Source organism: Pleurodeles waltl, chromosome 11 (genome assembly GCF_031143425.1).
Source record: "Pleurodeles waltl isolate 20211129_DDA chromosome 11, aPleWal1.hap1.20221129, whole genome shotgun sequence".
NCBI classification, from domain to species: domain Eukaryota; kingdom Metazoa; phylum Chordata; class Amphibia; order Caudata; family Salamandridae; genus Pleurodeles; species Pleurodeles waltl.
The window spans coordinates 692,734,677-692,806,765 of record NC_090450.1 but is presented as its reverse complement, the minus strand read 5'-3'; the positions used below and the strand labels follow the sequence as shown (position 1 = coordinate 692,806,765).

The following is a 72,089-nucleotide window of genomic DNA, read 5'->3' as shown; positions in this document are numbered from 1 at the left end:
CTGAGTTCAGCTTCAGTCTGCTGTCCTTCATCCAGTCCGCTACGGCCTTCATTCCTCGGTGGAGGTTAGCTTTGGCGGTGTGGGGATCTTTGGTGAGGGATATGATCAGCTGGGTGTCGTCGGCGTAGGAGATGATGATAAGGTTGTGTTGTCGTGCGACGTGGGCGAGGGGGGCCATGTAGATATTGAACAGTGTCGTGCTGAGGGAGGATCCCTGTGGGACGCCGCAGATGATCTCGGTGGTTTTAGAGCAGAAGGGTGGGAGGCGGATGCTCTGGGTTCTGCCGGAGAGGAAGGATGTGGTCCAGGCCAGGGCCTTCTCTTGGATACCGGCGTCATGGAGGCGTGCTGATAGGGTGCGGTGGCAGACCGTGTTAAAGGATGCTGATAGGTCCAGGAGGATGAGAGCGGCTGTTTCTCCTTTGTCCATCAGGGTCCGGATGTCATCAGTGGCGGCGATGAGGGCGGTCTCGGTGCTGTGGTTACTGCGAAAACTGGATTAGGAAGTGTCCAGGATGTTGTTGACTTCGAGGTAGCGGGTCAGCTGTGCGTTGACAATCTTCTCGGTCACTTTTGCCGGGAAAGGGAGCAGGGAGTTGGGCCGGAAGTTCTTGAGGTCCTTGGGGTCCGCCTTAGGCTTCTTCAGAAGGGCGTTGATCTCGGCGTGCTTCCAGCTTTCTGGGAAGGTTGCTGTCTCGAAGGAACAGTTGATTGTTTTCCGGAGGTGGGACGCGATGGCTGCACTGGCTTTGTTGAAGATGTGGTGAGGGCAGGGGTCCTATGGGGATCCGGAGTGGATGGAGTTCATGGTTTTGATGGTGTCTTCTTCGCTGACGCTGGACCAGACGGTCAGGCGACTGGTGCGAGTGGTAGTCGCAGGGGTGGTGGACTCGGTGGTGGGTGCGGGGGGGTTGGGGTTGAAGCTGTCATGGATGTCGGTGATCTTGCGGTGGAAGAAGGTGGCCAGGGAGTCGCACAGGTCTTGAGATGGCGGGATGTCGTTGGTGATGGAGCTGGGGTTGGAGAGTTCTTTCACGATGCTGAAGAGCTCTTTGATGTTGTGTGCGTTGTTGTCTAGGCGGTCCTTGAAGGTGGTCTTCTTGGCGGTCCTGATGAGTTGGGGATGTCTGCGGATGGCGCTCTTGAGGGCTGTGTGGTTGTCTGGTGTTCGGTCGTGGAGCCATTTCTTCTCCAGCTTCCGACAGGTGTGCTTGGAGATCCGGAGGTCCTCGGTGAACCAGGTGGCTTTCTTGTTGGTGTGGTTGGTTGTAAAGGTCTTGAGAGGGGCGAGGGTGTTGGCGCAGTCGTTGATCTACTGTGTGAGGTTGGTCGCGGCGGTGTCTGGGTCGGTGGGGTCGGTGGGTGGTCTCAGGGCGAGGGCGGTAGTCAGTTGGTCCTCGGTGACCTTGCCCCAGCAGCGGCGTGGTAGCTGTTGGGTGCGGTGGTGTGGGGTGGGTTTTCTGAAGGTGAAGTGGACGCATCTGTGGTCGGTCCAGTGTGGTTCGGTGGTGTGGTTGAAGGAGACCTGGGGGCTTGCGGAGAAGATGGGGTCGAGCGTGTGTCCAGCGGCATGAGTGGGTGTCGTTACGAGCTGTTTGAGTCCGAGGTTGGCAAGGTTGTCGATCAGGGCGGTGGAGTTGGCGTCGTTGTTGTTCTCGAGGTGGAAGTTCAGGTCCCCGAGGAGGATGTAGTCCGTGGAAGCGAGGGCGTGGGTGCTGATGAGGTCGGCGATGGTGTCACTGAACCGTGGGTGGGGTCCGGGAGGTCTGTAGATGAGAGTTCCTCTGAGGGTGGTGTTGGGGTCGGTGTGGATCTGGAAGTGCATGTGCTCGGCGGTGGTGAGGGTGTCATCGGTGTTCGTTGAGATTTTGATGGAGTCTTTGTGGATGATGGCGATTCCTCCTCCCACTCCGTTAGTGCGGTCTCTGCAGGAGATCTTGTAGCCCTGTGGGATGGCTATGGCGATGTCTGGTGCTGAGGTGGCGTTCAGCCAGGTCTCCATCAGGAAGGCAACGTCGGGGGTGGTGGAGTCTAGGAGGTCCCAAAGTTCGATGGCGTGCTTGCGAGCGGAACAGGTGTTGAGGAGGATGCAGCGGAGGTGGTTGGGTTCTCTGGCTGGTGGTGTGGAGGGTTGGATGCTGGTGAATCTGCAGTTCCGGCAGGTGAAAGGCCCCTGGGTGCGTTTCGGGGTGGCCCGGTAGCAGGGGTTGTCTCGTCTGGTGTTGAGTGCATGGAGGGTGCTTGCGTCGTAGTGCAGTCTGGCGTTGCGGGGGGGTGCGGGTTCCAGGGGTTCTGGTGCTGGGTGCGGTCCAGGCGCGGACGGGCGCAGATGGGCTTGCCTTAGGTGTGCCCGCTTCGCGGCCTCCATATGAGGGCAGAGGGAAGGAGAAGCAGCTGGGAGGTGGGAGCGGGGTGGCCAATGGGAGTGAAGGGGGCAGGGCAGCAGGGGCTCAGCAGCAAGGGAAAAACCCGGGGAAAAAACGGCAGGAAAAGACGGTGGGAGAGGGACAACAGAGCACAGGGGTACAGAAAGCAAAACACAGGGGCACAGAATGAAAAAACAAAGTGGCACAGAACCCAAGCACACGGGTACAGAAAAAAGGGAGCGAGTAGTCAGGCGGCAAAAGCAGCAACGGAGGTTCAACCCACAGGGGGCTGCGTGGCAGATCGGGGGAGCGACCTGCCTGGTGACAGCAGGAGTAAAATACAGCAAGTTTCCTCAAGACACACTACAAGTAGTGATAAAGGATGTTGCAAGAACCAAGCAAGACTGCAGGCAACAAATTATGGATTCCTGGACCTGAAGGCCTGTGGAGAGAGGAGACTAAGGTGGTCATTCTGACCTCGGCGGTAAAAGGCGCCTACCGCCGGTCAGAAATCCTCCATAATCCCGCCGCGGTCGCGGAAACCCGCCACGGTCATTCTGACCCGCAGAAGGCAAACCTCCGAAAATCCGACAGCCACAACAGACCGCCAGACCAGCGGTCGGCGGAAAAGTGGAGGTGACAAAACCTCCACCGTCACGCCAACAGAAATACGCCCATGCCATTACGACCCACGAATCCACGCGGCGGTCATTCAAACGCGGTATTCCATTGGCGGGACACACCGCCGCGGTCAGAATACACACAAACGAACAAAACTCAGCCACATTGGACGATTTGAATCCCACACACCTGATACACATACACACACCACTCCCACACACACAATACAATATAAAACACAGACCCACATCACCCACAAACCCCTACGCCAAAAAATTCTGAAAGAAGGCCAGAGCGAGACACCACCATCCACAAACTAGCAGCCACAGCCACTCCACACCATCACCCACACACTATCCACACACAAAACAACACACACCACCACACTCAACACACTTAACTACACATACTCCACCCCACACATCATACACACCACCCCATGGCACCCCAAAGACACCCCCGCTTCTCAGACGAAGAACTCAGGGTCATGGTGGAGGAAATCGTTCGGGTAGAGCCCCAGCTGTTCGGCACACAGGTCCAATACACCAGCATTGCCCGGAGGACGGAGCTATGGCAGAGGATTGTCGACAGGGTCAACGCTGTGGGACAGCACCCCAGAAATCGGGAAGACATCAGGAAGCGATGGAACGACCTACGGGGGAAGGTGCGTTCCATGGTATCCAGGCACAACATCGCCGTGCAGAAGACTGGCGGAGGACCCCCACCTCAACCCCCACAATTTACAACATGGGAGAAGGAAGTCTTGAACATCCTGCATCCTGACGGCCTCGCAGGAGTCGGCGGAGGAATGGATACTGGTAAGTTGAAGCTTCACTACTGCTTCCCCCCCACCTGCATGCCAAATCATACCCCAACCCTCACCCCCATCCTCGAACCCCACCCTCACCCCCACCCCCACCCCCATCCTCACCCCCACCCTCACCCCCACCACCATCCTCACCCCCACCACCATCCTCACCCCCACCCCCAGCACACCGATTCCCTGCCAATGTCTCACCATCACAACCCACACATCCCAAAACCTAGGCCTGCATGCGTCCACTAAGCATGGACACCCATCACCAAAGCATGCCCAATGCATATACACATCCCCCCCACAAGCCACCCTCACCAAAGCCCCCACACACGAATGCCAGCACTTGGGGACACGGGAACCCACAGATACACCCATATGCCACACATTGAAACTATAACCATACCTCTATACCCCTGCAGGACCCGACCGTCAACACACCGCCGCGGAGGGCCCAGAATTCTCCACACCCCCCACCCAAGAGGCCGTCAGCGATGACAGCAGCTCTGTCGACCTGGACACCGATGACCAGCCCGGACCATCGGGGACCTCTGGACAGTCGGTTCCCCTCACACAGGCCCAGGCCACTACAGACCCAAACCCCTCTGGGAACACCAGCACAGCTCCCACCCAGCGGGCCCATGCCTCTGTCTCCAGGGCGCGTCAATCTGCGGTGTGTCTACCACTACAGGGCACCCAGGATAACCCACCACCCCAACAACAACAGGGACCTGGGGGCAGTGGTAGTGGGCACACCGGCCAGGGGGCAGAGGCCCAGGGAAACAGGGCAACTCGGAGGGCAGCTGTGCGACAGGGGGGGGACGGGCCCAGGGAACCCACTCTCCACGAGGCCCTCACCACCATCATGGGAGCATACAACCGCTCCCAGGAGACGATGGCGACGGTACTGGCCCGGTTCCAGGAGATCCAGGTACTGCAGGAGGAACACTATCGGGGGTACAGGGAGGACATCAGAGCCCTCACCTCCACCCTGGTTACCATGGTAGGGCTGCTGCAGGACCTCGTCAACACCAGGACGGACACTCAACAACACCCAAGGGCCCCTGCCACTAGCCTGGACCAAGAACAGCCAACCACCTCCGCCGGCGCTAGTGGACAGGAGGCCCCCGCACAGCAGCAGCCCACCAGACCCCCACCTCCTGCAGGAGAAGAACCACCCCGCAAGAGGGCCCTGAGATCTCGCAAGAAGACAGAGTAGGATGTCAAGACCCCCGCCAGCAATGGATACCACCTGATGTCATCCCACTGTCCCACATTGTCACCCTGTCCATCCTTGAACTGCCCATGCTCCATCTCTCCACAGGCCTCTGGACAATGCACCTGTGTGACTGTTACTCTGGACTCTGCCATGGACATTCCTTCACCATAGCCCCCACCCACTTGAAACCACCCATCCCATTTTGAGCACTTAAATAAACACCTATTTTGCACAAAACTATCTGGAGTCTGGCTGTGATTTCAATATATTGTAATTGACATGACAGTGCAAATATGTCCTTGTACATAGTGAAGTCAACAAACAGCTGCCACAAAGCTGTAGTCCATGGGGAAACGAAGCACAGGACTCGTAGTGGGGACCCCAGATCTGAAATAGGGAGGGAAAAGCCACAACTCAGTCATCATACACTGGGGCAAATAGACAGGCAGCAGAGATGCAGGAGAGTAGTTCAGATTTACTAAATTATCTTTGAATTGTTACCTGTGTCCTATTGGAAGTACTGTTCAATGATTCTGTCCCTGTTGTCTGTTTCAGCCCCGTCGTCTTCCTCCTCGTCACTCTCCTCAGGTTCCACCGCTGCCACAACACCACCGTCTCGACCATCCTCCTGCAGGAAAGGCACCTGGCGGCGCAAAGCCAGGTTGTGAAGCATGCAGCAGGCCACGATGATGTGACACACCTTCTTAGGTGAGTACATTAGGGATCCACCTGTCATATGCAGGCACCGAAACCTGGCCTTTAGGAGGCCAAAGGTGCGTTCGATCACCCTCCTAGTACGCCCATGGGCCTCATTGTACCGTTCCTCTGCCCTGGTCCGGGGATTCCTTACTGGGGTCAGTAGCCACGACAGGTTGGGGTACCCAGAGTCCCCCAATAGCCATACACGGTGTCTCTCTAGCTGTTCCATCACGTAAGGGATGCTGCTATTCCTCAGGATGTAGGCGTCATGCACTGACCCTGGGAATTTGGCATTTACATGCGAGATGTACTGGTCAGCCAAACACACCACCTGGATGTTCATTGAATGGTAACTTTTTCTGTTCCTGTACACCTGCTCCCGGTCTCTTGGGGGAACCAAAGCCACATGGGTCCCATCAATGGCACCAATGACGTTGGGAATATGTCCAAGGGCATAGAAATCACCCTTCACTGTAGCCAATTCGCCCACCTCAGGGAAAATGATGTAGCTCCTCACGTATTTCATCAGGGCAGACAACACTCTGGATAACACCTTCGAAAACATGGGCTGAGACATCCCAGAAGCAATTCCCACTGTTGTCTGAAATGAACCACTTGCCAAGAAATGGAGTACTGACATGACCTGCACCAGAGGGGGAATCCCTGTGGGTTGGCGGATGGGGGACATCAGGTCGGGCTCCAGCTGGGCACACAGTTCATGTATAGTGGCACGGTTAAGACGGTAGGTCAGGATAATGTGGCGTTCTTCCATTGTCGACAGGTCCACCAGCGGTCGGTACACGGGAGGATTCATCCGTCTCCTCGCCAAACCCAGCGGACGGTGCCTAGGAAGGACAACATGGAGCACACAGTCAAGCAACCCACAGGTACGTACTCACAGCTAGCACAGTAAACGATTCTCTATGCAGTGAATGGCGTGTCTGAGTGGCTATGCAAGGCCTAGGCCTGTGTGACGCAGTTGAAATTGAGCCATGTGGGCCCTGGAAATGGCGGCTGCCTGACCTGTGAAGTGTGACAATGGGATGTGAGGTCAATGCGCTGGCGTGGCACACCGCGGCGGGCGGCGGGCGAAGACCGCGGCGCGAAGCCGCATTGGTTAACATTGAAGCCTATGGGTTTCAGGAGCCAATGGCGAAGGGCGCCGGCGGTGGTGGGACGCACCGCCGCGGTACGCACCGCCGCGGACGTGACCGCCATTTTCTATCTACTTATCCACTTGCGACTTGAACTTTCACAGGAGAGGACCTATACTGCAAGTGTTGCTGTGACCTCGGTCTGGAAGGGACAATGGCTGCTGCGCCTGGGGAAAGGGCCCCTGCCTTCACTGGAGAGGAGTTGGAGAAACTTGTGGATGGGGTCCTCCCCCAGTATGCGCTACTCTACGGTCCTCCAGACCAACAAGTGAGTTTAATTCAATCTGGGTTTGGGGCCACTGGCTGGCTTGGGGGCCTGGCGGGGGGCCTGGCGGGGGGCATGGCGGGGGGCATGGCGGGGAGCATGGCGGGGATGGGGGGCATGTTGGGGCTGGCGGGGGGCCTGGCGGGGATGGGGGGGCATGTTGGGGCTGGCGGGGGGCCTGGCGGGGATGGGGGGCATGTTGGGGCTGGCGGGGGGCCTGGCGGGGGGCCTGGCGGGGATGGGGGGCATGTTGGGGCTGGCGGGGGCCTGGCGGGGATGGGGGGGCATGTTGGGGCTGGCGGGGGGCCTGGCGGGGATGGGGGGGCATGTTGGGGCTGGCGGGGGGCCTGGCGGGGATGGGGGGCATGTTGGGGCTGGCGGGGAGCATGGCGGGGATGGGGGGGCATGTTGGGGCTGGCGGGGGCCTGGCGGGGATGGGGGGGCATGTTGGGGCTGGCGGGGGGCCTGGCGGGGATGGGGGGCATGTTGGGGTTGGCGGGGGGCCTGGCGGGGTGCCTGGCGGGGATGGGGGGCATGTTGGGGCTGGCGGGGGGCCTGGCGGGGATGGGGGGGCATGTTGGGGCTGGCGGGGGGCCTGGCGGGGATGGGGGGGCATGTTGGGGCTGGCGGGGGGCCTGGCGGGGATGGGGGGAATGTTGGGGCTGGCGGGGGGCCTGGCGGGGATGGGGGGGCATGTTGGGGCTGGCGGGGGGCCTGGCGGGGATGGGGGGGCATGTTGGGGCTGGCGGGGGGCCTGGCGGGGATGTGGGGGCATGTTGGGGCTGGCGGGGGGCCTGGCGGGGATGGGGGGCATGTTGGGCCTGGCGGGGGGCATGGCGGGGGGCATGGCGGGGATGGGGGGGCATGTTGGGGCTGGCGGGGGGCCTGGCGGGGATGGGGGGCATGTTGGGGCTGGCGGGGGGCCTGGCGGGGATGGGGGGCATGTTGGGCCTGGCGGGGGGCATGGCGAGGGCATGGCGGGGGGCATGGCGGGGATGGGGGGGCATGTTGGGGCTGGCGGGGGGCCTGGCGGGGATGGGGGGCGTTGGGCCACTGGCAAGGAAAATGCAGACAAACTTGAACGTGGTATTTCTCCCTCCCTGTACGTGTCACATAGGTCCGCGCCCATGAGAAGATCGGGATTTGGCGTGCCATCGCCAAGGAAGTCCGGACCCTGGGGGTCCACCATCGACGGGGCACCCACTGCCGCAAGAGGTGGGAGGACATCCGCCGCGGGACCAAGAAGACCGCCGAGTCTCTGCTGGGGATGGCCTCCCAACGTAGGCGGGGTGCCTGCCGTCAACTGACCCCCCTGATGTTCCGGATCCTGGCGGTGGCCTACCCTGATTTGGATGGGCGCGTGAGGGCAGCACAGCAGACACAAGGGGGTGAGTACAAGCATTATCTACTCTGCTGTCGCGCAGTGGAGGTGTCTGGGTGGGGGAGGAGGGCTGTGGGTCCCCCTAGGCCAGGGCGATATCTGTAGGCTTGGCACCCCCGTAAGCCCCTGTGTCCCCAGCCACCACCCTTAGTAGTTTGTCAGTACAGCCATCCCTGGGCCGTGTCATCCATGGGTGCAGTTGTCAACTCTAGGCGTGTAGGGCATGTTCCACGGAATGCGTAGCGGACCCCAAGTGCGCAACTTAGTGCAGGGGGCATCTGTGTCTGTCATGTCCGCTAACTGTACCGGAGATCCATGTACTCAATATCCCTTTATTTCTCTCTCCCCCCCCTTTTTGTTTGTCTTTCTGTGCTTGTGTGCATCAGCATCATCAGGCGGAGGAGAAGTGGCATCGGGGCAGGAGGGAGCTGCATCTCACATGGCCCAGGAGGGCCATGCCACAGAGTCAGACTGGACCAGTGAGACAGAGGGCGAGGGGAGCTCCACAACGTGGACGACTGGACCCTGCAGCGACACGGACACGTCCTCGGAAGGGAGCTCCCTTGCGGGGGTGGCACCATCCGTGCCCCCCGCCATTACAGGTACAGCCGCCACCCAGCGCACCATCTCCGCCCTCCCAGCAGCCCCTCAGCGTTCGCCCCGTGCCCGCTCTGCCAGGAAGCCGGGCATCTCCTTCGCCCCAGGCACCTCAGGCCCTGCCCCTGTTACCCCCGCTGCCCTCAGTGAGGAGGTCATTGACCTCCTCCGAACGCTCATTGTTGGGCAGACTACCCTTTTGAATGCCATCCAGGGGGTGCAGAGGGAGGTTCATCGCAGCAATGCGTACCTGGAGGGCATTCATTCGGGTCAGGCTGTCCATCAGCGATCGTTCCAGGCTCTGGCCTCAGCACTGACGGCAGCCATTGTCCCTGTCTCCTGCCTCCCTATACTAACTCCCTCCTCCCAGTCTCCTGTTCCTCTGCCTGTCCCACCCACACCATCAGACCAGCCTGCACACACCTCAACACCCAAGAGAAGCTCATCCAAACATAAGCACCACAGATCACGGAGACATTCACACACGCAATATTCCGATGCAGACATGCCAACAGTCACTACCACCTCTGTGACCCCCACCTCCTCGTCTCCCTCCTCCCTCCCTGTGACGTCTACATTCACACCTCCATTCACCTCACCATCAGCCAGTGTTTCCATCACCAGCACACCCTCCACTCCAGTCCGCACACGTGCAGTCACCACCCCCACTGCCATTTACACGTCCCCTGTGTCCTCTCCCACTGTGTCTGTCACCCCCTCTTCCACACCACACAAACGCAGCCACCCACCCACCCAACAGCCATCCACCTCACGACAGCCTATCCCTCCTGCACCTGCACCCAAAGACAGCAAACGTGACTCACCTACAACCACATCCTCTCCCTCCACTCCCATTCCCACTGTACCTACCACTCTCCATTGTCCCAAGAAACTCTTCCTCGCCACTGCTAACTTCTTTCCTGACCCTGAGCCCCCCCCTCCTTCTCGTCGGGGTAAGAAGAGCACCTCAGCCACCACCAGCCCTGCAGCCCCCTTGACAAGGGTGCAGGGGTATTGGAGCCCACCAGCCCGCATGTCTGGATCTTCGCCCAGCAGCAAGGGGACAGCCAGCCCACCCCCTGGGAAGAGGAGCAGAAGGCGGAAGGGGCGCCACAGGAGCCCGGCTTCTACATCCCCCCCGGACACCACCCAGAGACAGTCACCAGCCACAGCTCCAAAGGGAGGAAAGGGCCACAGACTCCCGACTAAGGAGGGCAAGGGCAGCAAGTCGGAGAGGTCAGGCAGCAGGCCCAGGAGGAGCCCACCACCCCCATAGCCGCTGCCCAGGGAGGACCCAGCCCAGCTGGCCAGGAGGGCCCCACCACCCACAGCCCAGGTGGGCATTGAAGGAGCACCATCCCCGCTGCCCAGGAGGGCACCACCAGGCAATGAGCAGTTGGCCATAGACCGGCCGCCGTCTCAAGAACCGCTGAACTGGGCCCCGCCGTCTCAAGAACCGCTGAACTGGGCCCCGCCGTCTCAAGCACCGCTCCGCTGGGCCCCGCCGTCTCAAGCACCGCTGAACTGGGCCCCGCCGTCTCAAGCACCGCTGAACTGGGCCCCGCCGTCTCAAGAACCGCTGAACTGGGCCCCGCCGTCTCAAGCACCGCTCCGCTGGGCCCCGCCGTCTCAAGCACCGCTGAACTGGGCCCCGCCGTCTCAAGAACCGCTGAACTGGGCCCCGCCGTCTCAAGAACCGCTGAACTGGGCCCCGCCGTCTCAAGCACCGCTGAACTGGGCCCCGCCGTCTCAAGAACCGCTGAACTGGGCCCCGCCGTCTCAAGCACCGCTCCGCTGGGCCCCGCCGTCTCAAGAACCGCTGAACTGGGCCCCGCCATCTCAAGCACCGCTGAACTGGGCCCCGCCGTCTCAAGCACCGCTCCGCTGGGCCCCGCCGTCTCAAGCACCGCTGAACTGGGCCCCGCCGTCTCAAGAACCGCTGAACTGGGCCCCGCCGTCTCAAGCACCGCTGAACTGGGCCCCGCCGTCTCAAGAACCGCTGAACTGGGCCCCACCGTCTCAAGAACCGCTGAACTGGGCCCCGCCGTCTCAAGCACCGCTGAACTGGGCCCCGCCGTCTCAAGAACCGCTGAACTGGGCCCCGCCGTCTCAAGCACCGCTCCGCTGGGCCCCGCCGTCTCAAGAACCGCTGAACTGGGCCCCGCCGTCTCAAGCACCGCTCCGCTGGGCCCCGCCGTCTCAAGCACCGCTGAACTGGGCCCTTCAAGGCAAGAGGCGCTGAACTGGGCCCTTCAAGGCAAGAAGCGCTGAACTGGGCCCTTCCAGGCAAGAACCGCTGGCCCTTTGGCAGACGTGGCAGGGCAGGATCTATCTCGGGCAGGGCTGCAGGATGTCCTCTGGCCAACATGCCTCCTCCAGTGGCAGTGGGGTCTGTTATGGACTGTTTGGACTGTGGCTTTGCACTCCCCAGGATGGCCCAGTGGGCAGGCCACCCACTGTATGGACTGTATGGACTGTGGCTTTGCACTCCCCAGGATGGCCCAGTGGGCAGGCCACCCACTGTATGGACTGTATGGACTGTGGCTTTGCACTCCCCAGGATGGCCCAGTGGGCAGGCCACCCACTGTATGGACTGTATGGACTGTGGCTTTGCACTCCCCAGGATGGGCCAGTGGTCATGGAGTCCCCTCGTGGATCTGGCGTCGTGTACTCAAGTGGCTGAGGTGCCCCCCCTTCCCTTCCCCCTGAGGTGCCTGTCCTATTTTCTTTCTGATGCCCCTGCAGTGTTCTCTCCGTGGAGTTCTTGTCGTGGGACTGGGCCTTGCCCCTTTGCACAGGACCCCTGTGGTCCACGGACAGTGGTTGGACTACATTTAGTAGCTGTATATATTTTGTACATAGTTTATTTATTTATTGGGATTACTGGTGTCCATATTTCAATATATCTGCCCGTTTATGATCTCTTCTTTTGGTCTTTGCATTATTTCGGGGGGGGGGGGTTTGTGGGTTGTGACAGTGATCTGTGGGAATGCATTGATGTGTGTGTTGTAGTGGGTATGGGTGGGTGGGTGTGTGCCGGTAATCTTTTCCCTCCCCTGTGTCGTAGGTGCAGTACTCACCGATGTCTTCCGCGCCGCCGGGCGTGCTCCTGGTATATGAGCAGGTATAGGAGTGCGGGGATGACCTGCAACTCGGGTTCCATACTGCCGGAATCTCGCGTGGAGTGCGTAGAGGTGAGCGTTTTCCCGTTCGTAGTCTGTTTCCGCCGTGTTTTTATCGGCGGTGCTCCCGCCCCGGAAAAGGTGGCGGATTGGTGGGTCGTGATAGGGTGGGTGGTACATTGTCTGCCGCCTGGCTGTTGGCGGTGACCGCCGCGCTGTTTGTTTGTTCCGCCGTGGCGGGCGGAGTGTTAATGCGGCGGGCTGTGTTGGCGGTTCCCGCCAGGGTCAGAATTGCATATTTTGGACCGCCGGCCTGTTGGCGGCTTGGCCGCCGCATTATCACCGACCGCCAGGGTCAGAATGAGGGCCTAAGTCCAGAAGTCGAAGAAGAGTCCAGGAAGGACAGGAGCCCCTGCCAACCTAGAAGAAGGTGTAAAAGTGGATTCTCCAGTCAGAAGAAAAGTACAGAAGTGCACCAGAGAAGATGGCTGTGGGTTCCTGCTTGGTGCAGGCTGTTTGCGTTGCTGGATTCCGCCAACAAGCATTGGTTCAAGCAAGTACGCGGTCTGCGTCAAAAAGGAGCTGCCTGGTCCCTGGAGGGACCTGGGGGTCTCAACTCAGACTGAGGAGACAGAGGGGGCTCTCAGCACTTCAGAGAGCCCTTGGAAGACCAGGCAGCACCCACAGGAGTCCCAGAACACGGGGACAAAAAAGATGCAAAGTGCGGTCATTGCAGCACTACACTGGAAGGTCCCATGCCGCCGGAGAACAACTCAGGGAGCTGTGCCTCACAGGGTAGAGTGCTGGGGAACCGGGCTTTGCTGTGTACAAAGAACTTTTGGAAGAAGTGCACAGAAGTCCAAGGAGCTGCAGAAGATGCAGAGCACAGGGGTACTGTTGCAGCCTGGGGAGGCAAGCTCTTACCTCCTCCAAATTTGGACAGCTGGACCTTTGGACAGTCTGGGTCACTTCGGTCCAACATCTGTCTTCCAGGGAGCAGGCTCGTCATCAGGAGAGGAGTCAGAGAGTACCGGTTGTCGTCGCAGAAGGGTGCCTGCAGAAACAGGGAAGTCACTCCATCACTCCACAGGAGATTCCTTCCGTTCTTCTGGTGCAGGGTGAAGACAGGCAGTCCTCAGAGCGTGCACACCTTGGAAACTGTTGCAAATGCTGTCTGGAGCTGAAGTTGCAAGTCACAGGAGTCGTCCTGGATACTTTGTTGCAGTTACAGCTGTTCCTGGAGCAGTCTGCGGTTAATCCGACGGTCAGAAGCTGAAGCAGAGGATGCAGAGGAGTCCTGGAGGAATCTTGCAAATGGAATCTGAGGAAACCCCCAGAGGAGTGACCCTAAATAGCTCTGAGAAGGGGATTGGCTACGTACCCAGGTGTGCGCCTATCAGGAGGGGTCTTTGACGTCATCTGCTGGCACTGGCCACTCAGAGGTCTCCAGAAGGTCCCCACACTTTGGAATCCAAGATGGCTAATGCCAGGGACACTCCGGAGGAGCTCTGGGCACCACCCCTGGGGTGGTGATGGACAGGGGAGTGGTCACTCCCCTTTCCTTTGTCCAGCTTTGTGCCAGAACAGGGACTGAGGGTCCCCGGACCGGTGTAGACTGGATTATGCAAGGAGGGCACTGTTTGTGCCCTCCAAAGCATTTCCAGAGGCTCTTGGAGGCTACCCCTCCCATGCCTTTAACACCTATTTCCAATGGGAGAGGGTGTAACACCCCTCTCCTAAAGGAAATGCATTGTTCTGCCTTCCTGGGAGTGAGCTGCTCAATCCCCAGGAGGGCAGAAACCTGTCTGTGAGGTGGCAGCAGCTGGGGCTGCAGTTTAAACCTCAGAGAGCTGGTTTGGCAGTACTGGAGGTCCATGGTGGAGCCCTCAGGGTGCATGGGATTGCCCCCCCCCCCCAATACCAGATTTGGATTGGGGGTCAATTCCATGATCTTAGACACCTCACATGGCCATATTCGGAGTTACCATTGTGAAGCTACATATACTGTATGTATTAACATATATGTAGTGCATGCTTATAATGGTGTCCCCACACTCACGAAGTCCGGGGAATTGACCCTGGACAACGTGGGGGCACCTTTGCTAGCGACGTTCTATGCATGCCCACAAGGCCAAGCGGCAACATCAGCTGAGGCAAATCGACACTAAACAAAGTCACTCATCATCTAAATCTTGTCCAAGAGTTCTTCAGTTTCATTGTCAAGTGACAGTCAGGAAGATGGATGTGTTATGTTGATGTTTAATTCAGAAAAACATGCGCATATCGGACTGGCTGCATGCAAAGAAGAATTCCAGTCAAAGAAAAGTTAACGACTAAAATCACAAAAGTCATTCAAACATTGTCCAAAGATTACACTAAAAGTAAACGGTTGCTCCATAACTTTTATTATTGACAGTGATGCGCCAATAAATATTATGCCTGAAGAGAAATACAATTTCCCTTTCACACAACATTGAACACTAAAGTGTATACGTAGGCTGCATCAACACCATTAAAGTGTCAAGGTTCATTCGTAGCAATCATGAAGCAAAAAATAGAAAAGTCAAGCATCCATTCAAGTACTTCAAGGTTCTATGTCAAGTGCCTGTTTACTCAGCTTCGACACTGCTGCTGATATGGATCTGATATCTGTGAACTACAACATGAATGCTCATCACAAAATAATCAGTCAAATCCCATTGTTGTTTCATGGTTTGGGAAAACTTAAGACCATGAAAGTGAGACTGCATATTACTGAGGATGTTTGTCCTGTTTCTCAAAGACATAGACAAACTGCATTTCATCTACAAGAAGCTGTTGAGAAAGAGCTTGTAAAATTACTAAAGGATGATATCATAGAGTGATATACTGGCCCAAATCTGTGGGTTTCAACCACAGTGGTGGTGCCCAAAATAGATAGTGAGGGACCTGTATGCATGTGTGTTGATATGTGTCATGCCAACAAAGCAACTGAAAGAGAACAACATCTTGGTCCGCACATTTCCGACATGATCACACAGTTAAATGGTGCCAAAGTCTTCTCTGGCCTTGATCAGAACAAAGGTTATCATCAACTGGAACAAAAAGAAAATTGCATGTAGATTACAACCTGTCCTACCCTTATTTGTTTGTTTAGATATAAATGTATAGTTTTTGGTGTATCATCATCAGCAGAACTTTTTCAAGATGTCATTTGACATATCATACAACCTATCATGAATGCTTTCAATTACAGTGATGACATATTGGTTTTCGGAGCTACCAAAAAGGAACATGATACAGCTAATACACATGTGTGTTGTTTACTTGTTCACGCAGGTTTAACTCTGAATACTGAGAAATGTGAGTTTCACAAAACAAAACTCAAATTCTGTGACCATATCTTTTCGGATGGGAGTATGACGCCACATCCCACTAAACTACAAGCTTTATTAGCTACCAATTCCTCACAAGATGCTACCACGTTACATTTGTTCTTTGGCATGGCCAGTAATGGTTCCAGATATGTATGTGACTCTGACACAGTAAGTGCCCCTTTAAGAGACCTAACAAATAGAAATGTTTCATTTTACTGGTCACACGAATGTCAACAAAGTTTTAAGGAAATCAAGCATGCAATTGAGAATGCCACTGAAATGGCCTACCTTGATCCAAAGCTTCATGCAGAGATTGTTGTTGACGCAAGCCCGGTCGGGTTGGGCACGATCCTTGCCCAACACAATGGACACCCAAATTGTTGAAAGCATATGGTGGCATTTGCAAGCAGAAAGAACGAAAGTTTAGCAGTGCTGTGGGCTTGTGAACATTTCCAGGTATTCTTATATGGAAAACCTTTCACTCTTGTAACCGATCATCAAGCATTGCTTACCATCTTCGGCAATCCAAAAGCCAAGATGCCTCCTAGCATTATATGTTGTGGTTTGAGACTATATGAATATGACTACACTATCGTGCATGGACCAGGGAAAGATCTAAACCCTGCTATATTTCAGGAGTACAGTGTCATGGTATCCCTTCCAAAGTTGCTGAAGCCTACATTAATTGTAGAGTCTAATCCTCCTGCACCTATTTCTTTAGAACAAGTTATTACTGCAATGAGTAAAGATAATGACAAAAGACACTTTTGCACATCAATCCTGGAAACAGCACACTCCACCTCTCATACGTGACAGTACATTTCAGAGTTCACAAATGTGAAAGACAAACTGTTCAATACTCAAGAAGGTATTGTCTTATGAGATTTGAGAATTGACATACCAGAAAGCCTGCCCGTGAAGGACATTGTGGAATTCTTGTCACTAAACAAGCTCTACGAGAACGAATACGGTTTCCTCATCTTGACGAGAGTTGAAAGAGAGTTGAAGGCCTGTCATTTGTGCAATTACTTAGCTCCCAAAATCATTCAACATACCTTGAACATGTCGGATTTACCAAAACATGTACAGGAGGGAATTGCGTTTGATTTTGTTGGCCCTCTTGACAATGGACATCACCTGATGGTGTATTATTGATGATTACTCTCATTTTCCACTAATAGAAGTTCTCTCATCCATTACTCTGAAAGAGTAATCAAGAGGTTAGATTGCATTTTTGCAATATGGGGTGTTCCTTCAATTCTGAAGGCTGATAATGGCCTGCCTTTCAACAGTGGAGAATTCAGAGATCATGTCAATGTGAAGTATCAGAAAAGCATACCTCTCTGGCCACAAGTAAATGGTATTGTTGAGTGCTTTATGAGTACACTCAAAAAGACTGTCCAATGTGCTAAACTGGAGAAACTTGTTATGTAGTCAACGCTCCATGTTACTCTCCGAGCTTATCGGTGGGCTTCTTATTAAATAACAGGTGAAAGTCTTGCCACCCTGATGTTTGGGAGAACCATGACAACCAAGTTACCACAATGGACCAACAAAAGATCTACAAGAGATGGTGAACTTCGTTGAACAGAGTTGTATTGTAAACAAAAGATGAAAGTATATGCTGACAAGCATCAATGTGCCAAGAACATTGTTTTCAATGAAGGAGATCGAGTATTGGTGCAACAACATAGAAATCTCCTATCTGATGCTCCCTTTGATGTTGAACCTTTCAAAGTTGTAACTAGCAAAGGACACATGATGACTGCTCCCCATCCTGGGAAGTACATTACAAGAGATTCTTTGCACTTCAGGCATCTGCCTTATTGTTTGACAATTCCTGATGTCAGAGATGAGACTGGTTGACTGAGATTGTAGTGAACGCCTTGACTACATCTGTCCCTACATCATAGGTGCCAGTCATGGATGCTTCTCTTCTCTCTTCACAGACTAAGAGGCCAGGATCTGGGCCTTTGGTCAAAGCTCCAGAACAACTTATAGAGGAGTTGTAATATATATGTGATATATGTAAAAAACAAACTTTATTTTTTATTTAACATGGGTGTAAAAGTAGTATCCTGTCAGTTAGAGATGATGGGACCCTTTTGGTTCCTGATGGACTTTGTAGAACTGTGATGTAAGTGTTTTGGTATGGTGAATAGGGTTTCATGTTTAGAATGTTGAGTTTGTGGTTAGACGCAGAGCAATAAAGACATGTAAGACCATGCTCCATGTGCAGAGTAGACATATATGAGTATCCCGACTAGGAAAGACACTACATATTTTTTATTTTTTTTATTGTAATAAATCTTTAACCTAATTTGCTGATCCAGAACTCAGTTATTGAGTAGGCCCTTTTACTTCATTGAATATATCGCTGATATTTTTAATGTGCTGGGAGTTGCCTTACTTAGGAAACAGATAGCTTTGTGAAGTTCGGGTTTAACACCGTCTCTGAATCATTGAAATTAGTGGCATTCTGTTGAGGTAAATTTTATTGTGTCAAAATTGTGGTGACCTCCACACCCACATGAAGCTTTTAATAGTACTGACAACTTGTATTTAGCCTGTTTCTAGGCGGAATGCAACGCTTTTTTCTATGGGTCTCATATACATGTAAACATTTTCAAAGTAGAAACAGGCAGATTTTAAAAAACATAATTGAGGAAATAGATTTTCTCCATTGACTTGTACAGAAGTGGAACATGTCAGGTGGGGGAAGCAAAAGAAAGCCATTTTTCATTTATTAAAACCTGAATCAGGCCTGTTGGCATACATTAGTCTTGTGGCAGTAGATGATTGCTAGGGGTTGTGAGTGGTGTATACTGTTGTCTTTCACTCGTGCATTAGGTCGTACAGTACTATTTCATCTAATTGGTTAACACAGTTAATTGTTTTGCAAACTGGTCACTCCAAGTGTCGCAATGGTGACCATTCATGCCTTACTCTAGAAGGTGGATAAAAGGAATTGGAACTCTGACACAGCAATCACACTCAATGGACTCATCATCTGTATACACCTCTAACAGAAAACTAACCTAAATTCTTCCACATGGTTTTGTCAGCATTGTAGTTTATTAACTTGTTTTTTACGTTTTTCTGTTGCCTGGACAGTTTTCTAAGACTGTTACGTTCAGTGTTTTGTATGGACATATCAACAGTGCCATACTTTGCAAAACACCAGATTCAGGTGGGAGACTCATGATTTTCAAAGACACCAAAGTCTTTATTTTAGCTGTCTCTCACCTGAAATTGCATCTGCTTCAATAGAAGGCAATGAGGAAAATCCATTTGCTTAATTTATTTTTCAAAATCTGCTACTTTCCTGTTCTAAACTGTTGGCATGTATGCAGTTCTGGTTTATTTCTGGGAAGTGCTGATGCTCTTCCATTAAATGTACCACAGCAGACCTGAAAAGTGCAGGTGCTTTCCCTTCAAAATTAAGAAAGTGCAAACAGGGCTTTATGGGGGCCAGGTCCTCCCCAAAATTTTAGAACGGATATTGAACCGCTACCCATCGGGCCTTATATTCATGTCTTTAAATTTTGCTGGGAAAAACACCGACAATTTCTGAACAGTTAATGTAATAAATGTTCAGGGAATCCATGTGAGTGATTTCACATGTTGTACTGAATCTTGCACTTCATTAGAGTGTTAGTTCCTGCCAGGATGTTGTGTTTTTGTTATCACTTCTGTGTAGTGCATTCTTTGAAATGAGTTGCGTCCAGGTGTTTATAACGGCTACGATTAAAAAGTTTAGAACAGCTGAGGCTGAAGGCAGTGCAGATTTCTCGTAGTGGCTTTCAGAGGATCAAAAAGGTGTTCAGAATATGTGGTCATCTAATGTTTGGCCTCTCTGCAGAGCACAAACAGACAACTATTGAGATAGCCAAAATTCCAGGCTGGTTTAGGTGTATGTCACTTGTTGTGTTATTATCTGGGTGCAATAATAGAAAGCTCAGAGAGGCACCAAAATATCAATATACCAAATAATTCAGTTCACCTGTTCAGGCTACCAGTAAATACACAGGTTGCAAATCTTTTACAGATCTCCTCCCAACTTTTTCATCCCACTTAAGATGCTCTTCATCCCAGAGTGCAGATTATCAGTACAATACAGTACTTGCCAATTGAAAACACTGTTTGTGTCTACTAAATCAGTGTTCCCCAACCCCTGGGCCGTGGACCGGTGCAGGTCCGTGGATCAATCGGCACCGGGCCGCCCCACTGTGGCGGGCGGTAAATATTAAAAAATTATCAAACATTTACCGGTCCGCAGCTATAAAAAGGTTGGACAACACTGTACTAAATGATAAATGGCATGGAACTAAATATTATCCCTTAGGTAGGGCCAACGAATTGCATTCTATGAAGACATTCCTTGGTTCTGGTGGAAATGTCCTCCGGATTTTGTTCCAGAACGGTGCTGCTAAGTACTATGAAAGGTACACAAATGCAATTTAAATAATAAAAACACGTTCTTCAGGTTTGTACAATCAGATGTTATCTAAAGTACAGAAATTGGTAGATCTGATGCATCATATGAACGAACATTAGGACAAAACTAATGAAGTCCTTCTGAAGTATATATTGTTAGGTGTGTGTTACGGCCCCTTTCCTTAAACTCGGTGCAAATCTGTCACGCGACCCACAGTTTCTGAGCTTTGCCTATCCCAAGATGGTCGCGGTTATCTGTGCTACTGCGTAGTCCGCTTTTTTTGTCGATGGTTGCAGGAGCATGCGCAGGAGCCTGGGCGGCACGCGGAAGTAGCTGCATATTAATGTTCGCTGTTTGCTGCTGGTCTCCATGATAACGATGCGTCTCTTGGTGCTGATTGTGTTTTTGAGCGGGGTCCTGGCCATTGGGAACTCAGGCGGTACGTGGAAGTGGGCATGGGGTGTTGGCTAGGAGGAGAAACAAATGTTGGGTTATGGTGCGTCTTTGATGGGGGGGGGGGGGGAGGAGAGGTGGTCTCAATATATATGTATGGTACTGATAGTTTTCCGTGTCATTTTATTAGACTGTGTTGGTCAGTGTTTGAGGGCTTGATTTATCTGACATATTATGCAGGGTGCTTTGTAATATCGCAGTATGTCAGAAGGTAGAAATGTAATTGGACCGGTTCCCTCCTGGTCTGATAATAATTTAAAACGGACATTGAAAATGGCCCCCAACTCGTTTTGTGCCCTTCACGCTAATGTGAAAACATTGTCCGATTTCCAAAACAATGAACTTTAAATCGTTGTTAATCCATGTTAGCGATTTAATTTCTGTTTATATTTCAAGTGTTTGCTATTTTCAGGATGTTGTGTTTCTGTAAAAAAAAAAAGTGCAGCATCTTACTTTTTTGTAGTCCATACTTAATACTGAGTCGCCTCCATATGTTTATAACGGTCACGATTAAGAGCTCTGGAGTTGAGACTGAAGGCTGTGCGTGTTTCTCTCAGTGCACGTCGGTTGGTCAAACTTGTGTTCAGGGTACATGGTCATTCAGTTTTTGGCCTCTCCGCCGAGCACATTGAGCCATGTTCACTTATTGCAATTGTGATTCTGTGCAAATGTGTTTGAAGTAAGTACACAGTTCTAAAAATGTTGACAAAGCGATTGTAAAAGAAAATGCAGTGCATACAGGTGAGCTGGAATCACATAAAATTCGTTTAAATGTTTAAACCCTGCTACTTCTTACATAGGCTGCACGCCTTTTGGAGATAAATCATTTATCCTGTTGACACTTAGGTACGAAGCCAACATGTACTTTCACTCCTTGCTTGAAACCAACCACCACGCTATGATCTGACTCCTAACATTCCCCTTGATCGTGTTCAGCGCAGTACACGTAGACTGCATGAATGATAATCTCAGTCGTATCACAGATTTGTTCACCGCAACCCTAAACCCTTTCTTTTACAACGCTTGTCATACACTGAATATTGTGTTATTCCCATGCGTCATGTACATAATATCCACTTAAACTTCTGATTTGGGTCAACCGTCTAGTCACCTCTTATACATACTAAACTGTCACCCTCCAAATGTAGTGTAATTTGTTATTTTTTTTTTAATCTGAGGTGTTTGCTAACAATACACACACCATTTTTAACCCCACTGAGATTTTAAGACGTATGATGGAAAAAGACTCAGAAGTTAGTTTAAACGAACTCGACCTGGAGCTCTCTTATCTGCTATTAATTTAGTGTCCCTGTTCTTCTTGTGTTCAGCTGAAGGCCAACTTGTATAAACCAGTTTTTAGGTATTTCCTGAAGTGCAAGGAGTTAGGATCTGCTTTCAAACCTGTTCGGTTCATTGTACAGCCTGGAGCTACCGACCTGCCTCCATGTTTCAGACTCTCGAAGGCTTGTTAGTTGATCACGTGTCTGTCTGCAACAAGCAGGTTCCTCCTTCGCCTGCAACCGGATGATATTTTTGTATATTTATTGGTTCCTTTGCCTCACTGTAAATCTTCGAGTTATATAAACTAGCAATCACTTGAACTCTCATTATGTCTAAACAACGGTCAACCCAAAAGAATTGGAGTATTTTACAGAGTAATGATAAATACAGGTTAATTACATTTATTGACGGAGCGCCTAACTTAGCCAGGAATAGGGTAATGAGCCTCCTATATAAGTCCTTTGAAACAAAACACCATAGTGATATAAGCGCATCTTTCATATAAACCTGAATAAAAACATAATCCAGAATTAGTCTTGACTCTTACTGCGAAGCCTAGGAGCATGGTATGACAGCTTTACAAGGCCCTACATTTGGGAGGATGCAAATATATGCTCGATGGCAAGCCCGATATACTCTGACTCTTCTTCACAGTAGAAACCCGAGCATCTCAGAACAGTGTAGATGTCCTGACTCCGCAAAACCGGGTATACTTGATACGGCTTTGCCATAGCCTAAAATAATTCCCCAGTGAACTCCACAATTTCGAGACAAGATGTCTCGAAACTCAGATGAATCTACATATACTTACAATTTTGATTGGAAGCACAGGTCATCTGTGAATTAGACCAAAGTCAGTAAGACACTGGTAGTTTATCGCAGCTTTGGTCGCGAGGTCAGCGATAACTACAATTTGCCAGTCAAAGACTTCACTGCCTTTTTCTGCCTGTTTTTTCAAGATGCAAAATGTATATAAGCGAGGAATAGTATACACAGTACACACGTGCAGGCAATACATTCTGTAAGAATTGGAAGTATTATGAGACTTGTGCAAAAATAAATTAATTTATTTTGCTCAGATAAGTAATACTGCATTGGTTGGGATACATACATTACAGAGGCAGAACCACAGTATGATTGAGGCAAAGAAATGGTAAGGTACAGTGAAAGGGGAGGTGGGGGGAGATAATTTTGTTATGTCCTCATTATGTAACAAAGGGGGTCAGTCAGAATCGGAGGTATTTGTTATGTTGATTTTGTACCATGTAATTTATGTGATGATGAATTCAACTCGAAACAATAAAAAAGAAACCAATGCAGCACCATCATAAGCGTGGCTGTAAATGATTTAAGGTAAACATCATGATTTGTTATATCATATCATCAAGGTACGTAGATGAAAAGCTAAGCATAGTAAACCTGTATCTCCCTGTACATGCTTATCTGCTGTTTAACTATTAAGTAAGCTATTGATCCCCATTCCCACCTAAATTAACTGGTATTGCTTAGTCCAAGCTCATCTTCTTTGTTGATGCACTGTAGTACTTCACCAGAGTTAGGATAGAAGGCAGGAGAGAGGAATAATGCCAGTCACGGTGAGCAGAGAGAGAAAACATCTTAGAATCATTTCTACCAATTATACTGGAGTAAATCTGTGTTATGTGCCCTGCACAAGCAATACTGGTCTGGCCACAGATCTGTTCTGGCATTTACTACGAGTGTCTCACTGCAGCAGATGTATCAACAGCCAAGAGCAGGCAATAACGCCAAAACCCCAGGCTATGCTGGGCCTATTTGTTGGCATTCTGGGAAGGTCTTAGCATCTCAATAGCACATTAATCCTACAAGCCTCGAACTGCTATGATTTGCAGTTATATTAATGAGAACGCTTAGATGTGACCGATTATCTGTTTTACTGTCTCTCCCCCAACTCTGGGCTCTGCAAATCAACAAGCTGTCGACATGCAGCCAGAAGTTAGGAGCTCTAGAGGCAACCTCTTGCAGTGCCATTCTCAAAGAGAGAAGTATGCTGGTGGGGTGGCAGCTTTCTGCGGCCTAAAGGGGGGGATTCCCCCCCCCCCCTCCGTAAAGATAGTAGGTGGAGACACTTTGCACCCATGTACACCTACCACTTGTGCCCTCAATTTAACCACTATAGCAAAGTTTCACGCCGTTGAGAAGAGTATATAAAATATTTTATACTGGGTAAGCTGCATTTTCTTAACTAGTTTCTAACGTGCCAAAAACGGTGCATTAAAATGATTCATGCACAAGTATATTCATTATGCAGTATGTGCTTAGCACAACAATAAACTCCAATTGAATAGCATTATTGGGGTCCTAATGTTTTTTTTGAACATAAGTTGACAGTTTACATTTTCTATTTTATACCACTCATGATTTCCAGTACATTGCCTATTGAGAAAAATGCATGCATTTTAGCTGTCCCTTAAAATAAAATATATAGGTTAACACCCTTGATTACAGCATTAAATGGAGGAGCAATAGATTAGTGTTGATTAGGACATGGATGTTCATCATCTGAGCTGGGCCGCCATCAAACAAACCTTCCAACAGCAGACATTCAAACTTGGTTCCATTCATACCAAGTCAGAATACACAATCTATCTGTGGGGAAACCCCTACCCTGGAAGGACTTATGGGTCTTTAGTTTTAAGTTCTCTCTATTGTGGTGGCCTATTTGGTCTCTACTATAGTTGGCCAACTGACCCAGCAAATATGTAATTTGTTCGAAAGCCCAGGACTCTGTTTATCTATAATTTTTGAGTTAGTATTCTTAGAAATTGAAACATGCTCTCACCAGTATTTTTGATACATGAACAGTGGACACAGGTTTTGCTGAGGGTATAGTATGCCAAGGTTATTTCTCAAGGCGTTTGCTAGTCTTTGTTATATAAATTATCTAGAACAGTCAGTTCAAGGCTATAATTTCTAGTTTGGGTAGTTGACATAAGAATTATACATTCTTCAGTTGTCCATATTTTCATAAGGGTCACTGGTTTTGTGCAGCAGAGACACTGAGGAAATCTGTATCTTTGCCTGTCTAAGAGGAACCATTTGAGCGAGTTCCTTGGCATAGACTTTTCATGATTATTTGTATCTGAGAACTGTTGTTATTCAGCGGAAATGAGGCTTAGTTACTGTTCATCAAAATGCACATGGTTCTTGACGAAGCTCAAGAAGAAACATCTGTGTCAAGCATTATTGCACATCATGAAATCTACACTAACCACTAAGTACCAGGCACGTTAAAAAAATCAAACTAAACCCAGCATAGAGTTAATGAGAGACACTAGATGGCATGTGAAACTCTTGGTCAGAGGGCCTGCTTCTAGTTCTAGCAGCAGCTGTGAAACAGCTAGAGGTGAGGCTTGGAGAAAGAGATGTTATGAACCTAAAAATGAGTTTGTTATACTAACTAACCAAACAAACAAATATGAGTAAGATAATAGAGTGAGCATTTGAGGGCGCATGAGGGGACCATTTATCTTGAGGTGTTATACCGATTCCCAGGCTCACATTGCGATTAGCAGTGGAATTGGGTGTTGCTGGCATACACTGTATTTTTACGAGATGGTGGAACGTTTGTTGGGCTATAGGGTGAACCTACATATTGAATAGCAGCTACGACCCATGTGACACTGTGCAAAAGACACTGACCATTGTTTTTTTTAGTTCATTTTCATAGGCAGTCAAATTAAACAATATCATCAAGACATATGCACTCTAATACAACAGTAGTTGCCTATCCCCGAGTCATCATGCAAATATGTAAAGGGCCAACGCAGCGGCCGCAGACAAGGTAATACAGGTTGGTACATATCCAGCATCATATGGCAGCTCTCATAGTGAACATTCCTGTAAGGTAAAGTGACCTATTCTCTGAGTCTATACAATATTGAGGCCTTCTATGGGTAGTAGACTGGGAGTATCTATTTTATGCAGTAGTAAGAGTGATTAAGCTCGTAGTGGCCATCAAAAGCACTGGGAAGAGTTGCAGCGTAGGTCTCAGACCGTTCCTGGCATCGGGGCATGTCTTTAAGGCAGTCTTTAAACCACGGGTGTTCCACGACTTTCCCCCACACCATAGCGACCCTGCGTTTACCCAACAATATCGCCATTGCAGTTACTTTGTGGAACCCCTTGGAAACATTTTTAACATAAGCAAGTAGGACAATATCACACGAGTAAATCTGACCCCATTCTCTGCTATTTCCCCCACAGCCTCTGTAATATCTCCCCCAAACCGGGGCAGCTCCATGCCATATGTATAAAATCTGCACCCTGAGCACCATATCTTTTACACCTAGTGTAATTTGTGTAGTCTAATTTGGCCATAATCATCTGGGCCAGGTATGTCCTCCACACAGTGACCGTTGTTGATTACATTGACCCTATATTTGCTGGCTTCGTTTGAGGAAATAAACATCCACTCTAGAGCAGTCTCACTCTTTTGGCCTTCCCATCAGAATGTTGTGGTCCATTGTGTTGGTGTAGGCATAGGGATTGTAACTATTACTTCTGTTGCTATTTCTTCAACCAGTGAGAAGACATGCTTCTTTGTAATGTTCAGGTTTGGGCTTCTTTGAGAAGTTACAAATTATAATGATTACCATAGTACAAGACCACGCATGGTTCCATAGCCAAGTTACAGACTTTCGTTTTGGGAGCCATTCTTAATGTCTCCTCCTCTTTGAGATGTCAGTGTGGTTATTGCAAATTGCACTGATGTGAGGGCAATGTGAGTAAAGTGAAGGCAGATGTGGGGTTAGTTTTAGCTTTTTGTTTTTTGCTTGATTGCCAGAAGATCTTTGCAGTGTTGGGTTACATAAAGGCCTGTTTTTAGGTATTCCTGATGCTACTTATAGGAAAATCTTCCTTGGTTAGTTGTGGCCTCACGGATGCACTTGGAGGGATAAGCCTTTCTGGCACACTTGACTTCCTTCTTTCTCTCTTTTGCAGCAGTTCTTGCCCTCTTCAATCAACTTTGACCAAAGCCATTCCAAGTGGTGTTTTTCTCTGTTTAGTTTTGCTTGGCGAACCCCCAAGCAAGGCGTCACTGTGTGATTCTGCCTTTTTCTTAAAGCAATTGACTTCAAGGTACTGCGATCTTTCAGAACAGTCCCCTAATCAACCTAGGACCAGAAGCTCTCCCATCCCCTTCATTCCTCACACATCTGCTAAGCAGTTCCTTCAATATGCTATTGGAGAAGAAACTATCCATTGCCTAATAAGAAGTAGGCGAGATTCTCCTCACCTATCACAAGGTGATGTGCTCCACTATGTAGTACATATCTCATTCGGTTTACAACTATCAAAGGTAAAACCTTTACAACCAAGTCAATAAAAAAACTGCAACTCTTGAGAGCTGTAGAGACCTTTTCTCGTGGGGGGGTGGGGGCAATGGCAGGAGATAAAAAAAAAATACAATTTAAAGTTCCATAATAACATTTACCAAGCACTCAATCTTTTCAGGCCCAATGAAAACCCCCCCTGTAGCTTTTTTTTCAGTTAATATCCAAGCACCACAAAGGTGACAAAGTACTGAAAATTAAACACTAAAGTCCTCCTGAAGATAAGTCAACAGCGCATTATGCAATGCTACTGCAACAAATCTCAGGCTGACTCTGCTCTTCAACGTGGTGTAATTCGAGCAGCTAACACATTCAATAAAAACCAGTCTTACCCCCTTTCATGCGTCTTTTAATTAAAGAACTGCTATTCTTTCAAACACCAGCCGCCCTTTTATACCTCTTGAAATTGTTGTTTCCAAAACAGCCCTAAACCTCTTTTCAAAAAAATATTTCGAGGAGAAGAAACCAATTCAGCAAATTGTAAACCAATCTATGATATTCTGTTTTCAGTCAGATTCCTAGAACTCAGAAAGGCCAGTTTCTCTCATTCATGAACAGATTGCTTGGCCGCTCACAGGTGGGTTTAAGTCAATCCAGAAGTGTGGAATACACACTCATTTCTATCTTTGATTACCTCAAACGTGAGACAGACAACTGTATTCTTTAACCCAAGAGTTAACCTCTCTTTCCGGGCTCCTCAAGATGTTTTTGTTGCTCTGCCCCCATAAGCCAGGCCTCTAAAATTGTGTCCTATACAAGCATCATATCAGATAGTAATGTTGCCCACAGACCCAATGCCCCCATGACGCTGCAGGCTTGAGACGTTCAAACGCCTTCCCAAGCTTTACATTATTGAGCCACATACCCCATTGATTGTTCTACCCACATGACCGAAATCCAGTCACCAGATCATCTGCACAAAATCCTCTTCAGACACCTAAATCAACAGAGTATCATTACCAACTCTCGGTTAAGGCAGCCAATGGTGCCAAGAAAACATGCAAATGTTTTGATTTACTGATACTGACGATGAAATGTAACTAATACAAATTCATTAATGCATGTTTTCTTTCATATGTTCGGGCCATTCTTTTATGGGGCCATGAAATGCATTAAAAGCTATAGGCTCCTTGCTCTGCCGTCTTGATAGGGCTTTCAGTCTCTTGACAACTTGCTGTGGTACTGACTGTTTAGGTGAGATGAGAATTTCTAAAGGCATTGACTCACAAACGTCAAAATTCATTAAAGTGTATAGCAGCTTTCCCCCCTTGTATGAGACTTTAAATTTCAGTTATACTGTTTTTCTTCAATATCCAGTTTCTCCCCTTAATTCGTTTGTGGATGCTCAAAAATCGGTCGTGTGTAAGCTAGTCAATAGTATGACCCAAGGCTGGACTGGATCAAAACTGGGCTTTTGGAAACTGGCTAAGGAATCCATTTTATTATCCCCCCAGGCCTGACCTCATCCTGTGATACTCAATGATGTACAGGCCTGAAAAACATATGCAGAAGGTTGGATGACCTTTAGTACATTAACCCTGACAGGCAGCTGGTAATGCAAGGCTTTCTTACAAGAGACAGCTCATGCGACATGCATTGCTTCATTCACCCAGCAACACAGACATCTCGATGTCCACATAGGTCTGAGGAGAGGTTATGAGAAAGCTGGATTGGTGACGCCTTGGAATGTCCCAAACGTCTGAGAAATGTGAAGTTCACGCTTGTGGTCATCTTGTATCACGCTGCACCATGAAATGTTATTCTACTGTGATTGGATAGATGCCTAATATATGTGTAATACCATGCATCTCCTGATCAACATCACACCATGTACTTGATAAAGAAATTATCTTTCAGGTGTTCTGATTGGATGATGTATTTTAACCCTTTTGTGGTTTTCATGCATAAAAGATTGTATTGGAGTTCCGCAATTCAGACTGCTTGCCCTCGGCCTTTCAAGCCACAGGCTCCGTGCACGTATTATTAAATATTTCTGCTTGTACCTTAAGTCTGGCTGGTCTCTGGTTTGTTCCTGAGGGCAGATAGAAAAGGACGCTTTGACATCTTGGTGCAGAATGCGGTGTTTGGATTGACGATCTCCCCTGCCTGGCTCCCAGCTGTTTGGGTGGGCCCATGGCTCTTGTGGGTTTCCCTACTTCACTATTTTCTTTTTTTTGGTTGCCTCTGGGTGTCCCTCACGCAATTTGAGTATCCACTGTATTTCACATCTTCCTAGTATGCACAATTTCAAACTGACCACTTGCTACATGGTACACCTTGGGAAAGGTTGCTTATGCATGGTAGAACACATTATGGTCCATACCTAGCCTGTACAGGCTCACTTACATCTGCATATGTCAAAAAACAATTGGCTTTCATGACTATGCGACCTGTCATTTACCCTTTGACCTTCAGCATCTGCTCCAGTGCTATCACACGTCCATCCAACTTTTTCTGGTGCCTTCAGATCATCTACTTTATCTGAGGCAGGTCATCTTGTTCAAATGATGATTCACTTCAGCAAGCCGTTGTATAGTTGAAATAAATTGGTGCAAGAATGGTACAAGTGCTACCTGTGCAATAGTGTACCAGCAATAATATGCAATTTAAACCTTTTGCACTGCGTACCCCTCCCCCATGAGGTTTTCTTTTCAAAGCTAATTCTTTTTCAACTGTGTCACCTCATTTGGGAGCTTATTGTTCAAGTGTCTTTCTGGGTCATCTCAGTAGGCTCAGTGGTGTTGAATAAAAAAAACAGCGTTAGTGGTATTTTAACCTTGTGTCCTGTCTTCTTGCATGTCATCCTTCAGGGCATTGACTGCAAAACAAATTTAAGCTAACAGTGGAAGTAGTTTTAGTCTTTTTAGTTTCACAGATCATCCCTTAAATGAATACCCCTTGTTCTAACTATTGTGGTGCAGGGAATTAAGATCCTCTTGCATTGGTGTAATCTGGGTATTGGCTATCTGAAGTTGCTGCATTCTGACTAGTTGGTTCTACCAAGTGCCTGTTGGTGGGTTAGGAGGAGGTGAGCACACTGATGCATTAGCTGTTACTGCAGGCCACTAATCTACATTAGTGACTTGCTCAGTCCCTGCACTCATTTGTTGCAACTATATGACTCTCACTGAAGTGTTTGTCTGCTACAAATGGTTGTATTGCATTGTGGTATAAGAAAACAATATATTAAAGCCATGTTTGGATGGAGTTACAATTACAAGTACATGGGCCCTCCTGATCCTGCCTGTGGTTTACCTTTCAACATTTAACTCCTCCTGGACCACTTGTTATGTAAGGCAGATGAACCAATAAACACCAAACAGATGTGTGGACTTCATCGAAGGCCATTTAGTCGTCTAAAACCGTTTTTTCCCCTTGTATGTTACCTTCCTACCTTAGTGCACCCCTCTGGCCCGACTTCCCCCAACCCATGTTCTTTGTTCAGTGAAGTGATGACTCGGTAATGAAGTTACTTTTCTCTTGGCAAGTTGTGGACCTTGAACATATGAAGCTGACAACCGTAGTTTACTTATCTCCTCTCACCTCCCTTTGCCTGTTGGGTAGTGCCTATGCGTTCCATTTGAACATATTTTACATGAACGCTAAGGAATTGTGAATGCCTTTAGAAGATAACTGGTTTATAAAATTGTATACATGCTCTCAACCCAATACCTCTTACTCCAACTGCTCATCGCCATTCTGGTGCAAGGTTGAATGTGAGCTCTCCATAATATTAATCAGGGTTCTAATACAAGGTTAGACTGCAGATAATTCCATATAACAATTAAACCTCTGCTGTCCAACCTCCAAACATAATTTTCTGTGGCCTGTAACACACTGCAAAGTTGAGCGTACTAATCAAGAATCAGGCCCTAAAGAACTTACGATAAGATAGGACCCCTTACTGTTTTTTTAACAGGATCCTATGGTATAATTATTTTGAAGACCGTATTCCTTTGGTTATTTGACTGTGAAGGCAATGCGAAGCTTATCTCTACTTGTACCTAAAATATGTGTATTTACCCAAAAACGTTTGTAAAGTGACCTCAGAGACCCAAAGTTTGTAAAAGGTTGGTGTATCCATTGGTTCTCCGTAACATGAATAGCAGATCAAATGGGTCAGGTCACTAAATATCTGGACTCATGCTGACTGCATGCGTCTGTGGAACAAAACACAGATTACTAGGAAAGTGTCCAGTTGGCAATGGATTTAATCCGTTGTTTCAAAAAAATCTTAAACCAAGAGGCATATCTGAGGAAACATTAAAGTGTGGCAGTTGAAAATCAAGTTGCTTCAGCCACTTGGTAAAAATATTTCAGATTAGACAATTTAACCCCTTTTGCGGAAAGTACTTTACAGGTGTTGCAGTGAGCCTCTTTTTATGTCCTGAAGAAAGCACCAAATGGATTGTGAAACGTTGTTCAAAGACTTCTATATCCAAGTTAAGAAGCGCCTTCACAGAATTGTAATTTTTCACCATGAATTCATACTATTCAGGGATCAAAGCAAAGCAGCTAGCTGTGGTTTTGTAAGTGGTATAGTAAGAGAGCACCAGCAGGTATAGTAAGAGATGAATAGTGTTGAGGATTCAACAGGGGATTCTCTGCAAGTGTCACTGAGTTCCTCTTCGGGTTATTCGGAACATGGCAGTATAGTTGGTACTAGGCCTCAAACTCAAGGGCCATATTTTGGGCTCATTGTCAGTCTTTATTAGTTGCCTGGGCACAAACGTGTAGTCTTTGTATGCCTTTGCATCTGTCATGAAGGATATTAATAGAGCATTTCTTTTTGTTTCTTGCATCATGGCGTTGCATTGCATCAGATCCTTCAGATTATCACATTCTTCCCTGCTGACCATTCCTCCTGTTAGAATATGAGGATGAGTTGCAGATCCTTTGCATTTTGTCACGTTAGATTCGTGGAAACCTCTACAGTGCCAACTGGACCCATTACGACCATTTTTCATGGCGTTTTAAGGCTGAATACAAGTATTTTTTTTTTCTCTTTGACTGTTGTGGTAGTCTCCTGTCAGGGCATGGTTATCAGGCTTGGTAATCAGGCTCTTATGCATGAGGTTGCCATGGATGTATGGGGTTCGAGAATGTGAGAGGAAACGGGCGACATGAATCGGATGGTTTGGATGTTTGAATGGAGCTTCTTAATGCCGAAATAAAAGCTTATTTACTGTGAATCTACACAGCTCGAGATAATTTCCCTGAATGTTACACTGCCGACGAGGGGAAAACAACTAAGAATCCACTACGAAGGAGCAAAGGCTCTTCAATGTCTCAACAATGTGTCAGCTTTGTTGGTAAACGGCCCAACGGACTTCAGGATCGTTCTCTTGCTACTTGATATGTTTTTACTGCTCGGACTATACAGCCTGTCAAAGGGAGGGCATGAATTTTGTTTAACTAAATTCAAATCATTAACATTTATAAAGCGCGCTACTCACCCGTGCGGGTCTCAAGGCGCTAAGGGGAAGGGGGTTACTGCTGCTCGAAGAGCCAGGTCTTGAGGAGTCTCCGGAATGCGGAGTGGTCCTGGGTGGTCCTGAGGCTGGTGGGGAGGGTGTTCCAGGTCTTGGCTGCCAGGTAGGAGAAAGACCTCCCACCCGCCGTGGAGCGGCGGATGCGAGGGACGGCAGCGAGCGCGAGGCCGGTGGAACGGAGGAGACAGGTGGGGGCGTAGAAGCTGAGGCGTCGGTTGAGGTATTCAGGTCCCTTGTTGTGGAGGGCTTTGTGTGCGTGGGTGAGAAGTCGGAAGGTGATCCTTTTGCTGACTGGGAGCCAATGCAGGTGTCTCAGGTGTGCGGAGATGTGGCTGTTGCGGGGTATGTCGAGGATGAGGCGGGCGGAGGCATTTTGAATACGTTGCAGGCGTTTTTGGAGTTTTGCGGTGGTCCCAGCATAAAGGGTGTTGCAGTAGTCCAGGCGGCTAGTGACTAGGGCGTGGGTCACGGTTTTTCTGGTGTCGGTGGGGATCCAGCGGAAGATCTTGCGGAGCATGCGGAGGGTGAGGAAGCAGGAGGAGGACTCGTTGACTTGTTTGGTCATGGTGAGAAGAGGGTCCAAGATGAAGCCGAGGTTGCAGGCGTGGTCTGAGGGGGTCGGTGCCGTGCCAAGGGCCGTGGGCCACCAGGAGTCGTCCCATGCGGTTGGGGTGTTGCCGAGGATGAGGACTTCCGTTTTGTCTGAGTTCAGTTTTAGACGGCTGAGCCTCATCCAATCTGTGACGTCCTTCATGCCATCTTGTAGGTTGGTCTTAGCGCTGGCGGGGTCCTTGGTGAGGGAAAGTATAAGTTGAGTGTCGTCGGCGTAGGAGGTGATGATGTTGTGCTTGCGTACGATGTCGGCGAGGGGGCTCATGTAGACATTGAAGAGTGTCGGGCTGAGCGAGAAGCCTTGAGGGACGCCGCAGATGATCTCGGTGGGGTCTGAGCGAAAAGGTTTCATTTTAAAACTCACCTCTACAATGGCTTTCCTCGCGCTGTGCCTCATTTTGTGCGCGTGGCTACTCCGATTCTGGCTTGCCCGCGCGCTGTGCTTTGTGCGTCTTCTGGTGCGTTGCTTCATTCAGGAAGTTTCCCATTACGGTGGCACACATTCAACGTCATCCTCGATCAGGAATATAGAAGGACCAGTCGCTCTTCTTTTCTATGTGTTACAAGTGCTTTCATCGTTTTTCAAAGCACTGTGTTCCATGACAGGCACATCATTTTCTGCTTGCAGAGAGGAGGTTTAAAGGACAATAAAGTATTAAACACGGATATTGGCAATTTGGATGAAATAAAAAACAAAAAGGTAGGATACATAAAGGACATTATAGAGGAGGGTCAATGGTGTGAATATTAAAGTTGATTAAATATGACAACTTCCTAACATTTTTTGCATCCCTTCAAGGATCTTATCAATTTGCTACTAAATGTTGCAGAATGTTACAGCTCCTCCATTCTTCTTGGCACATCCGGTTGATCCGCCAATAAAATGGGCAAAATGGAAAAAAGTATTTGAAAGGTATTCCAAAGTATGTGGCACCTGTTTGAGTGTGGAAAGGAAGACCGCACTCTTACTTCACTGTCTTGGAGAGGAAGGTCAGGAGGTGTTTGATCATCTCCCAGACATACCTGACAGTGAAGCAGTGAACTTGAATGAATATGAAATATGCTTGAGGAAGTTAGAGTTGCACTATTTGCCTAAAGTGAGTACCATTCTGGAAATATACTATTTTGGGAAAAGAGTTCAAAATGATGTTGAATCTATAGAAAGTTATATCACTGATTTACGACGTTTAGCATCCTCTTGCAAATTTGGTAATCTGATTGATGAGAGACTAAGGGATCAATTTATGCTTGGTTGCAATATTGAAAAGGTTTGAGATGAACTCTGGTTAAGGGATGAACCCTCTTTAGAGGAAGTTTTGAATGTGGCCAGGAAAATTGAACATTCTTGAAAATGTGTGGAGATAATGAGATTCTTCTGTTAAAGGACGGAAGGAGTTCAGCTAAGAAGTACTGTTGGTCAAACAAGAGAAGAAGAAAGTGGATCAGAATTCCTTTGTTGTGTCGGACAAAAAAGGAGCAGCGAAAAGGTGTTTCAGGTGTTATATAGAAGGACATTTTGCTAATGACAAGATTTGTCCCGCCTTAAAAGGGATTTGTTCGTTTTGTAAGAAGAACGGTCACTTCTCAGCAGCCTGCAGATTAAGGAAAACCAGACAAGCAGTGAATGAGGTCGTCATATGTAACAATGAGCAAGAAACAATGCTGGAGTGGATTGTGGGCAAATAACATTGCAAGTCGAGACTGGCAAAGGTCCTTCTGATGTTATTGAGGTGGAAGGAAAAAAAACGAATGTTCTATTTGACTCTGGTGCGACGATCACTATCATCGCAAACAAGTTTTATCAAGATCAGTTAAAGGGGAAGGTTAATGTAATAAAACCTGACATTAGACCTTGTGCTTATGGTGGGCAGCCTATTGAGCTTCATGGCTACTTCATAGGTTTAATAGAGTATGAAAAGCGTTTATACCACAGGGAAAGTTTATGTATCAAAAATGGTGATAGCATAATAAGCTGGGTCCATCAGAAAGATTTGGGTTTGATGTTGGACCCCAATAGTTCTCCACCTATCATACTGAAAGAGAAGTTAGGGGTTAAACTAGTGGGGGAAAGGGAAGAAGATGTGGCTTTTCTGGACAAATTTAGATCAGAATTTCCTAATGTTTTTTGCAATGAACTAGGTTGTATGAAAGGTTATAAACATAGGATACGATTGTTTCATGATGCTCAACCTTTTTGTAGTAAGGTGCATCATATTCCCTTGGCAGTAAAGCAAACAGTGAGGACTGAGTTGGAGAAACTTGAAGGACAAGGGGTCATTGAGATGGTGGAGGGTACAAAGTGGTTGGCTCCAGTTGTAGTTGCTAGGAAAGCGAATGGGAGTGTGAGATTGTGTGTTGACCGCAGGAAACTTAATAAGGGAGTGATCGTTGAAAAATATCCTCTACCCAATATTTCAGAAATGTTGATGATGCTAGGTGGGGCAAGAATGTTTACTATTGATCTTGCCTCTGCTTACCACCAAATCCAGTTAGAAGATATCACTGCCTCAGTCACTCCATTTGGCACTTTCAGATATAACAGGCTACCCTTTGGTTTAGTTTCGGCAGCCTCTGTTTTTCAGCGTGTCATGGAAAACCTGCTTGGTGGAATGATTGGGGTGGGGGTGTATCAGGATGATCAGGATGATATACTGGTGTATGGTAAGGATGAAGTTGAACACTTGGAAAGGGTAAGGAAGGTCCTTGGAAGGTTCGAGGAATACAATATCACTGTCAAGATTGGTAAGTGCAAGTTTGGTAGTCACACTATTGATTTTTGGGTCATACTTTAACAGGTGATGGATTAATGCTCAAAGTTGAGTTAGTGGATACCATTCAGAACTTGGTGCCTCCCGTAAACAAGGAAGAACTCCGGAGGTTTTTGGGGATGGTGGAGTATTACAGTAAGTTTATTAAGAATTTTGCTGATATTCTGTTAGAGAGGGAAGCATTGGCTGTATACTGGGCCATCAGAAATCTCAAGAAGTTTTTCTGGGGAAGGTCGTTTGTAGTGAGAACGGATCATAAGCCGTTATGTGAGGTGTTTAAATCTATAGGGATTGATGCTGTTTCTAGTAGGATTACTAGATGGGTAGTTGCTTTGCAGGAGTATGATTTTAAAGTAAGATACATTCCGGGCGTGGAGAATGTTTCAGGAGATGCCTTGTCCAGGTTGGTGCCCTTTAAATGTATTGGTACCGAGGAAAGTGGTGAAGAATCTGATCAGGATGAGTGTGTTTGTGAGGTTGGATTTGAGAGTATTTCTGAACAACAGTGGTTGTGTGAGCTAAAATCTGACAAAGTTTTAAGCACTGTGAGACATTTGCTACAGTCTGGTTGGAAGTATAGAGACCAGGGTGGTTTGGAGTGTAAAGACTTTTGGTTAGTAAAAGATCAACTGGCGATTGAAAAGGATTTGTTGGTTAGAGGTACCAGGCTGATTTCTCCCACTAGTTTGAGGGGAGAGTTGTTAGAACAAGCACATTTGGGAATTTCATAAACTAAGGAAAGGTTACGAATGTCGTATTGGTGGCCTGGGATGGATATCCAGATGGAAAGGTTGGTGAGAGAGTGTGTGCAATGTTCACTGAGTGATAAGATGCTGAGAGCTAGAGTTCAACCCATGGTACTAAGGAAACGTCCTGTTGGTCCTTGGCAGGACATAGCTCTAGACATTTTGGGGCCAATATATGGTAACAATTCACAAGATTATGTTCTTGTGGTGGTGGATACCTATTCCAGGTGGCCAGAAGTACATTTTACAGGAGGTATTGAAACTAATATTGTCAAATTCTTGAAAGAATTATTTTCAAGGGAAGGGATTCCCGAAACGTTATTGAAAGATAACGGTGTACAACAGGTTTCAAGGGAGATGGCAGAATTTTTGGGAGGTTGTGAATTGTTCATAAAAAGTGTGCTTTGTATCATCCCGGGACTTATGGCATGGTGGAAAGGTTCAATCGACTATTGAAATAAACTATTTCTCCGGCTAAAAACAATTGCATGCCATGGAAGGAAGAGATTTTGGGGAAAGTGTGAGAGTATAGGTTCACACCTCCCTCCAAGGAAACTCCATTTGCCCTGTTCTGGGGTAGGCAACCTAATACTATTTTGGAACCATCTTGGGTTAATAGATACTTGAGTAATAGAGGGAAGAAGGTGGTTTCTGAGGATTGGTGTGGTAAGGAGAATGCTGTCAGAGAAGCCGGGAAGAGGTGCTTTGACAAAATTCAGGCGGTTAGGACGACATAGATTGGTGGGGGTGATTGGATCAAGATAAAACAACCAGGTTTAAGGGGGGAGGTGAGTAAGTGGTCGAGATGTATGAGAGTGATTAAAACATTAAAAAATGCTGTGAAAATGGAAGATCATCGTATCTGAAATTTGAACAGGGTAGTGAATTGCAGAAGTTTGTGTGGTCGAAGGAAAGATGGACTGTCGTTGGAGCAAAACATCTCTCCTGATAAAGGACAGGAGGTCGTCGAGGAGCTCCAGCAGTATTTGCGGAAAACCAGTTTGTCTTAAAGACTGTGTGTTGGAGTAGGAGTATTGTAGTCTTATAGTTCTTTGTTTAGCAATTTATTTACTGTCTATGTATTTGGGAATTGTATTTTCTTTGTGTGTTATAGAAGGGAGGTGTGTGGTAGTCTCCTGTCAGGGCATGGTTATCAGGCTTGGTAATCAGGCTCTGGCGTGTGAGGTTGCCATAGATGTATGGGGTTCAAGAATGTGAGAGGAAACAGGCGATGTGAATCGGATGGTTGGGATGTTTGAACGGAGCTTCTTACTGCCGAAATAAAAGCTTATTTACTGTGAATCTACACGGCTCGAGATCATTTCCCTGAATGTTAAAACTGTTTTCTTTATTTTTTTCTGCACTTGTTACTCAACTTCCTAAGTGCAAGGATGTCGTTTTTAAATTCCTGCTCCACCGTATGTTTTTCCATTAAGTCATACTGTTATTGACCTGGCCCTTTGGATCCTCTTGATACTGGCAACAGTAACCTTTACTCTGCAATGTGCCTTTTGTGCACTTTTACACAAACTGTTGCGTAAACATGCATTTAGGAATGACTAATTTAATGCTTCACAGAGTAGAACGGAATCCTTCAACAGAACCCTGCTATAGAATCCTAGTTAATTACATCAGCAGTTGTTATTTTTCTTAGACCTATAGATGTAGGCAAGCATTTTGTACACTCCTCTTTGTGTTTTTCATAAGAATCGTAAGCCTGCATGTCCACACCATAGACGGAATGGTGAGCCTATATTATGAACCACGGTAAGAAGGAAAAAAAAAAGTAGAGAACAAGGAGACTAAATAGATTAAAAACACATTGACTGAGCCAAAGTGACCAGAAACTGGTACTTTGGAAGCCAGAAAGGGAGGCGCAGAATCATAAGAGAAAAGCAGCCACACAGTTGAGTAGTATTAGGTCTGGCAAGACCCCAAGAGACTTTGGCTTCTACAAAGAGTCACTCACCTTTTGACATGCTGTCCCACCCATCCTCATCATCTCACTCCATCTGCATCTCAATACATTTTCTGTCCATATCTGACTACTGGCACTGATCACAGTAACTGAAAAAACTGACCGCTGCTTCTGTTGTACAATTTTCTTGATGACCAACCTTTGCTACATTACTTTGGTGTTTAAGGTACAATTTTCTTACGTATTAAAAAATGTGTTCTGTTTTTTAGGTCCTGTTGAGGGCAGTCTTGTGACTGAACCATCAGCTGTTCAGGACGGGGTAGAGGATGATTCTGAAGAGAAGAACACACCTATTGCTGAAAAAGGAATGTTTATTAATGCCTCTCAGACCAGTGTGAAGAACCTCTCTGACACCTCAAGAAAAGAGTATAGTACACAGGATGTGGAAGACAGTGCAGTACCCAACCTACCAGATGCAGAATTGAAGATACCTTTGAGTACTGTGGAGAAAGAGAAAGCCTTAAAAGAAGACAGAAAGTATTTACCAACACAGGATGGAGAAAAGGTTGAGGAGATGCAGCCATCTCTGACTATGGTTGAGGGGGTGAAACCTATGACTTATGAGGTAAGCCCTTCAAGCCAAAATGAGGAGATGAAACTGCCAAATCAAGAAAAGGAAGAGAAAACCAGAGTGAAAACACTAACCAAAGAGCCGTGGTTGAAAGACTCCTCAATTCAGAAGTGGGAGGAGGAAAAACAACTAACGCTGGACGAGGAGAAAGTAAGTGAACCAGACAGTGAGCAGTCTTTCAGCGATGTTGCAGAGGAGGTGCCACTGGATGAGGTGGAATCACTGACGAAGAATGCAGAGGGTGTGAAGAAGCCGTTGCTTCTGGATGATGAAGAGGCAAAGACCTTGTTCGAAGCTTTGTGGGAGGATGTAAATGAGGAAGCCGATGCCTCAAACTTTTCTGAGGAGTCAGAGGGTGGTCAACCAAATGCGACCAGTGTTCCACTGAACGAGGATGACTTGGTGAAAGCTTCAATCCCACAGATGGGAGACAACGAAACATTACAAGATGACAGTTACACAGTGTTTGTCTTTGAGAAGGATGATGATGATGAAGATGCAGTGTCCCAATCCCATGAGGAATATGGCAATGCTAACACATGGGTGATCTTCGAGGAGGATGAGGACGATGAAGATACAACTTCTGAGTCCTGGATAGAACCTGGCGAAATGACGTGGTTAGCGTTTGATGATGAGGACAACTCCAATGAAAGCATGATGAGGAACAGCAGTGTTTTAATTTCACAGAGGCAAGATGACGGTGACAAAGATGGAGTTCTAGTCCGCCTGGAACCAGGCGATGATGATGATGCAACTCCAGAGTCACAGGAGGGTTTTGATGAAATTTTGTATCAGGACAGAAATAATGGTATCAAGACTGGATATGATTTTTCAGACCAGAAGAATCGGAACAGCCAAAAAGAAGAGACCTTAAGCAGACATTTCTATGCTTACCTGGTGGCTACAGCGATAATCATAATTATTCTATATGCTGTTTACCACAATAATGGAAAGGTATAGTAGATCTGTACACATTTCCACTTGTATTCTTTTCCTGTTATGTTAAATCCGTTGTTTATCTTATGTCTGTGTTTGTCCTTCTGCCTATAATGACAACAGAAACACTAAAGTTTGTTATTGACGGTTAAAAACACAAGATGCCAACTGATTATACCAATGCCTTTCATCTAACAAAAGGATGCCCCTTCCATTTCTCTCTGATTTGAAGAAAAGGGACCCAGCCTGGGTCCCCTACACTAGTGGGCAGGGCTATTGTTATTTGGAACACCGACATTTGGCAGCAGTTTCATTTATAGCTGTGGCCTTTTCCTCGTTTTGTGAGTGAAGCCACACCTCTTTTGGGATAGTAGTTGTGGAGGGGAGGGCGAGGGCAAGAGTTGTCTGGATCCCATAGTACATATACTGTTCTCCTTCAACTCACGGTTGCCTTTACCACCCCATTACAAGGTACAAATACCTATTTATCTAGCGATCTAAGTTGTGATGCCTGTGATTGCCGTAGTGTGGCCCAGTATAGGGAAGGCACTGTGAGCCAGAGGTTGGCGGACATTTTGCATGCTTTGGTTCTTCTGCCTTAGATGGAAGATTGTAAGGTGCTGCATTGTTTATATCGCACACTCCAACCGCTTGTGCTGTTTGAAGTTCCCTTACCTTGCATTTATAAAGAAAGCAGTGGTGTGTGGATAGGAAGGGTATTAGTTGTTCTGAATTATATGCAGAGGTTTGTGATGAGGACCTGCTCTGTTTCCCAGTGACCTTGTCTTTACATAAACTATAGTTCTTGGAAAGAAGTATTATGAGGAGCACTTGTGTCGGAAGGTAACAACAAAGGGTGCTGGGTAGAGCAAGGACATTCTTGTGAGAAGATGGAAGCATTTGGGGGAAGTCTTGGTGGGAATCAAGTATATGGTCCAGAGATGGCCTCCATTCATGGGACTGCAAGCTAATGACTAAGGGTGGTTGGCTGTTCCACTTTGAGAGTGACTTGAAGACCGTGACAGCTCCGAAGCAAAGCAATACTGAAATCAGGTAGCACCCAAACACAAGTGACACTGTATTACCCAATATGCAAAGTAAGCATACAAATAGGAATTTGTGCATGTACCACCTAGATGCAGGTAACCCTAAATAAGATTATATAAGACTGTATATATGTAACACCTAGATGCATGTGACAATATATGAAGGTAGCACCTGGTTGCAAAGTGGGACTGTGCAGAGATGGCACCTATGTGAATGTGACTCTGCAATGTCATTAGCCATATGCAAAGTAAGGCTGTCTGCAGTTACCACCCTGATGTAAGTAACACTGTATAAATTACTACTCGAATCTAAAGTGTGCAGGTGACCGGTTAAAACAAGATTTCATTCATAAACCTGTTTATTCTGTTGAATAATGATCATAGGTTTATCGGATAAGTCATTGAAACCCTCTTTCTTTGAATCTAAAATCCTGTTTTTTTTTTTTTGTTTTTTTTTTCCTCTATCTATCTATCTATCTATCTATCTATCTATCTATCTATCTATCTATCTATCTTTCTTTTTGCAAATGGGAGTGCCGGCATTTGGATGTTGATATGGACATGAAGCATAAGCATCTGCAATCTCGTAGGTTGTTTGACAAAGGTATATCAGATAACAAAAAAATCTAACAAAATGGCCCCATCAGAGAAGATTGGGGTTGGGAGGGGAGTTATGTCACCCTTGGAATAGCTTTGCAATCCCTGCTAAAGTTTAGCAGCAGCTTACCTAAATCCCCTCCCCCTTATTCTTCAAATGAAATTTCTTGGCACGAAAATACTCTTTTCGTGACTTACTGAGGTTGGGGGAAAAATGAAGTGAATTGACATAGTTTGAAATAACCGCCGAAGGGAGAAGCATCAGCATTGCATTCTCTAATCCACAGTTTATATGCAATGCAGGACACAGTCCAAATTCAGTTTAGCCATGGAAAGTCCATAATGCAAAATAGGCATTGCCGGTTGTTCATGCACAGGCTTCTGAGGCTATTTTGCAACCAAATATATTTTTTTATTTTTTTAACCGTTTACATTTCCACTTGCGCTCTTCGTATTTTTAGGAAAAAAGATATCAGTGCTGCAAGAAACTTGGATTTGTGATCTTATGTCAGGGCTTTTTCAGATACCTACAAGCAATTGTGATTTACTTTGAGGGACAGTGTGCCTCATATGCAGCTCTCATAGCCAGTTCGGAACTGCTTGGTGACCCCGAAAGACCACCTGCATTTTTCTTACCTTTGGTTCTGCCTTGGTTGGATGCCCTTTGCCTTCTAGAAGCGGATAGAATGGAAGGCTCTAAGACTAGTAATAGTTGTGCTCTCGGAAGAATAGTGGTTGGTGTGTCAACCTATATAACCTTCCTCCAGCCCTGAACACATTTCAAGCTTCTAGCAAATAATATTGTTTTCTTTGGCCCACTTTTATGTTGTTTGTGTTTTGGTATCTTTTTATACCTTCCTTTGCCCTGATAAAGGTTTCACGAGGGTGATTTTGTGATCAAGCATCTTCTTTAGTGTAAGTGCCATCCTTAAGTGTGACACTTGTAGGCACAGACTGCACAATACTAGAAAATCCCTAAGCTCACTGGGAAACGACCACGAGAGTGTGTCAGAGGACCATATAATAGAGTCAAAACCGTGTAATGCTAGCGGGAAGAAAGCCAAAAATATGGAATAACATGCAGTCCTTCTTACACCCTCATGGCACCAAGCTACTAACTCATTGGTGCCTGTACAGCAAATGCCACTTCTCAGCCAACCATCCCTTGCAGGTCCAAGGGATCATGTTAGTTGGACCTCACCACACCCCATGCTCCTTACACATATCATTTGCTAACTGTTGCCAGCTAGCAGCACTCTATTGTTCACACAACCATACCTCAAAGAACCAACACCTGCGTTCAACCAGCAAGGCAACAAAGCTATGTAATGGGCAAATAATTCAATTTGAAGACACGTCAGGCTGCCATAGGACAAATGTTCATCCTTGTGGAGCAAAATAAATGAGAAAGAGCTTTGACACGTACCCATACACAAAAATCAATACATAGTCTGAGCAGGACTGTACATGTCATATCACTCCCACTCATAAATACGAACCAACACTGAATAATACTTTGAACTAATTCGGCACAAAAGCATCAGATAACAGTGACTCCAGTCTATGAAGGAGCCGTGATCCTCAAAGATCTACAAGGCAACAGAGTTTGCAAAGGTCGCCATACAAACGGTGTCAACATCACCTTATTTTCTTGATCAAATTAAAGCTTAATCAGTCTGTGATCTGTTAGACACTTCACGAGTGGCACAAGAAGGTGTTTGCAGAAGTGGCACAACTGAAATGGTCACATTGCAAATATTTAATTCTTGCTTGAAAACAGATGACATTTTGAGCTGCGCCTTGGTTATCCGGTCACAGCGACCGGCCTAGAGCCAGCTGTTAGTACATTCTGTGCTCTAGAAGCTAAGTTAACAATTAACAGATCTGCTTCTTCTGTCTACTTAAACCTGCTCCCTCCTCCTGCCTGTGTTTCCTGTGGTTTCAGTACTTTATGTGCAATCACCTATTACAAAATAATACCTTTCCCTAGTGGGTTACTCATCCACACCTTTCTCATAATAAATGTTGACCGGCTATAGTGCACACTGAAGGCCGTCACAAACATATTGTGTGTTCCAGTTATTGGATCTCAAAAACACTCATCTGATTGACTCTAATAGAAGTCTGAGTCTTCCTGTCTGCTTTTGTACCTGTAGTTTGTAGGTTGTGAACTTGTCACTGCAGTGGTTTGGTCTGCATAATGAGCTGTCCTACCAACAGCAACCACTCTGATTTTGGGTTTTCCTGGGGTTTGCAAAACGTCTGTGTGGCAGATCGAGGACCTCTGCTATACTGGTGGTGGAAAATATGCTGAATTTGTAAGTAGGCTACCATAGCAACGATGGATTATCAACATCCCTTTCTTTTGTGGCCCCTCTTGTGGATGGTGGTGGGGAATAGAGGGATAATAGTCTGATTCTGACATGGTTAGTATTGGATAATAGAATTCTACCTCCTGACTGGAGTGTATCGCAGAATTCACTGTCAGTTCCCATATATCTTCTCTCCCTAACTAAAACAAACCTTTGGAAACTTCCCAGAGTCAACGGTATTAAGGCGCTATGTGCAACAGGGCAACTGAAGTGACACTGACCAAATCACAAAAGGAAGCTTTGTGATCTACTTTTAAACTGAGGCTGAGTGACACATCATTCCCATCCTTAATTCTTCGTACTTGCGCTAGCCTGTTCTATGGGATCCCACATTTCATCTGGGGTGCTTTCAGCTGTCCTTCTCCTTGAACTCTTACAATTCTAGTGAGTACTTAGGTCAGACGCTTTCTTCTCCAGTTCACTGACCAACCACATGCATGCACTTGTAAATTACAGGCAACGCTCAAAATTGGTCCTGTTTGGCTACAGGGGGCCACTGAAGTACCTAGAGAGTGCGTAAGCACAACCACCAATCTTGCCACATAATAGTGAATCTTCTATAGGCGACCAAGCCCTTTTATTTGGGATGGTTACAAAGACTGTAGTCCTGGCAAGAACCTGGAATTGCCTGGGTCAGAGTGACTCCATTTCGGCAGCCGTGACTGACGAAGAGAAAGCAGGTAGATATATGAACAGCATAGTTTAGGAAACTGGCGGGCCTGTCTCTATTGCCTGACAATGCCATCAAATGCCACACAGAGTTTTTTTAACCTCATGAGAGTTTAATAGTGGAACCACTAATTGATGGTGAAACACACGAAGGCAACCAGAGCATGGAAACCCAAGTAATGTTAGTTCGATCTTCTGTCCATTCTAGTATATCCAGCTAGCCCGAATGCAGATCTGGATCGCCTCCACCAGTTGTTAGAGCTAAGCAATTAATGGCAAAAGCTCCTCTTAGTGGAAAACAACTCTGTTTTGTGCCTAGATGTGAAACTGTACCCCCTTTCCTCAAGTAATTTAAAAGTTTCACACTCCGATTGCAAAGCACAAGAGATTGTGGTTTTAATACTTGTATTTGCCACAAAACAAGGGCAAAGTAAAATAACCAACACATACTTAAACACAAATTAGCTCGGCAACGAAGCCATGGGGGAAATGTTCATCTTAAAGGTGCTGGCGTGTTCTCAGCATGGTAGAGGGAACATGCTCCCCTTTCTTTACAAAGGTTTTTGTGTTTTTTATGACTTGGGCTCCGCAACTATGGAAAACGTGGCTTACCGCCAACATCTTTTGCTGATCATTTTCTGTGGGCGGCATGTCAGGTAAGCCGCGCCGCTAAATTGAATGGCACAGATGGAGAATTTATTGTCCTTTTGCAAATTCTGTTACTTTCCAAATCTAAATGTTTCTTTAAGACAATTCGGTGAATTTATGGTCTGGATTTGGTGCTGGCAAAAACTGCTAATTTGAAACCAGGAGCCTGAGTTTTTCTGCAGCAGCACAAGTTGATCACATTGCCCGCCAGTGCCATCTTGTCACACTCCCCACCAGTGACAGTCTCACACTGGTCACAAAAGGCATGCTTAGGAGGGCCATATAGGTAGGAGATACATTTTGGGCTTACTAAACTCGTGTGCAGACGACCCGGAAGATATGTCGCTGTTGTGCCATTTGTAATGCTGGTTGTTTGCGGAAAATCATGGAAAAAGGTGTATCCTTTATAAGATAGTGTAACATAAAATAGAGCAACGGAAGCTGCAGGAGAATGAGGGCAGACCTCAAGTTGCAACTGAAAAGGAAGACATCCATCACTGGTGTCTTTAGCAGATGGAAAACATAGGTCAGCAGAAGGTTAGGGAGATATACAAAGTGAGAGAGAAGTACCAGTTCACATTGTGACTCCTGTTGATTGGCTATAGGATGCTAAACTCGTCACCTCGTGGAATTCTGTGAGCGCAAGTGTGTGTGACTATGTGTACTTGCGGATCTACTAGTGATGGCCCCAGAATAACCTAGTGCCATGTTGGTTTGTGCATCCCACTTCAAAGACAAATCCATCCTGCCTATACACCGGTTGGGAGAATGGGATTAGTGGGGCATTAGTAGTATTTGATGAGGACCCCTCAAAGTTGCAAAGTTTGAACTTTTTCTCTCTTTTTTTTCCAAAGATCATTGCTTTTGTCATGGAGAAAAAATCTAAAGGAGGTTGGCGTACCAGTGATGCAAATTACCAGTTCCTCGATAACAAGGTAAAATGCTGTCCTCAATGTATGCCTCTCCTCTGTAAGTGTTTTATGAAAAGTGCTGCAGGATTCCTGAAAGTGTTTCATACCCCAGATGTTACTTTCGATGTGGAAGCTCCAGTTTCTTCAATTGTCTAGAGAAAAATGTGCTTGCTGAACTCCAACCAAAGTGTCCAAGCTATTGGAACCTTTTTTCCAAACCTTCTGCAGAAAATCCCCCCCTATTTCTTTAAACTGGAGAAAGATCTTAGACATTGAGGCAAACTGAGGATAACAGATGGGTTATTTGAAAAAGTGAACGCTATTTGTGGTTGCCCTCTGACAAATTGTTGACTGTTGATTGGTGACTGTTTTCAAAGGTGCACTATTTCAAAGTGTCAGGAGCATCAAGTGGCACTGAATTGGTTCTTCTACCCTGTGCCTAGCCATCAGAATGCAGCATATTTTGTTAGTGGATAAAGCTGCAATAACTGTTCAAAGTATTTGAATGATTGTTTTGTATTTTTGTTGAGAGAAATCCCTGTATGATCCGGACACCCACTTAGGTGTGATGTAAGTAAAATATGATATATATATGTATATATATATTTTTTATTTAACCAAAACCACCCCAGCTGATCTGTGGTCAGGAAGCAACTCTCCAACACTTGCTGTCATAGAAACATAAATCTGGATACTCAAGCTGGCCCACGTGGCACATTGTCTGCTCATTAATCTTCATTATTTTGACATATTTTTTCCTGCCTGCTTTACACTTGTCCTGTCAATACTCTAGTCCCACTTCATCTGTCCCGGACATTTATTAGTTTATTTAATTTGGTTGTCTGCACCACTTCTGGTGGATGAATTTTTCTGCATTTCTACCCTGTTATGACAAATATTTCCTGGCAGACCTCCTGAGCACCTCTTTGTTTTGTTATAGGGAACCACTTAAACCAGAGGCTGTTACCGTAAATGCACCATCTTGTGCTCTTAATTATTTTCTTTATTAATTTGACTTGCTCTTAAGTTCCCAGTGAAAACATGTTTATGGTCTTGAGAGCTTCCTAATAGACCAGAGTTTAAATCATGATCATCCGTGTCTTATCTCGAGTCCACTTTAATCCTTCTGAATACGCAGCCCTTAAATGGAGAGCAGTAATATAGATGTGACCAGCATCTCCTTGTTGAGGTAGTAGATGTGACCTGTACATTTGTACTACTAACTCCAATTGTATGCTGGCCATTACCCATGCCTGTATTGCTCGGTGGTTGTTTTGCTTGCCATGTATTTGCATTCTATTGTTTAATACACTGGTACCCAACGTTGACTCATGAGAGCTGGAGCCATGCCAGATGTAAAGAGTTTTCTGGCTAGACACTTGAAATAAATGTAGATACTTGTAATTTTGATGGAATGCTGTTCGTTGCCCTGAATATCTGCCATATCACAGGCCCTCGTAGGTCAATATTGGACATTGTTGGTTTAGCAAGTTTGAAGTCAACCGGTATATCAGGAATATTTACTTACTAAGGTTGAATCTGAGGCCTCACTTCTGAATTATGTTCTTCTTCTCTTATTTTTTTCATTTAATAAAAAAAAAAGTGTCTCTACATCAATTATTATGATAGTCGCTTGTACTACTGATATGATCCTCCACCAGGGAGTAATTGTACAAATCCCCAGGCTGCTGCGTGGCCTGTGGGTTGTATGCTGCTCACTTATGTGTATGTTCAGTAATACATCCAGTGTTTTTCTTTTTTTTGCTCCCAAAATTAGGTGTAATGGATTTCCCTCACTGTGGAGCCTGAAGTATCTATAGCTGGTGGCGGATCTGGAGATATAGATTGTGCAATGATGGAATACTGAACAGATGAATATATGGATCAACGATTGAGGCAGAGGTCGATTGTTTCGATTTTGCACTAAGGTTTTTGTAGCACAAATATCTAGGGCCATCTATTTCTGATTTGTTTTGTCTTCTTTGCTAACTCCTATTTTTTTGGGCATTTTAGGCACTGGATTTATTTCAAAGAATGATTTTGGGGGGATTGTTGTGGTATCACTTGTACTGGTGCCGGACTTATTTCTAGGTAGCATACGGTGCTGTTTTTCCACTGGTTCTAAATTGTATGATTCTGATCAAAGCACATGCTTGTGTGATTCTTACAAACAGCAGAATGTTGCCTGAAACCTGCATTTCTGGGAATTTTGTGGCACATTTGTTTGAAATATGTTGTCAATATGGGGTTAATACATGACCTTTCTGTGAGGAAATTTCCTTAGGCTGCATATTTGACTGTCTAAAGAGCACTTCATATTTAGTCCGTGACATTACATGAAGTTTCTTTATGGAGTTTTGAAAGGGTGGGGGAGGGGTTGACAGATTGCACTAGCACTCCGCACTACCATTCTACTTTTGATTGTGATTTACAAACCAAAAAATCCCAACATTACACTCACACCTAACATGGAAAGTGATGTACATATTTATGTATGTATATTTAGGATTCTGCAGCGGACCTTGTGCAATATTGCTGTTTTTCTGGTTGCATGCCTTTGTTCCTCGTTTTATTTTTAGACATTGTCCCCTTTAGTGGTCGCCTGACCTCCCCTGGCATTTCCCATGATTCCCCCATACTCCATTTAAAGAGCTGTTGTAAGGTGGGAACTTAAATATCAGGAAATCTTAATGCCACTTGTGGTACAGATGAAGCAGGGAACTAAAAGTCAATATTTCCGTTAATGGGGTATTGCATATTTTAGCCACAAACTATTTTTCGAAACTATAATATATGGCTCTTCCTTTACATACTGAGGGTTCCATCATAGCTAAATAAATAATCACTCTTTACAATAAATGCAAACAAAATTCAGCTAAACACAGCATCGCCACCTGGCCACATGCTTCTAAGCAGGAATGTTCCCAGAATTGTTTTTGGAAGAATAAAAAATATATATTTTAAACTGTGAGGCTTGAAATCTCATATCTGTCCTCGAAAATAGCAAGATTTTTTGTAAAAACAGAAGTTCCTTAGTCTAAATTTAAAATGTGAACAAATGCTAGTTTAAACATCACTTTTGAATACTCTGTATTTTAAGTTTTGTTTTCAGATGCGCCATGCCTGCTGCTGTGTATTTTTAGGTAGGTTTAAAGAAATGTCTCATTACAGGCAGCCTCTAGCTGGTTGTGAACAACAAATCTTATTGTACTGATGTGGAGGACAATGCACATTGATCGATCGTATCTCCACTGAAAATATTGCAAATTTCAAATAAAATAATATATTATTATAGTGAGCCTTTGTAATGCCCCTTTCCTAGGTGCCAGGGCTGCTGTTAAATGCTGAAATTGTATATTTTTTAATATTTTATAGAATGGAGTTAAAAAAATAAATATATATTGCTTTTTCTGCATCTTTGTATGCTGAATGTAGGAAACCAAGTTAATCTGTGGGTCAGCAACACCCTTTCCAGGTATTGTAAACTGGCTGACTTCACTGCGCACCTTTTGAAATGTCAGTTTTTTTCTGCACAATTATCTTTATTGTGTACTCTTTGGAAGACAGGAGTGCCCTAACAATCAACATCCTAAGCCTTTCAGTGGGACTCTGGGGAAAAATAAAATGTTTCTGAAGGCAAGACCAGCCTGGGACACCTGAAACCAGTTTGAGTGGCTGTATGCTGAATAACCTGTTCTCCACGTCTCACCCAGTACTGCTTGACAATCATTTTTGCTTTTCACAATGCTGTAGCTCTTTTTATTTACACTTCCATTGTAAGAGTCATGTGCGCAAAAGATTTTTTTTCGCTGAACGTTGTGTTGTTTCTTCTTTAAGGGTGTATGATCTACTCCGGAAGATGCACGCTTGCCACACGCCGAACCCCCCCCCCCCCCCCCCCCCCCAAAACAAAATCGAAATAAAAGTGTGTCAAAGCTATGGTGTTTGTGATATACTACCACTAGAATTGTCATTTGTTCCCTCTGGCACAATTCTATGAATGCATAGTCATCCTGTATTGAGAGTGCTGTAACACTTCCATTAACGCTACGCGTTATCCCTAACAACGTGCTTGAATTATATACTTTCTGATCTGAATACCTAGCCTTTACTAGATGTTTGTGAACGTTGAAAACTGGCAAATCTGGTTGGAGAAAAGCTGATCTAGCAGTGAAATGGCTGGTTTGTTACTAAATGAATCAATTAATTATCTTAACCGCCTTTCCTCTGATTTTTACCACTACCTTCGGTGACAAGTCTAGGCTTTTGCTTTTGAAGTTAACTATTTGCTAGTTTCTGAAATGTGCTGTTTAGCGGACAGTTGACCACCATAATTCCACATAGGCTTTGTATATATGCTACTGTAGTCTAGAACAATTAAAATTGATCTTTTCTGCCTTCAGAAAGGTGATAATCATAATTAATCTTTTGTATAATGACTATAGTTAGATCACGTATTATCTTTAGAGTTTAGGGTTGCTTTGAATTATTCACTAATGTTTCTGTCCTGATGCAGTTGGATCTTTGACCTATCAAATCAAGCAAAATATTCTACTAAATCTCCTTCATCAGAAAATATTGGTATCCTCTTGTCCAAATGAACACTTTTCAACCAGAGGTTATAGGTGCTTCTCCTTCTCAATTCGTTAGATATATATGCGCCAGGAGACCAATAATTATCTGGTGGACACTCATTCACTCTTGCATGCTCTTAGAAAAGTCAGCCCTTGCAAACTTTTGTTTCCCTTTCCTCCTCCTTCTCAAATATGCCTTATTCAATACAGAAGTTCTATACACAGTTCATGGAAAGTACTGGTTACAGCTTTTCACTCGAGTAATTGCGTCTCTCACTAATTGTGCTGCAGCCTTTAAAATCTTAACTTCTGTTGGATATCCTACTGACTGTTTTATGAAATTGAAGGACTCGAGTGACATTCAGGCTAGGGAGCAGAAACCCGGTCTGTCAAATAGATTGTAATTAATTGATAACAGCCGTGTCAACTACTTTTCCCACAAAGTTGGTGTGTACCGTTATCACTGCTAACGGAAATATATATAATAATACCTTATAAGCAGTAACAGACACTGGAAGTCTGAGAGTCGTCTTTATTTTTAAACCTCTTGATCAGATTTCCCTTCTTTAGTTTATAAAGTGGTGTTCATAGGTTCCATTCGCTAATAAAGCATGGCCTTTTACTATATTTACTTCATGTGGTGATTTTAATTTATCTACAGCAATTACATCATGAGCTTTTCGTATGAACACCATTTTTGTGGAGAAAGGATAACGTTGCAGCTGTTTCATCAATAGACTAACAAGCTGAACTGGGTTGTGTATGTGCAAATTTGGTATCCAGTGTTTAAAAAAAAAAAAAAAAAAAAAAATGCACTGTGCAAAAGCCATATATCCTATGACTTCCGTTCTTAATATGCTGTTTCTAAGCCCTTGGTGGTTATTCAAAGATGTGGGTGCATTTCTGTTGTGCTAAATAAATTATCAGCTGAAGCAGCACTGTGTGTCACTGCCGCAAGCACTGTTTCTTTAGTACACTCCTACAAGAAAACCACTTGCCTCTGACCTTGAGGCAAGATCTCCCTTCCCAGGCTGCTTAGAAGATCTCCTTCAGCTCCTCTGCTGACCATTTCCCAACAGATGAGACTTGGTATCGGACAGTCTTCATCATGCTATTGTAGCGCATGGCATATCATCTGGTGATATCTCCTGACAGAAGATAATGCTCCTTCTTTCATCTAGAGTTCCACGTAGAACAGGTAATGGATAACGAGCACTCAGTGATGTAAAAAAACTGTTGCTCAAATCCGATGGATTTTACTAGGCTACGGACTAGCTTGCTGAGGCATGGAGCATTTCATGACAAACCTCTTAATTGGTCTCTGGTATTTTTCAGCCTTAAACCAATATGGGACTGTCTACAAGGCACTATCAAATTTAAAAGCTGCTGTTTTTTTTGTTCTAATTAAAATGCCTGTCTTACCATTGATCTTTGTAACGAGATCCAGCGTCCAGGCCATGCCACCTTAAGTTGAAGGGGACACCATGAACTTAGGTTGCACCCTTTGGGAAAGGTGAAGGTAAATGCTAACTGTTCAAATTGTATAAAATACATTACCAGCTATGACTAAGAAGGCATTATTGCTAAAATGCATAGGTGCACAGGGTATGGGTCTACTGCAGACCAGAGTGCTGCCCAGTTAGCTACTGGAAATAATGTTTTCTGTACTATAACATAGTTTAAAGTGCATTTCAACGCCTAACTAAAAATACTTCTGTCATACGTTCAACACTAGTTCGTATGTAATAGTTTCTTTGTGATCAATTTATACTTCTGTAGCTACTAAAAGAGCATCAACATTCGGTTTAGGGGGCGATTGTAGATGAGCAATGGAAGGGTTTTTATGAACTGGGTAAGAGTTTGAATTAAGGCTTGTCATTGCTGGAGGGGTGTTTTTCCCTAACATTTCTGTGGGCACCTTATAGCCCTAATAGCACAAACTTTCAAATGTAATGGTGTCCTCAGTAGAAGCAAAGCCAGTTTCTGATATGTCATTGCTTGTCTTTTAAAGTCTGTGTGTGTTTTATGTCCAATCCTCTGTTAAATTGTTTGTGTGGAGTTTTCTCAAATACATTGCTTTGTTAGCTATTCCGCCTGGTGGAATTCACATGTATTGTCATTTGTTTCCTACACCTGGAAAGTGGTTGGTGTCACTTAAATCCACATCATGCACTGTAATTGCTTTCTTTACTATACAAATGAAGTGTACTTTTTAATTTGAAGGGCATTTGTTTTGTATCTGTTTGGTGATTTTGTTCCTTTTCCATGTAAATAAATAAAGAAAATGAATGTCTTGCTTTGTGTTTTCTTTCTTTTTTTTTTTTAAATTACAGGATTGGGTACTTTGCTCTCTAAATGGCCTTTATTTACCAGCTATTAGATTTCCTACCTCTAGAGATTGACGACCCTGTCTTTGTGATTCAGTCATAATTATTTTCTGGAATGTGGTTCAAGCATCTGGAGTTACTGGGCATCAGGCCTGCATTTCTGTCACTTTCTATTTTTCTGTAGACGTTAGGCATACATTCCATGTAGTGACTGTCCATTTGTCAGGGTGACTTGGTACTGGTTGTGGCAAATCAGCATTCATGCTGATATCTGAATAAATACTGCTTTGGCCTTCTTCAGGTGCTTGCACCAGCAGTCATTTAAGATCATGGGGAGTTGTGGGACTGATTTGATCCTCTGCCTATTTATGTCATGAGGACAGGGAACTGCTAACATTTAACTTGGGAATCCCTAAACATTTTTACAACCTACCTCCTGCTGAATCATTTCATTGGGAGGGGAAGTTCACCAGTAATCCCTCCTGTGTGGAAATACTGGAAGAGATTTAAAAAGAAAAGGATCACTAAATAAAAAAAAATTATATATAATTTTCTTTTTCTGTTATGTGGGGAACACAGGAGAGCATTTCACTTTTTTGTTCTTCACATTTGGGTCTAACCAAAGACTGCGTGTGCACTGTCTCATGCGAGACCCTTTTTTACATTGCAGTGGGCTTAGAGGCCACCCTTTCTTACCATTGATTTTCTTCAATGTTAGTCTTATGTACTTAATTCTTATTTGTCAGCTTCGGTAGGCTTTCCTTACTCTTTTTCTGTTGGTACCTCCCCTGGAGCATGGACGCACTACTGTGCCCTTTCACAGCTCGCTGTTTCAGTCACTAGCGAGCTCGACTACGGCAACGCCCTCTACATTGGCACCTCAACTAGGAACATCAAAAAAACTTCAACTCTTCCAGAACGCTGCTGCCAGACTCATTCTGGTCCTCCCTCGCCGAGAACACATCTCCTGAGGAAGAACCTCAAGACGTGGCTCTTCGGATGTGGCCCCTCCCCACCCCCCCCCGGGGATTGAGACCCTCACAGGTGAGTAGCCTCGCTCTACAAATATTGATTGATTGATATTTCAGGCTCTGCTCTTTTTCTTCTTTTTAAGCATTGTACAGCAAAGTTTTTCAACTGTCCCACTTGTGCAGTTGCCCCTTCTTGTGCTCCTCTACCATGTCACTCTCATCCACCCACCCACGATTCAGTATGTTGCTGCAGCCAATACCATCCACCCACCATTGTCCGCATGCTTCCCACAGCTCTTCATGCCCACCCCCGTTGTCTGTCGGCTTTCCCCATCCCCGCCACCGTCCATTGTGTGTCCTTTACCCAGCCATCCCTGCCCACCCTCACTTGTTCCTGCGCTTGCCACATCACTTCCTGCCCACCCTCTGTTGTCGGTTTGCTTGCCCCAACGCTTCTTTCCTACTCTATTGTCTGTGTGCCCCGTCATCTCTTGCCAGTCCTCTTCCCCCACCTGTCCTTCTTTCACGTCCCTGTGTTGCCTTGTCCCCTCCAACCCACTCCCCTGTTTGTTTGTTCTTTTTTTCCAACAAACTGGGGAGTGGGTTGCAGGACAAGGCAACACAGAGGGAGAAAGTGAAGGACACAGGGATAGGTGAGAGGGAATGGGGAGCACACAGCTAAGTGCTTTGATGCAGCTAGTGCTAATAAGCTTTTTTAGCCTGACTGTGTATTAGTGTCTTTTTTTTTTTTTTTAATGTGTAAATTTGTTTGAGTCATGTGGAGAGGTGGGGGAACTTACCACTAACACTGCCAGGCAGGGCCGCTGTGTAAAAGATGATTACCCTACTGAACTTATTATATGTCCTCCAAAACACACAAATCAAGGCAACGTCACCCCGCTGACTACAGTGTGTGGGGGCAAACAGGATCGTTTCTACATAAACTTTGGCAATGCCCTTACATACAAACATACTGGTCAGCCATCCTGGACAAGCTGGGAGCAGTACTGGGGGATTAAATCCCAGCTGACCCTAAATATGTCTTGCTGTCTATACCTAGTGACATAGACATACCGTGACCCAAGCTTCCTTTCAGTAATTTGGGCCTAGTGGTGGCCAAGAGGGACGTGGCTAAAAACTGAGGGATCCCAGAGAGGCTAACAATCTGGGAATGGAGAATGGGAATGGATTTATACATAAAGGCTGAAAAAGTAACACATAAATCTAGAGGATGCCCGAAGAAGCTTTTTTAAAGAGTTGGGATGCTTGGAGGAGATAGCGTGGCATTTATGAAGAAGAAGAAGGGTGGGGGGGGAGGTCACATCTCGAAGCGGTCCCAATGGAGATGGCCCAACATCTAGATCTCCCAGATGCCGGGTGACTAGTCATGCACTAAATTTACAATACTGAAAACAGAACGCAAGTGTATCCACTCCATTGCAAATGTACCAAATGCCCAGTTTGGCATTTTATGTTAGACAAAAATGCAAATGAAAATATATATTTATATTTCTATATCTATATATTTGGTTATCTGCCCCTGCACCTTACAATACGTTAACATGACTTCCAGACCAGCTAAGATCAGGATCAACAAACACTGCAGCAACATAGTGTGCAAAAAAAATACTACAAAGATATGTTCTCATTTCTTGATCAACAACATACTCCTGACGACCTAGCACGTAATTCTTAGGACAAACGCACCATGTTTCGGAGGGAGCAGTAGCGGGTCTTCCATCTAACCACACAACACTGGACTGAATGATCACATTCTGTGGAGCGAGTTCAATACCTGACTTACTCTTACATTGTTGCTGACCCATAGCCATTGATAGTAGGTGTCTGTGCCCTGAGTTCTTGAAGGTTTATATCACATACACCTAGGTAGAATTCTCTGACCACACTCTGAAACACTGCTATTGAACGTTTTCCTGCTTTATGTCCCCTTAAACTCTTTAATTTTTAACCTCATATACTTTGTATGCATGCTGACCACAGTCCACAACACAAACAGCTGTCACACCTTTCTGCTGCAAGTAAGCGCACTTTTATACTGTCTTGTATTAAGTTTACACCGCTGCAGACTTACGTTTTTAACCTAATACTTTTTGTATACTTCACAATACCTGTTTATTACAGTTGTCCTAATCAAGAAAGACTACTTATGGGCTGCAACCTGCATTAAATGTAAACTGCCATACTCCATTCTAGGATTGCGTCCACTTTAATTTACCAACATATCAGGCCTTTCAGGGATGGCCCCTCTAGTTGCATGTGCTGACCTTCGGGGGCACATGCTCACTAGAACGGCGGGTGTCCCACCATGGCGACCGCCACACACACGCAACTATACCATGCAGAGTTGGCCCTCACACAAATCCAGGAGGTGCATATATCCACCACTATTGGCTCTAGTTGCTGGCTGCCCATCATGGTAGCTGTTTAGTTGTTATGACTATGGGGCACCTTCCTTTAACCCTCACAACATGGTAGCAGCTAACGATGTCTAGCCAACTGGCCTTCGGTCTTCTGCCTTACAGCATGTCTCACACCTGACCTCGATCAGACATGCCTTAAAAACCCTTGTTCCGGCAGCGCCACAGGCTGGCAGAGGAGGGTAGGCCATGGGCATTTCATCGCGCTCGACCACATGAATACTTACAAGGCAACTGTGGGAGCTATTCTTTACCATGCTGAAAGCTACTCTACTAATTTCTAGTATGTGCTTACTAAGTGGTATGTATTTTCCACCAGTTTTCCCCTCAGCATAGCGCAGCCCTCTGCCCAATTCTAAGGGGCACAAACACAACTCTTATTTGGGAATAAAACATGTACCACGTTGCTTACTTAGGTTTGATGTTATGTTGTCACGTGTGGTCACTTGCTTGCTCATTTCCTTTATTTGTGCACACATCGCTGCAAGGCGACGTTTCGCCCACAGCATGTTTTTACATTGATGTAAATGCATAATATATGTATTGACTGAGGTGTTAACCCGTCTTTCATCTGTGGTGACATCCTTGGTTAGTTGTCTTTTCTTTTATAGGTCGATTTTTTTTTTTTGGTGCCCTTTACCGTAGAAGGTATAGTTGCCACACCATTATCTGATTGGGTACCTGCTTTCATACACATCTTGATTCCCAATCAGAGGTCACATTTCCGGTCCTGATGATTTGCCCAAGATCCGGTTGGACCACGCAAGACAAAAAACATATTGACCCTGATTCACATCCTGTGAGTTGTCAAGGGTCCTTGGTTCTCAGGACAGCCACCTTTTGCTGTTACTCTTGCCAAGAGGACCATCATACTAAACCAGAATCGGTACCCCCTTGGACATTTTTAATCACTCACTTCACCATCCTACACTCACGGTTTCCTCACTTGCACTCATCATCACAGCATTTTACATTAAAGATCTCTGGCAAAGAGCCCCTGGAGGTGCACATTGGGCATTGTAGCGCTGTCCCAACGAGGAGCATCCCGATGATGAAGCATGGCACCCATCTGGGTGTGTAAGAGCCACTGCTTCTGATCAATCGGATCCCCTGATCCAGTTGACCAGCCCTTCTCCTGAGCGACAGCTTCTCTTCTCTCTCTTTTCTTGAGGTCAGCGTACTTTAGTGGTTAAAATGTCCTTTTAAGGAGCATGTGTGCTGGACCTGACCATTTTCTCCATGTCCCTTCTCTTTATAGTACAGTCCCAACAAACATACCTCCATAATCAGTAAGTCTCTCCTGTCAAGTGTGCGTTTCATATCCTCCACTCCCTTGGCCCAGAACCGCCTTACAGTAGGGCAGCTCCACACCAAAAGTACAAAATCAGGATCCGAAAGAGAACAGAAGGAGCATTGCATAGTGTCCACTTGCATCATGATGTTGATTCTGTGCGGAGTGGGATATGTCGTGTGAAGGTACTTAAATTGTTTGTACTTTAATCTACTGTTCCTAGATATCCTGTACACTTGTTCTTGGGTCTCTTGCCATTCTTTACCCCTAAACTCCCTGCCCAACAAGCCTTCCCATCTAGTGCACGGGAGCACAATGTCAGCAAGAGTTCGGCCAGCAACATTTTTGTAAATCCGCATAATTGGTTCATGTCCACCACCGAAAGCTAGGAACTGAAGAAGGTCATATGTAAGCAGCCCAAGGCGTTCGGCCCCCACAGGTGGAGCAGTGACCTCTTCAGTGCAGAATATGTCAGAAATTATGGCTGGCAGGCTTTCTGTCCCCACTTTGCTCTAATCAAGCAGTCTCATTTGTTATAAAAAACAAAATAAAAAAAAGCCTGCTCTAGTGGTGGACGACCCCACGAGGAGGAGCACATGTTTTAAATGCGGTGTTCCAGTCGCGAAGTGCCACTGTGAGCTGAGCCGGCCGCCTCATTAGTTTCTCCTTCACTTCCAGCAATAATGCAATTAAGGCCACTCTGTGTCACAGCCTCCCTGCTTCACCCATCACCTCTACCTGAAGTCCCTCCAGCCCAACCACTGAAGCTGCGCCGATAAGGAATATATATTAAGAAAATCTGGCACACCCAATCCCCCCTGAACCATTGGAAGGTGTAGTATGTCTAAAGAAGGCTGATACCTGCGGCTGTCTCAAATCAGTTCCCGTAGCAGGGCACCTAAATTCCTCAACCAAGTCTGCTAGCTTCATGAAATAAGACCTGCAGCAGCATTACTGTTCTTGCCATTATTAGCAATGTCGTGGACTGCCAAAAAAGTACGTTGCTCCTCAAGGCTGACAGTGCCCACCCAAATTTTCTTCCTGACATCGGTTTCAGTGTAATATACTTTAACTCTCAGGTCATAAGGCTCTGGTTTCCAACCTAATGCCAACCTGCACAGTTGACTGTGGAGGGGTCCACATATTGGTAGCTCCAGTTCGCACAGAGGCCGGAAATCGGCCCCAAGTCCTCTGTGAGCTCAACACTACAGGCACTACAGACACTACTGTCTCTATGCACTTAAGGTACAAGAGCATGTCCTCTGTACACAACAATATCACATTCCCTTCGTCTTCCAATAGACGCCCCCTCCTTCCACTTGACCACACTGGCAGATGGGTCTGCCACCAGCACAAAGAGCTTCGGGGACAGTGGACAGCCCTGCTGTGTGCTCCAATACGCTCCAAAAGCCTTGGAGATGCACGGTCCCGTGCGGATCCTAGCCGTGACTCCTGAGGACAGCAAGTGACCCATTTATCCCACCTCTGCCCCAGGTTCATACTTTCATCACAGCTCTGAAGTTCTCCCAATGGCCGCACTGCAGTATCACACAGGAGTTTCATCCATCACCCTGAACTGCTGCCTGATTTTTAATGAGGTGTAACGCTAGGATATGAAAACACAATGATCGTAATGGATCAGTCTCAGTAAGTGTGGTTTCGAACGATTAGCTAGTATTTTTGCTGAGGATCCTATAGTCCAATTTAAGCATGGACAGAGGTACATATGCTGTTGCATCCAGTGCACTGCAACCGGGCTTTGGGATCGATATGAGTAAGGCTTACCTGGTGGTGTCCGGCAGTGTACATTTCTCTGTGGCCCCCATGTACATTTCAGCTAAGCACAGTGCCAGGTGTTCCTTACACGTATGGGTGGGCGATAAACTCCTTAAGTTCTTGCCAAATTCCTCCAACCTCTGTGTGGTGGAGATTTTTCTTGAGCGTGGCTCGCCAATGGTAAGTTGCAGAGCATGAGCAAGAATTGGCATCCCCTAGTGAGATTTTGGGGCACTAGGAGAGCAACCAGTGAGATTTTCTCAATGCGGGCGGTCACGACCATTCGCATTGGGAAAGCTGCTATTCAAGTAAAAAATCTACTTGAGCAGCAGCACACTCTGGTGCACTGTGTGGTGCTGTTTGCGCTGATTTCTCTTCGCAAAACAAGCACCTGGCCCAATAAATCTGTGTGACAAACCAATTTCCGCCCACTCGCTGAACTCCGTGGAATCTCTCAAAGTTTTTATGCAGCTCTGGAATTCCACAGAGTAAAACTATGCAAGTTTGGCCCATCCCCACTTATAAGCATGGTAAAGCTAATACAGGCAGGCCGCCGGTCCCTGGTGTCTTACCTTGTCATCTCTGGGACGGTCCCCTTAACTTCTCTTTCCATGATTGTCCCTCCTAGTCCCGCTCTTGCTTGAGCATGTAGCTGTGTCAGCAGTGCTCTGTCTAGGAACAATTCTATTTCATTCCCAGGAATCAGGGGTTATTTCGTATATAAGTCCTGATAATGTTGGACAAATAATAACTCGAATTGAGAATGGAGCACACTTTAAAGAGTTACATTTTCTAGTTGTATCCATGGAATCCTAAATTCTACTGGAAATTTGTGTTAAATGTGTCACATTTATGTTTGTAATTTGATATGGTCTTGATATATATGTTTCATTTTTACAATTTATTTTTTGTTGTTGTTGTACATATGTATATTATACAGGTATTCTTTGTATTAAAAGTGTAATTGCAACAGTATAGTCTCGGAACCATTATACACCATTGCCATATATAATTTTTTTTTTTCTTTCTTTCTGACTATATGATGTCTATGTATAATACTTTCCAGTAGAATTTAGGATTCCATGGATACAACTAGAAAATGTAATTAAATTTAACTCTTCAAAGTGTGCTCCATTCTCAATTCAAGTTATAGTTTGTTGGTACCAGGTTTCTTGCCCCACAATACATGTTTGACAACAGGCATGTTTAGAATGTATTGAGCACCATTACTATACTTTACACTAATGGGAATGTGAGGCCTTCTAGTATGGTTTTCTGTTGTCAATTATTTTGTGTGAGAAAATAATGTTGGACAAATACACCATGTATATCATCCTTGACAGCATTGCGTCACCCTCTGCATTCTTAAAGCATGTGATGGGGCTACTTTCATCTGACTTTATCAGCCATGCCAATAGGCGGTTCACCTCATCTCCCTCGGAAGTTAGTATTAAAATATTTTCGGTGTGCTCGGGTTCGCAGTCGCTCTTGAACTGTCGCATGCTTTTCCCGCTCCATCACCTATCAGGGTCACTCCAAGAGGTCTGTGGGGAGTGTTCTTTCCAACGCTAACATATTGTCCTTCAACTCATTTTTTTTTAGAGATCTCTTGACTTCAACGACCTGTCCTTTGGAGAACCCACTCACTAGCACCTTGACTCCCAAGTCTATGGCAACCTTATTGATTTTCGTGCTCAAAAACCTCCCTGGTTTTATTGACAGTGACCAGTATTTGGTTCAGGGACACAGTGGGTTCCCCCTTCAACTTCCTCCAGAGAGGGCCTCTCCTACATTACATTTATAACTGTGGGGAGGGAGCTGGCAATAACAATGACCGGGATCACAAGTTGGAACCTGACGGTTGTCTTGGAAATTTGGAATTTTGGATGGAATCAGTAATTTTATTCCCAATTCTTCACAGTATTTCACCCCAAGGCTCTTCCTATTTTGCCATACCGTCTTGAGAAACCATTGGAATACAAGTGTTAGTCCAAAGAGGCAAATTCTAGCCATCAAATCATCGCCAATGCTCATCAAAACCAACCTCTTCATCCACGCTGCCTCCCTGCCACAAGCCATTCCCAAACTCGCACCCTCTGTGGCCTTGCTGCCCATAGCAACTACCAGGGTCACTGTTAGTGTGGACATCTTTCCCACAGTCACTTGCTAGAACAAGCTAGAGTATTGTTGGAACTCTCTGAACAATCAACTGTATCTGTCAGTCCCTCAACCCATAGACCAGAGAACCTGAATTCCTCTTCATCCCAGAAACATGATTGGGTGAAGATGCCCTATTAATCTTACATAAATCAATTTTTAAGGAATGCCTATCCCTGTAGAGAAATTACCAAAGCAAGAAAAATGGTGATAAATATATAGCTTTATGAAACATTTTACCAACCACCATCATCAGACTCCATAACGTTGGTGAGTGAGTCCTTTTTGTTGCAATGTACATCCGATCCGATTTTTCTCTGTGTTCCTTTTTTCCTTTGACTATCCCCTCGCACCAATGTCTTTCCATACACCTAGTGCTTTAAATGGGCCGGTACTTAATACCAGCACTTCTCAGTTTTCTCCCCTAGATACTGTAACTTCTTGCATCAAGAGAGTACCAGTACTCCTAGAGGCAAGCTGGGGTCGGGCTCTAGGTTATGGGTATCTGCAGCCTAAGTGCTGCTCAATGCGAAGCTTTCAGAGGGCGCATGTCTGAGGTTGCTGCTGCCTTACACTGTAACTGACAGTGTGACAGGAATAAGATGTGGCCTGACAGCTAGAGCTCGCCACATTGGAGCTATTGTGCTGTCAGAGTGTAAGCCTGCAGCGCTGGAATACACTCGCCATTGTCAGTCAGAGCGCACAGCGCCTTTCGGTCAAGATCAGTGAATGTGTACAGTATGCAGTTGGTACTTTTTGCAGTTCTATATTACGCACACTAGACAGGAGGGTATTAAAGTGCTTTAACCCCTAGGGTGCCTTGGACGAGGTGGTCTCGTCCCAGCACACGGTTCCCGTGTGCCTGGGATGAGACCACCTCGTCCTGCACCAGGCCCACGGGGGAAGCGCTAGAGCTCCCCCCGTTGGCCCCCCCCACTCACACCCCCCATTGGGGATGAAAGGGGAGTCGCTTCCCCTTTCACCCCTAACCCCCGATCCCCCCGTGACATCTGATGCCGTCAGCACGCAATTGCGTGCTGACCTCATCAGAGGTTGCCTCCCGTGCGGAAGAGAAATGCTTAGCATTTCTCTTTTGCTCGGGAGGAGGGGGGGGCGGGAAAGACATCGGAAGAAAGGAATGTCTTTTCCTTCTGATGTCGTTCTGAGCATTTCTGCTGCCTGATGGCGATGCGATCAGGCAGCAGAAATGCCCACTAGCCACTAGGGATTATTTTTTTTTATGTGCAGGGAGCGACCCCTTAGGCAAGGGTCGATCCCTGGGCGGGGGGGGCAAATTGTGCTTAGGTCATTTCTGCTTCCCCCCCGCCCCCCGGGGGCAGAAATGCCCACTAGACACCAGGGATATTTTTTATCTTTGTGTTTTCTAATAAAGGGAGCAGCCCCTTGGGCAAGGGTCGCTCCCTAGGGGCCATATTATTTTTAGGCCCTTTCTGCCCCCCCTGAGGGCAGATTAGCCTGATATAATTAGGCCGATCTGCCTCCAGGGGGGGCAGAAACCTCTAGTCACCAGGGATATATTTATATTTTTATTTACTTTGTTTTTATGTATGGGGAGCGACGCCTTAGGCAAGGGTCGCTCCCCTGGGGGGGCAAATTGTATTTAGGCCGGGGCAGATCGGCCTATTTTTGTTCGGCCAATCTGACCCCAAGGGGGGGCAGAAACCACTAGACACCAAGCATTGGTGTGTGTGTTTTGTTTAGGGGGCAGCCCCTTGGGAAAGAGTCGCTCCCCATGGGGACACATTACTGTTGGCCATATCTGCCGCCGTTTGGGGCAGATTGGCCTATTTTTGGAAGATTTTTTTTTTTCAAAATGAAAGGGTGGGGTTATGGCCATACCCCCACCCCAAATAAATGGGGCCAAAGTTGTTCTGCCCACAAGTGGGCAGATGGGGCAATTACCCCGATCCACACCCCAGGGGCAGAAAATCTACTAGATTCCATGAAATAAAAAAAATAGTGGGGTGTGACAACCAAGCAGTATAGGCCTGGTTATGCCCCCACCTGAACTGAGGGGGCTAACAGTCATTCAGCTCTTCCCCGCACACTAAAACATCTTATCCCATGGCAAGCAAGATGACATTTGATTTTTTTGGGGGGGTTTTTGTTTTACATTTGGGCCATGAGAGCTTGGTAACTCTCAAAATTGTCCCACTTGGAATGGTAAGGGCTGCACTTTTTTTTTTTTTTTACTTTGGGACTCTGCCATGTAGAAAAATCCACAAAGACCTAGACACATCTGAAAACTAAACATCTAGTTGATTCCAGGGTGGTGTGCTTCACATGCACCCTGCACCATTTCCTTACCCACAATGCCCTGCAAACCTGCAACTTTGCTGGAAAGCACACATTTTTCCCACATTTTTGTGATGAAACCTTCCGGAATTTGCAGGAAACTGCCCTTTTGGACCCACTTTGGTTCCCCCTCAATTTCGACGTGTTTTTGGCTCTTTCCTGTCACAAACACTTGGCCCACTTACACAAGTGAGGTATAATTTTTACCGGGAGACTAAGGGGAACGTTGGGTAGTAGGAAAATTGTCCCGGTGCTGTGATCCCACACAGAAATGTGGGAAAAGTGTGATTTCCTTTTTTTTTTTTTTTTTTAAGCAAAATTTGAGGTTTGCTGAGGATCCTGGGTAAGACAACATTGGGGGATCCACGCAAGTCACACCTCCCTTGAATCCCTTGGGTGTCTAGTTTTCTGAAATGTCTGGGTTTGGTAGGTTTCCCTACATGGCTGCTGAGCCCAGGACCAGAAACGCAGGTGCCCTGCCCCCGCAAAAACAGGTAGTTTTCTATTTGATAATTTTGATGTGTTTAGATAGTGTTTTGGGGCATTTCCCGTCGCGGGCACTAGGCTTACCCACACAAGCAAGGTACCATTTTTATCAGGAGAGAAATTTGTGGCTCCTCTCAGATTCCAGAAATTTCTGTCACCGAAATGTGAGGAAAAAGTGTTTTTTTAAGCCACATTTTGAGGTTTGCAAAGGATTCTGGGTAACAGAACCTGGTGAGAGCCCCACAAGTCTTGGATTCCCCTAGGTCTCTAGTTTTCAAAAATGCACAGGTTTGGTAGGTTTCCCTAGGTGGCGGCTGAGCTAGAGGCCAAAATCCACAGACAGGCACTTTGCAAAAAATACCTCTGTTTTCTTTGGGAAAACTTTGTGTCCACGTTGTGTTTTGGGGCACTTCATGTCGCAGGCGCTAGGCCTACCCACACAAGTGAGGTACCATTTCTATCGAGAGACTTGGGGGAACTTAGAATAGCAAAACAAGTGTTATTTCCCCTTGTCTTTCTCTACATTTTTTCCTTCCAATTATGACAGTGTGTAAAAAAAGACGTCTATTTGAGAAATGCCCTGTAATTCACATGCTAGTATGGGCACCCCAGAATTCATAGATGTGCAAATAACCACTGCTCCTCAACACCTTGTCTTGTGCCCATTTTGGAAATACAATGGTGTTCTTGATACTTATTTTTCACTCTTTATATTTCAGCAAATGAATTGCTGTATACCCGGTACAGAATGAAAACCCACTGCAAGGTGCAGCTCATTTATTTGCTCTGGGTACCTAGGGTTCTTGATGAACCTACAAGCCCTATATATCCCCGCAACCAGAAGAGTCCAGCAGACTTAACGATATATTGCTTTAAAAAATCTGACGTTGCAGGAAAAAGTTAGAGTAAAACGTAGAGAGAAAAATGGCTGGTTTTTTTTCACCTCAATTTCAATATTTTTTTATTTCAGTTATTTTCTCTAGGAAACTCTTGTAGGATCTACACAAATTACCCATTGCTGAATTCAGAATGTTGTCTACTTTTCAGAAATGTTTAGGTTTCTGGGATCCAGCATTAGTTTCACACCCATTTCCGTCACTGACTGGAAGGAGGCCAAAAGCACAATAAAATGGGTTATGTCCCAGTAAAATGCCAAAATTGTGTTGAAAAATTGGGTTTTCTGATTCAAGTCTACCTGTTCCTGGAAGCTGGGAAGCTGGTGATTTTAGCACTGCAAACCCTTTGTTGATGCCAATTTCAGGGAAAAAACACAAGCCTTCTTCTGCAGCCTTTTTTTTCCAATTTATTTAAAAAAAACTAAATTTGTACTGTATTGTGGCTATTTTCTTGGTCTCCTTCAGGGGAACCCACAAAGTCCGGGTACCTCTAGAATCCCTAGGATGTTGGAAAAAAAGGACGAAAATTTGGCGTGGGTAGCTTATGTGGACAAAAAGTTATGAGGGCGTAAACGCGCCGTGCCCCAAATAGTCAAAAAAGGCCTGGCACCTGAGGGGGAAAAGGCCTGGCAGCGAAGGGGTTAAATGAAATGCCAAGTTCTACATGGAAGCACACTTTATTTTGTTTTTATGGCACATGGAGTTGAAATCCCAGCGTCCGCTCAACATCCTGTGATTCTGGGCAACTCACTTAATCTCCCTGTGCCATAAAAACAAAAAGAGTATGCTTTCGTGTAAAACTTCTGCTTCTCAAGTAAAAAGCTCTAATACCGTCTGGCCAAGTTCGCACTATATAAAACTGCAAAAAATACCATTACGCCCTGCACTTATGAACGAACTTGGCAGAAGGACAACATGGCACTTTGCATTGCATAAGAAAATACCGCTATTGTTAAATGCCTGACTCGAAGCCACTGCCCCAGACTCGCCCCTACCAGACCCTGAAGACCCATCCCAATCAACTTGGTGGGCACCAGCACTTCTCTTTTTTCGTTTAAAGCACTGCATACACCCTCCTGCTTTCCATCTCAGATATGATCATTCACCACCAAAATCTATTTATTTTTAGTGACCTCAACTCCTGGTTTGACAAGTCATAGCTGATTCATACTACATTGCTCCTCTCTACTTTGAAGCTGTTGACCTCCAACAACTAGTTTCACATGGCAAGCCATATTTCAGTTTCAAACTTCATACTGTACCCCTGCTACTGCCAACTTTTTACACAAATAACACTGACCAGACCATGGGAAAAACTGAACTCGGGTGCATTTCCGGTTGAACTGTAAGGTAAACAACTGCATGATCCTCTCATAACTGTTAATTCCACACGTCTCTCTCAGACTATCAAAGTGGTTCTCCTGAAATCCTCACAAAAGTTGTAACCGTATAAGAAGGTGGGCTGTTGTAAAATTTCAAACTCTAGAACCATGGAATGACAGGAGAGAAAAACAAACAACATTATCAGGAAAAAAACTAAAGCACAGTACAGAATGTATATGTATAGAAACCATCAAGAATACTGTAGCAAATGGGTTTTGCCCATTTACCCCACTAGGATTTTCGCTGTTGACTACCTGTCTTTTTACATTTTGCTCTGTCTCATTCACAGTAAATTTATGTTAATTGGGTTGAAAGTGTTTACTGCCCGTGTCCATTTTTTAAAGATAAGGTCACTACTACACAGCTAGGTAAGGTGCACTGGGCCAATTACACATGAACATATGAGCATATGCATGTGCGCGCTGTGCATGTGAGACTAATATTTTGTGCAGCTTTTAGCCTATCAAAGAGAATCCTGCAAAGATTGTTGCTGGTCTTACAATATGAGTAGGCATTTCGTAAAGTCTGTCTGTAGTGCTTATTGGAAAATCTGCAGTGTTTTCTCTGTATTATACATATATGGGAGATATGCCCTAAAGTGCACTTTCACTTCACTTAGGCCTACAAAGTGCAGTGTGGTATCAAACCGGGGTAAAAACATGCATGCCAAATTTGAATTTGCAGTTCACAGTGACATACATCCATATCCTGTGAGGCGTCGGAATTTGTCATATTTCCCAGGCTCAGGTCATAATCAGATTCCAGACGTTTGTCCCTCCTACTAGGTCAAAGTTAATTACTGTGCTCCCCAGCAGAGGGAACAAAGGCCTCCCCATCCAAAATAAGCAATTATCAGTGATTGGCACTGTTCCTGGGAAAGGAATGGGTGGGTAGGAAATCTGCATCTGGTAATTAGCTTGTCACATTGCACTTGGGCTGGGACAGGCCAAACCTACTAGTACATAGGAGAATACCCAGATCCTTGGAACCTACACAGTAGGGGTTCACCTTTGAAATTTTGAGTGGCAAGGGCTCTGCCACCTAGGGGGGAATGTAGGTGGCCCTCTGAGGAGCACTGGCCACTACAATTTCCACCCCCACTTAAAAATTCCTACACATTTGAGAGACAGTTGAGAGTAACCCGGAGCTGGGAAGCAACAAACGTGGAAGAATGCCCAACTGGAAGGACAGCTACCTGATGCCCTGCAAAGATGAACTAAGGACCTTGACTCCAGCAGACTCCCAGGACTAGGAAGGATCCATTGGGGAAAGACCTAGAATACAATGCCCGCCACAGGTACCTTGAAAGACAGCTAGGTGGCTCGGGCCATGGGGCGCATGGGTAGTGTTTGGTTAGCTGATAGTGGACAGGATGTACAAGATGCCCCCACCAGAAGGAGAGGAGTAACAGGAGCCACGCAGTTGAGAAGGCTGGACCCAGAAAATCCAGCTCTCTGCAGAATGTGTTCCTTTATAGATCAGGAGGCCTGATACAAAATGCTTCTGCTTGCTGGCTGGCCACGGGAGCAAAATGAGCCCAAGATGAAGATAATTTAACTAGCAGGGTCCTTAATAAGCAGTTGTAAAGAACTTTCCCTTTAAACAGTGAAAATTGAGCTGCTGAGTATGTGGTGCTCTGCCCGACCTCCTCCTAAAATTCCAAGTTTTGGGCCAAACCCCAGGGATCAATGCAAACCCACCCATTGACTTTAAATGGGCAGGGGGCATGCTTGTGGGCCCACCCCAGAGGCTCTTTTGGCCATCCGGATCCCTTGCCCCAGGCCTGTGCGCAATTTAAGAGTATTATTTTTTTTTAAAGTTGTTACATTTTATAATTACTGATGAATGGAACACTTGGGCAAGTGCCCAGCCATTTATAAAATAGTGTAAATCTTGGTATATGTGATCATATAATAATAGTAATCATTTCTTATTAATTATCAACCTAGTGGGTATAAGTACTTATATGAACTTAGTACTGGATTTAATAGAAAATCACACTATAAGATCCATGGGTTCAGTAAAAAATATCTTTCAGACCTAAAAATAAAATACGATATTTTTTTACCAAATTCTCACCTACATGGGACACCGAGAAGCATCTTTTAGCTGCCATTAAGCATGTGGAATAAATTTAGTTATATGAATTTTTCACTCTTACATTGAGCTAACTATTGTATGATGCAATTGTTACAAAATGGTGAATATATCGTACACCTACTATTTATTTTTTTGTTTTGTAATTTTTTATTTCCATATAGCATAACAACAGACAGAGGTAAATGGTACGCCTACTATTTAAAATAAGATTAATCCGAATGATCCCTCTATTAGTTTTAGGTGTGTCTATAATGAAATAGGAAACAGGTCCCATAAAATATCTTTTGGCCTTTGCTTGATCAGTAGTGGAACAAAATTCTGAGATATTGTGAAAATAACTTAAATATTAAGTTACCACTTGCCTCTGCATTAATCCTATTGGGCTATTCGTTAAATAGGAGATAGCCACTTATGTAATTTGATTCATATCTCTGTGCTTGTTGCTTGATCTTCATTACTGAAAAAATTGAAAGATTTGCCCCTGCGTTTTTAGAATGGCTAAAATGTATAGAGTGAAGCATCGAGAAGGGCTATTTGTGGCTACAATGAGATGATCAAATGCTCTCTTAAACTTTCTGAAAACGTTTTCTAAATCTTCTAAATTGTTATCATCTAGAAGATTGCCATTTGAATGTAAATGATATTATATATCACCTGCCTATTTTATTTGTATTTGAGAATTTAAATAGATTATGACTATTTTATAAGTCCCTTAATACAAAATAAATTTTAAAAAAAGCATACAATGTATGAGTGGTTGGGTAATGGAAATAGTCTTTAACATTAGGTTTAGTGTCTCTCCAAATCTGTATTAACACAATCTCTATAAGCCAGTGCTGAACCCCTTGCGATAGGGCAGAACTACCCATGATACTTCAAATCATTTTATCTGGGCTAGGGTCCAGAATTAAGTTTCAGTCGGTTTCCATTATTAAATGGTGTCATGCTAGGGATAGCACATCTTGGATTGTGTGTTTTAGAAACCCCTTTTGACTCAGATTATGGCCATAGACAACTTCCAAGGAGATTAGATGAATATTCTGGAAGTCATTTAATAAAAACCATTGGCCCCGTGTCTGCAGAAGTTGATTCAAGTGTAAAGTGTGCTCTCTTAATAAAGTGAATGAACAATTCCTTCACTTTAGTTTTCACATTTGCAAAAATGTTATAGTGGGAAGTGCCAGCATGCCCCCAAAATTTGATAAGAGTCAGCCTCCCAGATACAATTAAGGCCCCACTTCATGTGTTTAAGTGTATTGAGGATGCCATTTCTTGGCTATTAATGCCCCCCCACACTGTAAGTTAGATCTAGAAGGAGATATTTAAAAAAAGGAAAGGGTATTCTCTCCCATGTTTCCAGCATGGCTGAATATCCACCAAAGGCATGCACTACTAGGTTTTGAATTAGTTTAGAGGCCCTGTTGTATATGATTGATGTTTAACTCCAAAAACAAAACCAACCTGAACCCAATTATCTTGACATTGGGAAGCGGGACATGGTGAGATTTGCTTCCCAAGACAACCATCTCCTGTGAATGTAATAGGAGAAGGCTTCAGCCTGTCTTACCTCAAAGGTGTGAAAAGTGAGTAACTGAATCTCGCTGAAACTCTTGTTGCTGTCCCAATGTCATCTTGTGCCCTATCCCTATTTGATGAGTGTGCCCATAAGTGGTGTACAAATTGAACAAGCCCTGCCCCTAACCCATCCTGTACCTTATCCCCAGTCCACTCTTCTGGCCACGTGCCGCTACCCCTCACCTATGTATCAGGATTCTGAGTCATCCTCAGAGTTCCTCATCAGTTGCACACTGTGACATGCACAGGGCCCTCATCTTGCTCCACAAGGCCACATCGCAGTACCAATATGAGAAAAACTATATAGGGGTACCCTAATCAAATATCAGTAGCTCAATCAGGGAAAATTACAAGTAGAAGAAACTACAACGTGAGCTACAAAAATAATGTGGGTATCTGAAGGTACAGATAAGCTTCAGAAAGATCTCCTTGTGGGGACTGATAAATATCTATAGATAATTCAAAATGATATAAAAAAACAATTTTAGGGCTGCTGAAAGGAATAGAGTAATGACAGAGACAACAAGGAACCAAATCTCAAATAGACACACTTAAATGAAACATAGTAAATGAACAAATAAATAAAGAATATAGAAAATGGAAAGAATATATATTTTTTTTTTTATATAGTATTAAAATATTAGTTCAGGCACACCTCAATCAAACTAAGCAACAAAATATGAATAAAGAATAATAGAGTAAATCCAAGAACTATTTACATATAAACCAACATAGATAGGCTAACATATATACGATACAATAAATACAAACATATAAAGATTATATTCAAAATTACATAAATGTACATCAATGGCATTCTGATAAGCAGATATATGGTTTGTAGTTAGGGAGAAATATATCAAGATGGTATTATTACAGCGGAGGTGTACTTGGGGAACCAAGGGCCTACGCGCGTTTCGGTGTTCCTATTAATTATAGGTCACCTTCTTCAGGGCCATTCCCATTAATAAAGAACAACAAACGTCTAATTTCAGCAGCCAACTCTCTAGTTATTTATTCATTGAATATTTGATGTACTGAAGTCTTGTAGTCATGTCATCTAATAGAAAGAAAGAAACATAAAATAATGTGCTTTTATAGAATTGTCAACATTCTTTCAGTCGATTATTTTAGTTATCATATACAGATGTGTATATTTACATATATGATTATATAGTGAATATGTCCATTATTAATTTGAGACATAGATTGAAGGATGCTCAAGCTCAAAATTTAATAGTAGAAAAGGTTATTAGTTTAGAAGTTAAGATTTAAAAGATGAAAATGGTGAGATAATTATATTAATTGTACT

General features: G+C 45.4%; 1 protein-coding gene across 1 annotated transcript; it reads left to right on the top strand.

Annotated features, from left to right (window-relative positions):
• The first annotated feature begins 20,326 nt into the window (after nt 1–20,326).
• Nucleotides 20,327–50,401, top strand: LOC138265985 (trans-Golgi network integral membrane protein 2-like). The gene is made up of 4 exons (XM_069214233.1): nt 20,327–20,471; nt 38,947–40,262; nt 46,431–46,511; nt 48,265–50,401. Exons 1-4 carry the CDS (start codon nt 20,402–20,404, stop codon nt 48,268–48,270), a joined length of 1,473 nt encoding a protein of 490 aa, XP_069070334.1. The 5' UTR covers nt 20,327–20,401; the 3' UTR covers nt 48,271–50,401.
• The last annotated feature ends 21,688 nt before the right edge of the window (nt 50,402–72,089 follow it).

Coding starts and splice junctions, on each gene's coding strand:
- LOC138265985 (XM_069214233.1), top strand. CDS start 20,402: ATGATAACGATGCGTCTCTTGGTGCTGATTGTGTTTTTGAGCGGGGTC. Junction 20,472..38,946: donor GGCCATTGGGAACTCAGGCG/GTACGTGGAAGT, acceptor TCTGTTTTTTAG/GTCCTGTTGAGGGCAGTCTT. Junction 40,263..46,430: donor TTTACCACAATAATGGAAAG/GTATAGTAGATC, acceptor TTTTTTCCAAAG/ATCATTGCTTTTGTCATGGA.